Below are 72,089 nucleotides of genomic sequence, written 5' to 3' on the forward strand. Positions count from 1 at the left end.
TCAATTTCGACACTTTAAAATTCAAAATTCAACCGGAAAAAAGAGAAAAACTAGCTAATTCGAATCTTTTTGAAAAAATTAAAAAAATAATTTATGGAACATCATTAGTAATTTCTCCTGATTAAGATTAATTTTAGAATTTTGATGACATGTTTTAAATAGGTTAAAATCCAATCTACACTTTGTTAGAATATATAACAAATTGGACCAAGCTATATTTCTAACAAAGACAAATCATTATTTCTTCTAGATTTTCCAGAACAAAAATTTTAAAAGAAATTCAAAAGACTTTGAAATAAGATTTAAATTGGATTCTACAGATTTTCTGGATTTGCCAGAATATTTTTTTTGAATTTTAATCATAATAAGTTTGAAGAAATATTTCACAAATATTCTTTGTCGAAAAAACAGAAGCTAAAATGAAGAATTAAATTAAAATGTATCTATTATTCTTTACAATAAAAAAATTAATGTACTTGAACATTGATTTAAATTGTCAGGAAAGAAGAGGAAGGAATTTAAAAGGTAAAAAGGTATATGTGTTTAAAAATCCTAAAATCATTTTTAAGGTTGGATTTTTTCTCTAAAATTGTCTTTCTGAAAGTTATAAGAAGCAAAGTAAAAAAATTAATGAATTTATTTAAATAAAAGAAGACCAAGTCTTTAAAATATTTTCTTGGATTTTCAAATTCTATTTGAGTTTTGTCTCTCTTAGAATTAAAAATGTCGGGCAAAGCGAGACCAGCTTGTTAGTAAATAAATACAATTTAAAAAATAGAGGCAGCTCACTGGTAAGTGCTGCTATTTGAGCTATTTTTAGAACAGGCCAGCGGGCTACTCATCTGGTCCTTACGGGCTACCTGGTGCCCGCGGGCACCGCGTTGGTGACCCCTGAAATAACGTCTCAACGGCACACATTTACAAACAAAAATATCATCAAAGTCCACTTTCTAGAAGGTAAATGATGTACAAAGCCCAAAAGCAGTGAAGTTGTCAGGTTGTGTAAATGCTAAATAAAAAGAGAATACAACAAATCCTTTTCAACTTATATTCAATTGAATAGACTGCAAAGACAAGATATTTCATGTTCACACTGACAAACTTTGTTGTTTTTTGCAAATTTTAGCTCATTTGGAATTTGGTGCCTGTTTCAAAAAAGCTGGCACAAGTGGCAAAAAAGAGTGAGAAAGTTGAGGAATGCTCATCAAAGACTTATTTGGAACATCCCACAGGTGAACAGGCTAATTGGGAACAGGTGGGTGCCATGATTGGGTATAAAAGCAGCTTCCAGTCATTCACAAACAAGGACGGGGCGAGGGTCACCACTTTGTCAACAAATGCCTGAGCAAATTGTTGAAGAACAACATTTCTCAACAAGGAATTTAGGGATTTCACCATCTACGCTCTGTAATATCATCAAAAGGTTCAGAGAATCTGGAGAAATCACTGCACGTCAGCGTCAATGGCCGTACTGCATCAAAAAGCCACATCGGTGTGTAAAGGATATCACCACATGGGCTCAGGAACACTTCAGGAAACCACTGTCAGTAACTACGGTTGGTCGCTACATCTGTAAGTGCAAGTTAAAACTCCACTATGCAAAGCCAAAGTAATTTATCAACAACACCCAGAAACGCTTCGCTGGGCCCGAACTCATCTAAGACGGACTGATGCAAAGTGGAAAAGTGGTCTGACGAGTTCACATTTCAAATTGTTTTTGGAAACTGTGGACCAAAGAGGAACAGAACCATGGAGACTGTTCTAGGGTGAAAGTGTAAAAGGCAGCATGTGTGATGGTATGGGGGTGTATTAGTGGTCAAGACATGTTCTAGGGTGAAAGTGTAAAAGGCAGCATGTGTGATGGTATGGGGGTGTATTAGTGGCCAAGACATGGGTAACTTACACATCTGTGAAGGCACCATTAATGCTGAAAGGTACATACAGCTTTTGGAGCAACATATGTTGCCATCCAAGCAATGTTGTCATGGACGCCCCTGCTTATTTCAGCAAGACAATGCCAAGCCAGGTGTTACAACAGCGTGGCTTCATAGTAAAAGAGTGTGGGTACTAGACTGGCCTGCCTGTAGTCCAGAAAGAAAGAGTTCCACTTCAAAAATTTGTCTCCTCAGTTCCCAAACCTTTACTGAGTGTTGTTAAAAGGAAAGGCCATGTAACACACTGCTAAGAATGCCTTTGTTGCAATGTGTTACATTCTAAGTTCATGATTATTTGCAACAAATAACAAAGTTTTCCAGTTCGAGCGTTAAATATCTTGTCTTTGCAGTCTATTCAATTGTATATAAGTTGAAAAGGATTTGTTGTATTCTCTTTTTATTTACCATTTACACAACCTGACAACTTCACTGCTTTTGTATATTTCTTTCTTTGTCTTACATGTTAAAATTGTGCTCTTTTTAGGGGCCGAGCACATGTTGAAAGGATTTTAACTCCATTTAATGGGTGTTTGGCAATACAAGTTGGAGGTGTGTCCCACAACTAAATAAACTCGTATCCCGAGGTGCTACCGTACTGGAAATCCGCTTGGGATTCATTCTTCGACAGTGTGACATAATTACCAAAGAAATAGGTCGAAAACTTCGATAGCCATGTTCCCGCCGGGGATTAATAAAGTATTTGTCCTTCTGATATCGACACCCGCCCCCCCTTGGGGGAAGGAAGGAAGTCAAATTTGCGTGTAGCGTTTCAGTCCCATCTCCATTGGAAGCTCTTGAGAGCCCCAACACACCAAAGTAAAACAGGGTCATTGTGGGTAATATCAGAAAAGGCTATGCATACTATAGATTTTTTTTTTTGCTGTGCTAAATCAAAACAGCAACAAGGTCATCGTTGCTCACATCCATAGAATCTAAATTACACAATAAAAGAAAAAAAAGGGTGACGTCAGTCAGTTGAAACGCGGCCACAATATGCCGTGGTACGTGGAGAAGTACTGCTTCTCGCACCAAACACTGACCCATTCCCATTCAAGTTACACCCAAAGTCAACCTTAAAGTTAAAGTTCTATTTTTACAAAATGGGGCTTCAGAAGACAAATGTTCTTGCACTCTAATAATAACTCTTTAGACATCTAAATGATCACAAGTATGCCTCGCTATCTAAAATCAACGAGTTTGTGTCAAAGTTCGGATTTGGTTGGCGTGTGAGTTTGACTATTGCTGATTCTATGAACAACTATTATTCCAATTACGTCCAGGACGTCCGGGACCAACCAAACCAAACCCAGGAGAAATTCTGTCAGATGTTTTTCAATTTTCACATTATTTCCCCAAAATAATACCTCAAAGACAACTACTAGAAGGATATATTGGACTAGTTTGGACTTTTTTTGACCAGTGATTACTTTACAACACATGGTAGGGCTGGGTGATAAACCAACATCAGTATGTATCACGACACAGACGTAATGGACAGCGGTAAAAAAATGTGTTGGATAAAATCTTTGTTCGTCAGAAGAAAGCAGAAGTAAGTTCTGCTGCGTGAACAAAGGCACTCGCTCTCTGGTGACCGAGCAAAGCAGGAAGTGATCAGTGGGAGTGACACGTTAACAGCCAATCAGGTAACAGTATCATCTATCACGTTTGGTTGCGCGTTCTTGCGGTGGATTCTCTGCATGGAGTGAGAAGACAAAGTAAAAATGAAATTGTGGATAAAACTGAAAGTCACCTAGGCAGATTTGGGGATTTTTTTTAAAAAAAGGGACCATAGTCAGACCAATGTGGTCTGTAACAGATGCAAGGCAAGGTCGCTAATACCACACCAGCTTAGCTCACCCTTTAGAGCACAGCTGTAACTTCCTGCCACTAAACCTGCAGAAAAAGTTTTTTCTCAGGTTTCTATGTTCACATTTTCACACTATTTTCTTACACTTTAATATTTCTAACATAGTCCTTATTTTTGCATCTTCATTTTAAGAGATTATTGTTAAGTGTTCAATGTGACTTTACTATTTTGTTGACTTGGTTTGTTTTTCATGCTTCATTTCCTTTCTGCCTTGATAGTTGAAGGGATTATAATCAGAGAATCCTCATTTTCCATAAATCATAAAAAATATGAATAACGATTGTACTTATATCGTGATACAGTTTTCAGCCATATCGCCCAGCCCTAATCCAAGGTATTCATCTCCTAATATACAGTATGTGAAGGACCTGAAGAAGAGGAATACAACTCTGTAAAGTAACGACAATCGTTCTACCAATGAGGGCATTTTGTACACATGATAAAAAATACGATCTTTGTTTTAGAAAATGAACTAATTTTTTTGAATACATATTAAAAAAGCAGGAATGCCAGAACAGCATTGTCCAATATCTAGGAGAGAGTAATCCACCTAGAAGGAAACGACTGTTTAAGGTGTTAAGTTAGGCTTTTTAAGGTGAGTCTCCTGATTTGCACAGTCAGCAACTAAGGTTCGTTGGGAGACATTTTGGCATAGTGGGTCTAAGTATAGAAATGAGATACTACAGCCATGTGGCTGCTGCACGCTTTCTGAAGGCCTAATGGGTTCAGGGAATAAAAAGGCACAGCGTCGCGTCAGAGAATCGAGGGACTGACATCCCATGGTATCTACTGGTATTTGGCATCATGTGGTCATGTTTTCTCTATATGACTGGCATCTACGTTGTCAAATGCCAGATTGTTTTATTTCCATCAGGAGTAGTTTATAACAGTGGTCCCCAACCACCGGTCCGTGAAGCATTTGCTACCGGGCCGCAGAGAAACGTTAAATAATTTATAAAAGGACTGCGTTTTCTCCGACTTAACTTTAGCCTGACCCACTAGACCAGGGGTGTCAAACTCCTTTTCCTTGAGGGCCACACCGTAGTCATGGCTGCCATTAGAGGGCCGCTTGTAACAGTAAATAATTCATGAATTTCCCTTTGAATTTTTATTTTTTTATTTTTTTTAAGTAAAGAGTAAAAAAAAAAATCTGTGGATTTTACCAGTTTTTTACAGAAAAAAAAGTGGCAGCTTAGTTGCCACTTTTACTGTAAAATATATGGTGTCTTTTTAAAAAATATTATTATTTTTACAACATATTACGTTATATCGTATATATACGTCAATATATACATATTATATATCGACGTCCCACTGGGGTGAGTTTTTCCTTGCCCGTATGTGGGCTCTGTACCGAGGATGTCGTTGTGGCTTGTGCAGCCCTTTGAGACACTTGTGATTTAGGGCTATATAAATAAACATTGATTGATTGATTGATATTACTGTAAATAGAAATACAGTAGCGCTGTTTCATTTTATTTTGGCAACTCAGCTGCCAGTTTTTTACCATAATAAAATGTGGTACCATAAAGTCATCAACCGTGGATTTTACAGTAAAAAAAAACAACAAGAAAACTCACAGCTCAGTTGACAGAATTTTACTGTAAAAACAGTAAAACATTGGTCATTTTTTTTCAACTTACAGTAATATGTTGTAAAAATCCCTAAATTTTACAGTAAAATCTATTGGTCATTGTTACAGTGTACAATTTGACGCAAAACTTGCTTTGAAATTATAAGTTAAGCAGATATTTAAGTACCGTATTTTTCGGACTATAAGTCGCAGTTTTTTTCATAGTTTGGCCGGGGGTGCGACTTATACTCAGGAGCGACTTATGTGTGAAATGATGAACACATTAGCGTAAAATATCAAATAATATTATTGATGTCATTGACGTAAGAGACTAGACGTATAAGATTTCATGGGATTTAGCGATTAGGAGTGACAGTAAACGTATAGCATGTTCTATATGTTATAGTTATTTGAATGACTCTTACCATAATATGTTACGTTAACATACCAGTTGGTTATTTATGCCTCATATAACGTACACTTATTCAGCCTGTTGTTCACTATTCTTTAGACATTTTAAATTGCCTTTCAAATGTCTATTCTTGCTGTTGGCTTTTAGCAAATACATTCCCCCCAAAAATTCGACTTATACTCCAGTGCGACTTATATATGTTTTTTTCCTTCTTTATTATGCATTTTCGGCGGGTGCGACTTATACTCCGAAAAATACACAAGTTGTATTTTTCATGCCCGTTATTCTTGCTGTATTTATCTGTAAAGCCGGTCCGTGAAAATAATGCCGACATTAAACCGGTCCGTGTTGCATAAAAGGTTGGGGACCACTGGTTTACAAGACTGGCTCGCCTTTAAGTCGCTAAAAAAAGGTATGTCATGCTAAAAAATGTTACTTAAGTGCATTGGTAATTAGTGATAAGTGTATCACCATGTTAGCGTGGCTCCTTGGAACTCAGTGCTTGGTCTGGAGTTCTTTTACCCAGTAACTAATGGTACAAGTATTCTTCCGGTTATCAAACCATCACATGTGATAACTGTGTCAAGTGCATGAACCGTTAATTATACATTTTAAAAAATGGTTGTAGTGAGACAAAGTTGTGCATTCAAGCTATTTTCTTTCTTTCTTTTTTTAAATAACGAGGTAATACTGATGAGGTGATTTGTTGTGTTCCAAGTTACATACTTGATGTATACGTCATAAAGATGCCATTCAACAACAACGACAACAACAAAAAAAAGGTGTGAAGAAGGCTAATCGCGGTCAACAGAACTGCTTATTGCTGAAAGGCCTGGTAGTAATGAGGTAAGGAGCTAGAAGTGCTAACAGCAGAAGTGCTGTATGCCTGAGGTAGCTGGCTGTGGTTGTGGGCCACAGGGCCCTGGGGCACGTGAGCCTGAGGAGGCTGGAAGAAGGTAAAAGGCCCTGAAGACTGGGAGGACAACCCAGTGGAGGAAGTTGGGGAGGAGGCGGTGGTGGTGGTGGCAGGAGGATAACCCATCATTAACCCTCCCATCCCCACATGAGGGCTGTAAGGCGGCAGGCTGAAAGGCAGAAAGCCCAACAGTGGGCCCAGTTCCATGTTAGTGGTGCAGGAGAGCTCAGCCGGGGAGATGGCGGGATTCCTGGGGAGCAGGTGGGGGTCACCGCCAACGCCCATCCCTTCGCCGAGCATCTCCCTCTGAGGGGAGGTGGACGTAGAGGTAGAAGAGTTGAGATGGGGAGGAGGGGCGCTCTGCAGATCCAGCAGGAAACTGTCCACGTCCGTGCGGGGATACGAGGTAGATCCTTGTTGGTACCGAGACATGTTGCCGTACGACTGCTGCTGCGGCGCCGCCAGGGGCTGCAGGTGGTGGTGGTGGTTGTGAGTCGACGGAGGAGGCATGTGGCGACCCATGCTGGAGGACAGCGAGACCTGCATGAGGCCGTGCGGGTGACTCATCCCGGGGACAGGGTTAGCAATGGGGTAGGAGTTGAACATATCCCGGGTGAAGGTCTCCACCGGTTCCTTGGAGGAGGACGAGCCCCTGTCAGAGGATAGAGGGCTGGCCTCCTTTGCGGGACACGGCGTGCTTGCGGTGGACGTCGCCACAGGAGTGCTGGGCGTAACCAGCGGTATCAATCCCGTGTCATGCGCGTGGCTCTTCTTCAAGTGACGGGTCAAGTGGTCTCTGCGGCCAAAGCGCTGCGCACAGCGGGGACACAGGAAGTCGCGGCGTCCCGTGTGCACCACAGCGTGGCGACGTACGTCCTTGCGGGTGTAAAAGCGCCGGTCGCATCGCTCGCAGGAATATTTCCTCTCTCTCACAGACACGACGGTGTTGTTGTTGCCCTCAGCTGTGGGCGGTCTGTCAGTGTGGCCGCCGCCCAGGTGCTCCAGCAGGGACGGCGCGCCGTCCGAGCAGGCCGGGCCGGTTCCGGCGTTGGCGTGAGCTTCCACCAGGTGCCGCCTGTAACCCAGCTGGGTGTTGTACTGCTTCCCGCACTCCTGGCAGTGGAAGACGACGCTATCCTGCAGCGGACCCTTCAGCTGGTCCTGCTGGTGGAACATGGTCCCACGGGGGTAGTGCTGGTGCAAGACAATGGAGCTGAGTAGGAGGCGACACAAGCAACACTCATGAGGATTCTACATCGGCTTCAGCTCTGCGCCTTAGGGCTCTTTTAGTTTTCTCGCGATGACACTAAGTGCAGTTTGTCCACTGCTTGACGGTCCCTTGCGGCAATGACGTGTGGTCTGTCCTGCCTTGGTGGGACAGGCCTGTGTCCAGCGTTTGGTTTCAGCGACAGCACCTGCCATAGCAACCCCAAGAGGGCTGCGGTAAAGAGGGCGTTTGGATCTTGCGGTTTTCTGTCTCAGTCCTCTAGTGTTCAGCAGCACGGCACACCCGTCACGGCGGAATTGGGGAGGAAGCTCAACATCCTAAAAGGATCTGAAACATGAAGCAAAAAAACATAGCATCATAAGCAAACGACGTGCCGGGGTCAGACAATAGGAAAATTGCGCCTTGATTACAGGGTTTCCCCTACATATAATCGATTGCCGCCACGGAAAAATAAAAACCACCGTACCTTAAAAGGGAACTGTACTTTTTTTGTAATTTTGCCGATCGTTCACAATCATTATGAGAGACAATAAGACAAAAGTCGGGTTTTTTTGCATTCTAACAAGGGTTGCAATATTCCAGAATCATTCAAAGTTGGAAACTTTTCATGGGAATTAATGGGAATAAACATTGAATGCAACAAGATCTTGCAGCATGACTACTAGCTAAAACAACCTGAATTAACCTCTTAAAGGCCTACTGAAAGCCACTACTAGCGACTACGCAGTCTGATAGTTTATATATCAATGATGAAATCTTAACATTATAACACATGCCAATACGGCCGGGTTAACTTATAAAGTGACATTTTAAATTTGCCGCTAAACTTCCGGTTCGAAACGCCTCTGCGGATGACGTATGCGCGTGACGTAGCCCGGGGAACACGGGTATGCCTTCCACATTGAAGCCAATACGAAAAAGCTCTGTTTTCATTTCATAATTCCACAGTATTCTGGACATCTGTGTTCGTGAATCTGTTTCAATCATGTTCATTGCATTATGGAGAAGGAAACTGAGCAAGCAAAGAAGAAAGTTGTCGGTGCGAAATGGACGTATTTTTCGAACGTAGTCAGCAACAACAGTACACAGCCGGCGCTTCTTTGTTTACATTCCCGAAAGATGCAGTCAAGATGGAAGAACTCGGATAACAGAGACTCTAACCAGGAGGACTTTTGACTTCGTTACACAGACGCCTGTAGAGAACTGGGACAACACAGACTCTTACCAGGATTACTTTGATTTGGATGACAAAGACGCAGACTTCCTACCGTGAGTATGCAGCTTTGGCTTCTAAACATTTGATCGCTTGACCGTACGTGCGCGTCACGTACGTAACTTTGTTTAAATATATAAGCTTTATGAACCTTGGGTTAGGTGAACGGTCTTTTGGGCTGAGTGATTGTGTGTGTTGATCAGGTGTTTGAATTGTATTGGCGTGTTCTATGGAGCTAGGAGCTAGCAGAGGAGCTAGGAGCTAGCGTAACAAACACGCAGGTGTTTTTATGCAGGATTAATTTGTGGCATATTAAATATAAGCCTGGTTGTGTTGTGGCTAATAGAGTATATATATGTCTTGTGTTTATTTACTGTTGTAGTCATTCCCAGCTGAATATCAGGTCACCCCCGGCTCTCACAGCATCTTCCCTATCTGAATAGCTTCAACTCCCCACTAGTCCTTCACTTGCACTTTACTCATCCACAAATCTTTCATTCTCGCTCAAATTAATGGGGAAATTGTCGCTTTCTCGTTCCGAATCTCTCTCACTTCATGCGGCCATCATTGTAAACAATAGGGAACTTTGCGTATATGTTCAACTGACTACGTCACGCTACTTCCGGTAGGGGCAAGCCTTTTTTTTATCAGATACCAAAAGTTGCAATCTTTATCGTCGTTGTTCTATACTAAATCCTTTCAGCAAAAATATGGCAATATCGCGAAATGATCAAGTATGACACATAGAATGGATCTGCTATCCCTGTTTAAATAAAAAAAAATCATTTCAGTAGGCCTTTAAGGCCCAAGCTTTTTTTATTTCTCTTTGCTATTTGGGCTTATTGAACCCTAATTAGAAAAAAAACTAAGAATCATCTTTTGATATGATGTACTTATTAGTCCATAAGTAACAAATGTGTACTTCATGTTTAGTGACATGCTAATTCTTATTTATACATTTTTTTTTCCAAATTCCATTGTATGTTATACTCTTCTGACACCACCAGATGGCAGTATAAGTGTCCACATAAGCGGCCATAAGACCCCAATTCAGTAGTGTACACAATTTTGGAAATAAGAGCTAAAAGGTGCTGTCCACGCATGTGGCCACTAAGCCTTTAGAGGTTTTTAATGCAAATTCAGTAGAATTTCAACCCTGCACTGTGCATTCCTCCATCACATGCACAGATAATTCCCAGCATGCTACACACTACAGAAGGGCTATTGAGGCCACACTAGTATTTGAGCACAAGGACTTAAGGGTTTCCCACATATTCATTTATTTGTGGCGGCCCGCCACGAAAGAATTACGTCCGCCACAAATAAAAAAATAATAAAACAATTTTTTTTTTTTTTTTATTTATTTTTGTCCTGTCCAGCTTCTCAGGCAAATCATATAGTTGATGTAGATGCCCATATCGGCTGTTCACATTTACTTTACAAAAGAGAAGTGTAGGATACTTCTCTTGTTGCCTTATTTGTATTTGACTTTATTAAATGTATTTATATTAGAAACACAACATGTGTATATAACAAAGGGTGCAAAGTCTGCAGGCAGTAGGAAACACATGGTTAAGTGTAGGGAGTAAAACTGATGGCAGTCTAAAGTTCAAGATTTTTGGAGCTCTTTGTTCAGTGGATCAGATGTTTGATGAAGCTCTGTGTCTATCTACCACCACTACTGTTTTATGTTTATTTGTTACTGACTGTGGCAGGACACCTGTTTCACTTTATGTTGCTGGTAAATAATATGCTTGTAGTAGTAGGTTAAAGTTAAATTATTTAGTATGCACTAATTAAAGGGGCAGAGCTTTAAGAGACATTTTAGCTTTTATATTTTATAAGATATATTTTTTGTAAGAACCACAATTAATAAATATATTTCTGTGAATAACTTATTGTTCAAATCTGTATATAAATATGTACATAAAGTGTTGTATTTATATTGTAAAATGGATGGATGGATGGACGTTTAAAACAAAACTGTTATTATTAATTAGTAAGTATACATTTTTTGAGCCTTTTTAGAGAAAATCTAATCATTGTAGTAAATTATGCAAATTACTCAATGATGTCATGGTGACCACGCTCATAGCCACAGGTATCTTGGCAGTTTATGGGAAACACTGGACTTCATCCAGTCAGGTAAGTTTTGATGATATTACTGGGGTAAATATATTTGATCTGATTGTGTGGAGACATTTCAGGAAAGGCGGTGTACATTTTCAAATAGTGCGCAAAGAGCTACGTCAGGTATGCCACAAAGATGCAGCAGCATATAGACAAGTGCCCAATAATATATCATTATTGTAATTCCCCATTCATTCACACATATTCCCATTCAATCCCATGGACTTTGAATAATCAAAAAATTGTCAATATTTCCAAACTTCCCGAGTTTAACTTCCCGTGGTAAATTTCCGGAAAGTTTCCAGAAATTTTCTGGAAAGTTTCCACTCCTTTGAAACTCTAATTCTAACATCTAAAAATTGGCTCGTTTTTGTTGGCTAGCAATGCAGCTAATGTGAGTATCTAATTCTACCTCTAATTGGCTTTAAAAATGCATTCAAAAACCGACAACAATGCTTCATTTATGTTCCGTAATCTGTATAGTAACCAAGCTGTCGCAACATTGTTATTGTAAGAGTGAACACTGAAAACTGTTTATGTAGCATAGTAACACATGCTTCGGTATTCGCTGTAAAAGCTAACTACGGAAAGAGATAAACTAGCTTCTACGACGACATGAAACACGTTTGAGTTTGTAATGCACAACACAATGCGATAAGACACCAATCTGTACGGAGTGAAAAACATCATATTACAGTATCTGTAAAGTAATATTTCACGTTTTGTTTGTACACAGCTAGCCAGACAGCTATGCAGGCTGTCATGATACACGCATGACATGCTGTGTGTATCATGATCTATATGAAGCGTGACTCACTCGATGGACAGTTGTGCGTTAGATCCATTGGACGGGGATTTTTTTTTTTTTTAATTCGGTTTATCTGGGCAAGCACTCCATTTATATCAAAATGGCATGGCTTCAAAGTATACATTTTGCAGCTTCCGTCTGCTCCAATGTCTCACTCCTCCTTTTTGCTGGCTTCTAGAAGCAGCAGTTCATCCACAGTATATTCAGCGGCAAAAAGGTAAGGTTGTTAATCCTCATCTGTACAAAAATAGTCGTCTTTGTTGTTGGTTACCATATCCGCCATGATTAGAAGACACACAGGGCTTTGTTTCCGGAAGTATGACACACAGTTGTTGCCAGAAGTCGGACGTGCGTTGCTATGGAAACGGAAATCAATGCCCTGAAAAAAAATTCAAACTATGATTAAAATGATCAAAACACGGAAAACATTTTGTACATTTTGTTTTTGAACATTGAACAATATTGTTACTACATTATATATATATTCATACGTGTGTATGTAAAACGTTTTGAAGTCGTTTTAGAGAGCTTTGAAGGCTACAACAGTAACTCCCATTAGCTGCATCTTCCAAGCGTTTTTATAGTCTTTAAAATCCTCCCCAAAAAAGACACGTGTGTTCTTGTCTCTCATAATGATTGCGAATGATAGACAAAATTCCCAAAAAAGTGCAATTTCCCTTTAAAGTACCTGTATAATGGAAAACCAAGTTGATTTTATACGCTGAATTGGGTTTTATTGTGTCTGTAAAACCAGTGTTTCTTAACCATAGAGCCCGTTGTTGGGCCGCCAAAAAATATCTGTTCCTCATGTGTGATCCGAACAGGCCACAGCGGTACACAGGTGTAACACACGTTTCCACCACTTACGGCAGTAATGACAATATCATACAAACAGAAGAAGTCTGGAGCTAAAGTCATAGAGAAGTTTCTCAAGTGCAAAAATGATGACTAAAGTGGTGAAGCTGTATTTTTATTTGCACTTAAATTGTATTGCAAGTTTATTTAAGAAATATATATTATCATTATTTATCACTAATTGAGTTAGAATGTATTTATATTAACACTGTGCAATTGTATATAAATGTATCTTACATCAGTTTATTTTTGTAATCAGCCTGACCAAAGGCTGATTAACCAATTGTTAATCTTTGTGATTAACAATTGGTTTCATATCAGTTGATAAAGTTGATCCTGTTCAACTCCAAGTAGGTTAAATATAATTATTGAATACAATTAAAACCAAAAGTAAGATTACCAAATCAGTGTTGTTATTTAAGTGGGCCTCGGGTTCCTCTGTGGTGAAAAAGTTGGGCCCCGAAGTCAAAAAGGTTAAGAACCCTTGTCTTAAACTACATCCAATTGTATTTCCAATTCGCTAAGTATGTAATAATACAGTCTAAACGTCACAAAATGCCACCATTACAGACGGCACCGATATGGCGGTGACGTTCCTTATCCTAGCACTAAATATACGCAGGGCTTCTAATTTTGCCGGTCACTGCCGCACGGCTGTTCAGACTAGCTCAAATATGCTTGTGATGGACAGGAAGTCATGTACAAACAACATAAATTATCGCTTTTACTTTCAAAATAAAATAGTTTTCAGGGCGGATCGTATTTTACACTTTGAAATAACTAATGGGTGGACAGACATGAAGTAAACATATCAAAATTTAAAGAAGCATACAAAGGCAAAAACCTGGGCAGCCTTATGGGGTCCTGTGTAAAATATAGGGTTGCAAAATTCCGGGAATATTCAAAGTTGGAAACTTTCCATGGGAATTAACGGGAATATATGGGAATTAACGGGAAATTAATGGGAATAAACATTGAATGCAACATTCTAGATCTTGCAGCATGATTATTAGCTAAAACAACCTGATTTAATGCAATTTAGTTGAATTTCAACCCTGCACTGTGCATTCCTCCATCACATGTGCAGTGCATTCTTCCATCACATGCACATATAATTCCCAGCATGCAACACACTACAGCAGGGCTATTGAGGCCACACTAGTATTTGACTTCATCCAGTCAGGTAAGTGTTGATGGGGTAAATATATTTGATCTATGGTATTTAAGTGTAATAGAGGTGTAATTGCTTGTTACTGTATGACTGTAGACTACTCCAGCAGACTAGCTGTTCCTGTACTTGTTCAATGATTTTGGGGCCAATATCTCTAGCTAGCTAGGTTTATGTACCACCACAGTCTCATAAGGAACCCAAAATATTTCTCCGTTAGCCGTGATGCTAATTTTCTCTGTTAAATCCCATTCATTTATGCTAACAACGTTAGCGATCCGAATGTACCTTTTTTGTGATGTGTAAAGTTCAACTAAATGAAAAGGTGTAGTTTCCTCTGCCTTCTGTTCTGCTAGCCATTCTGTTGTCATACAAGAATGTAGCTTATAGTTTGATTTAGCATGTTCATTTATTCATCTAGCCTATTTCTATTCATTTGTCCATATTTTTAAAGACTACTCCAATGGTTTAGCTGACTATGTATAACTGTGTGTGGCATCGCATTAGTGTTTTACAAGCTTCTCAACTTATTCTACACAATAAAATGGACGGTGTCCAACTTTGAATAATCAAAAAATGGTCAAAATTTCCAACCTTCCCGAGCTTAACTTCCCATTGTAAATTGCCGGAAACTTTCCAACCCTATTTGTGACATCACTAGTCATAAAATGTATTTTACATTACCTAAATAAAACAACAAAAAAATAAAATTTTGAAATTACTAATTTTAAGTCCTAGAACAGGGGTGTCAAATGTATGGCCCGCAGCCCGCAAAATGAGTCTGCAGAGTATAAAAAGTAGCTGCAATTTTTTAATGAACGAAAATGCTGTTCTAAATGTGTCCACTGGATGTCGCAATACCAATTCCTGTGTAACCCACGTCACACAAGACAGTGTTTAAAGATGACATGTCAGCTGACTTTAAGTGCCTTCTGGATTGGCTGCTGCTACTCCAATCAGCGCAGGTGCAAGCAATCAGCAGTTTCTTGTTGTGGCTGACAGCAGATGGTGGCAGACTAATGCTGTAGTGACGCACAATACCTTCTTTGATTGTAAATTATCCACTCAATAGATTTAAAAAAATGAAACTGTAAGATGCAAAGACTTCAATACAACCATCATCTTTGTAGTTAGAATTCCGCACAGCGCTCGCAATTTTTTTTACGGCATGTAGTGCACCCTGAACGCCATTGTAAAAATGTGTGTTTCTACATTTGTTGTTTGTTCTATTTTATTTTGTGCTTAAATCTACCATGTTCACATTGGTTACACTTGTAGTTGTGTTACTTTAATTCCGCTATTATGGTGTCATTTTGAAAACTGTTTTGATTATATTACAATTGCAATATTTGAGTCATACTAAATGAATGTGTTGTGGCAGTTGCAGGTGTCACCAATGCAGCAGTTTGAGGAAACACTCGGTTGCTTTTCCAAAACATTTTTAATGGTAACCTGCCCACATGAGAATGCTAAACAGGAAGTGCTTTAAGTTTAATGGCTTTGTAAATACACTGAGACAAAGTCTGAGTTCATGGTGTTCTTCACGGTGTTTTGAAACTGCACCAATTTTTTCTTCAGAATTTTCAACTAACTTGGAAGTATTTTGCCAAGTACACACACACACACACACACACACACACACACACACACACACACACACACACACACACACACACACACACACACACACACACACACACACACACACAAGTACAACCCATTTACCATTTATCCATCTGGATTCATGAATTTAATTCTAAACATTTCTTCACAAAAAAAGAAATCTTTAACATCAATATTTTAGAACATGTCCACAAAAAAATCTAGCTGTCAACACTGAATATTGCATTGTTACATTTCTTTTCACAGTTCTTTTTGACAGACCTTGGCCACTGGCGGTGATATCCATTAAAAGCCTACTGAAACCCACTACTACCGACCACGCAGTCTGATAGTTTATATATCAGTGAGGTCCCGTTGCTAAGTTAGCTTCAATGGCGTCGTTAGCAACAGCATTGTTAAGCTTCAACAGGCTGGAAAGCATTAACCGTGTATTTACATGTCCTTTGTTTAATAGTATTGTTGATTTTCTGTCTATCTTTCCAGTCAGGGGTTTATTTATGTTGTTTCTATCTGCATTTGAGCCCGATGCTTTCACGTTAGCTCCGTAGCTAAAGTGTTTTGCAGATGTATTGTCGTGGAGATAAAAGTCACTGTGAATGTCCATTTCGCGTTCTCGACTCTCATTTTCAAGAGGATATAGAATCCGAGGTGGTTTGAAATACAAATCTGTGATCCACAATAGAAAAAGGAGAGAGTGTGGAATCCAATGAACCAGCTTGTACCTATGTTACGGTCAGAGCGAAAAAAGATACGTCCTGCACTGCACTCTAGTCCTTCACTCTCACGTTCCTCATCCACGAATCTTTCATCCTGGCTCAAATTAATGGGGTAATCGTCGCTTTCTCGGTCCGAATCTCTCTCGCTGCATTGTAAACAATAGGGAAATGTGAGGAGCCCTTCCTCCTGTGACGTCACGCTACTTCCGGTACAGGCAAGGCTTTTTTTTATCAGAGACCAAAAGTTGCGAACTTTATCATCGTTGTTCTCTACTAAATCCTTTTAGCAAAAATATGGCAATATCGCGAAATGATCAAGTATGACACATAGAATGGATCTGCTATTCCCGTTTAAATAAAAAAAAATCATTTCAGTAGGCCTTTAATTCTAAACATTTCTTCACAAAAAAAGAAATCTTTAACATCAATATTTATGGGACATGTCCACAAAAAAATCTAGCTGTCAACACTGAATATTGCATTGTTGCATTTCTTTTCAGTTCTTTTTGACAGACATTTAAAAAAAATCTCACGTACCCCTTGGCATACCTTCAAGTACCTCCATTTGGGAACCACCGGCGGTGATATCCATTGAGTAAGACTACGTATTATGTTGAAGGGGGCAGGAAAATAGAAGATTTTTCTTCATCCTGCTCCTTCTCAGGCATTGGTGTGTAAATGTATAATTGAATAATTGAGGTATAATTGTCTATCGTTCAAAGATGCACATCATTTCATTTCATTTGATTTATCTCCTTCATTGATGTGCATCTTTGATAGACAATTTTACCACAATTATTCAGTTATACATGTACACACCAATGCCTGAGAAGGAGCAGGATGAAGAAAAATATTATATTTTCCTGCCCCCCTTCAACATAATGCGTAATCTTACTTAATTGTATATAAACCGACAATTACATCCAAATATAACAAAAACAAACAAATAAAAAATACACAAGTGCAAAACTTCATGAAGTACAAACCGAACAAAAAAACTAAATAAGTAATATACACCTCATGGGATGATGCAAAACAAATACAAAACCAGGCAAAAATAAGTAAAATAATAAATATCAATGAAGGAGACAAATAAAAATGAAATGAACACTGATGATGACCGAGAAGACAGCGCCATCTTGTGGGGCCTCGCGTCACGACGACGGCATGACCCAAGTTTCCTCCATTAAAAGCACTTTTAGTGTTTCAAACTACATGTAAACATTTTTGGGTGGTGTGCTAGAAATAAAGAGACATTATTAAAAGCGGGCGAGTGCGTAACTGAAGTGGAAGTCCGAAGTTGTAACGACCGTGAGGACCAAGGTGAGGACCGGGGCGAAGTGTGTCTGCTAGCCCGACTCGCAGAGGTGGAATTCGGCGGCGGATCGGAGTTTTGCTCGCCTGGTCATCTCAAATCCATCGCATCGGTTTTCACACAACACCACGATAATCGCGAGTGCCGATGGAGGACACACGTTATGAGGGTGAAGGAAACACAAATAGATGAAGGATTGACTAAAGTTTGTGCGGCTGCGGCTAACTCTTCTCATTACTTTAGCAAACTGGCTACAAAAAAAAAAAAGTCCCGCCAGCGTCGACACGTGACGAGCGGGATGTTTCTTACCGCCTGCCGCACCGCCGACGTCGTCCTCCACTCGCCACCCGCTCTCCACGTGGACATTTTGTCCAGATGAAGCTTTTTAAACGATGTTTATGAGAGTCTGGGCCTGAGCTGCTGGCGCCGCACTACAAGCCGGGCATTCTGGGAGCGTGACGTCACGCCACGGCCTCCGCGCCTGCACCGCCAGTGGGGACTCGGGGGGAGCGTGACGTGACGTCACGTGACGACTACACTCTCGCCTCGACCAGACCTTCAATCTGTGCATTCGTTTGCTAAAATGTTGCCAAAAAAACTCTGCTGACGTATGCAGTAACATATTGTGTCATTTATACACCTATTATTGTGTCCACATTATGAGGGACAAACTGTAAAAATGGATTATTCATCTACTTGTTCATTTACTGTTAATATCTGCTTATTTTCTCTTTTAACATGTTCTATCTACACTTCTGTTCAAATGTAATAATCACTTATTCTTCTCTTCTTTGATACTTGACATTAGTCAAAAAACTCTGCTGACGTATGCAGTAACATATTGTGTCATTTATACACCTATTATTTTGTACACATTATGAGGGACAAACTGTAAAAATGGATTGGACCCCGACTTAAACAAGTTGAAAAACTTATTCGGGTGTTACCATTTAGTGGTCAATTGTACGGAATATGTACTTCACTGCATTGGCGTTGTAGGCCTATTTTAGGGGGGCTCAAGCCCCCCTAAATAATTTGGTGTTAAATAAATAAATAAACATTTTTTATTATTATTATTTTTTACAAATACATGCCGACATATTCATTATAAAGTGGCCCGAATATGAGTTTAAATAAATAATCATATAACCTGTCATTATTCACTCTGTTTCCCCTCACTTCATAGCGTAAGGTAGAGAGCCCCTTTAGTGCGTCGCTATCCAATCCATTCCACTTGTTCATGTAGAAAATGCCCACATCACTCAAAATCCAGTCCGCATTCTCTCTGTGACCTTGCTTGCGGTCCTTGGACTTGTTCATATAGAAAATGCCCACATCACTCAAAATCCAGTCGGCATTCTCTCTGTGACCTTGCTTGCGGTCCTTGGACTTGTTCATATAGAAAATGCCCACATCACTCAAAATCCAGTCCGCATTCTCTCTGTGACCTTGCTTGCGGTCCTTGGACTTGTTCATATAGAAAATGCCCACATCACTCAAAATCCAGTCCGCATTTTCTCTGCGACCTTGCTTGCGGTCCTTGGACTTGTTCATATAGAAAATGCCCACATCACTCAAAATCCAGTCCGCATTCTCTCTGTGACCTTGCTTGCGGTCCTTGGACTTGTTCATATAGAAAATGCCCACATCACTCAAAATCCAGTCCGCATTTTCTCTGCGACCTTGCCTGCGGTCCTTGGACTTGTTCATATAGAAAATGCCCACATCACTCAAAATCCAGTCCGCATTTTCTCTGCGACCTTGCTTGCGGTCCTTGGACTTGTTCATATAGAAAATGCCCACATCACTCAAAATCCAGTCCGCATTCTCTCTGTGACCTTGCTTGCGGTCCTTGGACTTGTTCATATAGAAAATGCCCACATCACTCAAAATCCAGTCCGCATTTTCTCTGCGACCTTGCTTGCGGTCCTGCGGGTGTACGAAGCACATTAGCACACAGCACTGCAGAACAAGAACCTTGTGTCTGCAATTGTAAATAATTTAGTTTTGAAGTTTTGTGTTTCTTGTAGAATCTATATAAAGTAATATACATTAGCCTATTGTTAAAATAATGAAAAAACATAATTAAATATATTTGTTTTATTGTATTGTTACATTAATAGCTGTTGTATTATTATAGGATGGCTTGTTAAACATTTCATAGGATTTTCAGAGGGTGGAAAAACCAAGACATTTAATATAAAATGTAAAATGAATAAATACATAAAAAGATTTTTTTTAAAAAGGTTAAAAGCCATCGTCCCATTTCATTTCGTCCCGTGCATTTTTTTTTATCGTCCCCGGGACGACAGGACTACATTAATCTCAAGCCCTGGAAGTTACATTTTATTGTTTGCATTATTTGTTTCAGCATTGCACTTTGAAGATGGTATATACAGTATATATAAAAGTTTCTCATTTCTTTTCAGACTTCCATATATATTCAATTTCCTTAATGGCTTGCCATAATATATATATGTATATATATTATATATAAGCCAAATTATCCCGATCCAGATATTACTTTAATTCAAGTAATTAAGTAATATTTCCAGGGCTTGAATTTACAACCATTTTAGTCACATATGTGCCCAAAATGTAATCTGTGCAACTTCAAAATATTTGGGAACAAACAATGATTGTATTGTGAGCTAAAGTGGTGGCATTAGCCTCTATGTTGTGAAGTAATAACATAGAAGCTAATGCCATGACTTTCATTGTGTTTCAGTGTATCTTGAAGGATCATGCAAGTCATTGTTTCTTGTTGATGCTGTAAACAAAATGTCACTGTTTGTTGTTGTACTGAACACAGATTGAAAATAAACCCACTGAAATAATAATAATAACAATGATTAATTTCTAAGTCTTTGTTAGCCGTTTGTGAAGTTTTGTGCTCGTGCGCTACGTTCGCTCGCATTCTGTGCATCTCCTGGGGGCTAAGCCCCCCCGTCCTTAAAAGCTAGTGACGCCCCTGCTTCACTGTGCAACCTACTAATAAAAGCCTCAATCAATCAATCAAAGTTTTGGATGATACTCCACATTTAGGTATGGATGTGATACCAAGTAGTTACAGGATCATACATTGGTCATATTCAAAGTCCTCATGTGTCCAGGGACATATTTACTGACTTTATAAACTTAATATGAATTAAAAAAAGGAGAAAAGATTTTGTGATATGAAAAAAATATTGATGTAATCATAGTAGTATCGACTAGATACGCTCCTATACTTGGTATCATTACAGTGGATGTCAGGCAGGGCAGTAGGTGTATTTAAAAAAAAAAAAAAAAAAAATTTTTTTTATTTTTTTTTTACATAAATTAATACAATCATGTGTGCTTACGGACTGTATCCCTGCAGACTGTATTGATCTATATTGATATATAATGTATATATTGTGTTTTTTATGTTGATTTCATTAAAAAAAAAAAAAAAATAATTAATTTCTTGTGCGGCCCGGTGCCAATCGGTACCAATCGGTCCGCGGACCGGTACCGGGCCACGGCCCGGTGGTTGGGGACCACTGAAGTAGTGGACATAGAAAGAGAGAGAGAGAGAGAGAGAGAGAGAGAGAGAGAGAGAGAGAGAGAGAGAGAGAGAGAGAGAGAAATCAGAAGGCATAAGAAAAGAGAAAAAGTATCTGCATTTGATTGTTTACATTTGATTATTAGCAATCCGGGGAGGGTGCTAGTTTAGGGTTGTAACTGCCTGGAGGTGAACTTTTATTGCGGTTTTGAAGGAGGATAGAGATGCCCTTTCTTTTATACCTGTTGGGAGCGCATTCCACATTGATGTGGCATAGAAAGAGAATGAGTTAAGACCTTTGTTAGTTCGGAATCTGGGTTTAACGTGGTTAGTGGAGCTCCCCCTGGTGTTGTGGTTATGGTGGTCATTTACGTTAAGGAAGTAGTTTGACATGTACTTCGGTATCAGGGAGGTGTAGTGGATTTTATAGACTAGGCTCAGTGCAAGTTGTTTAACTCTGTCCTCCACCTTGAGCCAGCCCACTTTAGAGAAGTGGGTAGGAGTGAGGTGGGATCTGGGGTGGAGGTCTAGAAGTAACCTGACTAGCTTGTTCTGAGATGTTTGGAGTTTAGATTTGAGGGTTTTGGAGGTGCTAGGGTACCATACAACCCTAATTTAAACAAAATGCTTTTTGACGACGTCTAATCAATATTGGTCTCGGACTTCTCACGTTGATTTGACCATTGAATTTTGGTCATAGTTCAACCAATATTCTACCACACAAATACAATGTTGAAACAATATGCCTTTTGACTAGGATGTCAGGTTCGAACGCTGATCTGGCCGTTGAATTTTGGTCTTTTCCCAACCAGCAACATTGTCCCAATTTACAAATACAACTATTTGGCAACGTTGTTTCAATGTCAGTGTTAAGGGACTAATCAAATTTGTTTCTATATCTTGGTGCCTGCTAGAAAAGCATGTTCCCCGGGGTCACACACGCCCCCCCAAAGGAGCCCCGCCCCACTTTTTAGAATATATATTTATAATATAGGCCCTGCCATGAGGTGGCGACTTGTCCAGGGTGTACCCCGCCTTCCGCCCGATTGTAGCTGAGATAGGCTTCAGCGCCCCTGAAGTGAATAAGCGGTAGAAAATGGATGGCTGGATGGATTTATAATATATCAGTATGTATCATATACTGTACATATATTATGTAAATATTACGTATATATGTTATATTTTATATTGCTTTTAGTCTATTTTATACCTGCATTGTCCTTTCCATCATTTGTAAGTGAGCTACTGTGTGGAAAAATGTCCCTTGTTGATCATTAAAGTTTGTCTAAGTCTCAAATTGTCATGATCTGTGGTCTGGATCATGTTTTTTGTTATTTTCTGTTTAAGACTCCATAGTTCCTGTTTGCGCTCCCTTGTTTGGCTTCCATGACTACTCGTTCATTTCACCTGCCGCATGCACGCACCTGTTCTAATCAGGAGATTACTCAAATCTAAACTCCAAACATCTCAGAACAAGCTAGTCAGATTACTTCTAGACCTCCACCCCAGATCCCACCTCACTCCTACCCACTTCTCTAAAGTGGGCTGGCTCAAGGTGGAGGACAGAGTTAAACAACTTGCACTGAGCCTAGTCTATAAAATCCACTACACCTCCCTGATACCGAAGTACATGTCAAACTACTTCCTTAACGTAAATGACCGCCATAACCACAACACCAGGGGGAGCTCCACTAACCACGTTAAACCCAGATTCCGAACTAACAAAGGTCTTAACTCATTCTCTTTCTATGCCACATTAATGTGTAACTCATTCTCTTTCTATGCCACATCAATGTGGAATGCACTCCCAACATGTATAAAAAAAAGGCATCTCTATCCTCCTTCAAAACCGCAATAAAAGTTCACCTCCAGGCAGCTACAACCCTAAACTAACACCCTCCCCGGATTGCTAATAATCAAATGTAAACAATCAAATGCAGATACTTTTTCCTATGCCTTCTGATCTCTCTCTCTCTCTCTCTCTCTCTCTCTCTCTCTCTCTCTCTCGCTCTCTCTCTCTCTCTCTATGTCCACTACTTGCTGTCCATATCCTACCCCCCACCCCCTCCACACCCCTGATTGTAAATAATGTAAATAATTCAATGTGATTATCTTGTGTGATGACTGTATTATGATGATAGTATATATGATAGTATATATCTGTATCATGAATCAATTTAAGTGGACCCCGACTTAAACAAGTTGAAAAACGTATTGGGGTGCTACCATTTAGTGGTCAATTGTACGGAATATGTACTTCACTGTGCAACCTACTAATAAAAGTCTCAATCAATCAATCAATAAGAACCCCGTTCCATGAAGCTCTCTGCGTACTGTACGTGGGCTAATTGGAAGGTGACATGAAGTTTGGAGCTCTGTAGCAAGTGACTGTGCAGAAAGTCTTTGCACTATGCTGACCTCTCTGCCAGTTTACCTGGCCTACCACTTGGTGGCTGAGTTGCTGTTGTTCCCAAACTCTTCACTTTTCTTATAATAAAGTTGACTTTGGAATATTTAGGAGCGAGGAAATTTCACGACTGGATTTGTTTGCACAGGTGGCATCCTATGACAGTTCCATGCTGGAAATCACTGAAAGCGGCCCATTCTTTCACACATGTTTGTAGAAAAAGTCTCCATGCCTAAGTGCTTGATTTGATACACCAGGCCAAGTGATTAGGACACCTGATTCTCATCATTTGGATGGCTGGCCAAATACTTTTGGCAATATAGTGTATATATAAATATTGTTGTGGGTTGACTCCGCCGTTGGGGTATTCTTTCGTGAGATATGGCGTCAGGGGATAAGCTGGGTCACCCAAAAGAAAAACAGGGACAGGTTTGGGACACGAGGGGGTGGTTCCATCTTTCAGTTGCACGCTAATGGCGGAGTTAGCGAAGATGCGGGCATCACGCACGCTGCCTGGCCATTTCACAGTCACATCCATAAAGCAATATTTGTATCACATTTACGGGAGGATGGGACCAAGTTTTTCGGTAAGTACAATCACAGCTGACCTGGACATTGGAAAGTTCTCTTGCTGTCTGAGAAGTGTTGTATCCCAAATAGCTGCAATGGCTTTTTCTTAAGGTATTCATGAGTGGTTTCCACAAGCGTCTGTACATGTAGAAGAAGGACAAATGTCTGGATGACTCGCCTCCATCTTTTTAGCTCCGGTTGTTATGAAGCTGGCTGCGGCGCATTCTTTCTGGCGTCATTTCCTGTGTGGGGCGCGGTCTTTCTGGCGTCACTTCCTCTCCGAACTTAGTTGGTAAACGATCAATGAGTCCACACAAAGCTAAGTGCCGGAGATTCAAGAAATACACGGCGGACTTACCCGTGTAAAAATTTGTCCGAGGAGGGCAACCTTAAACGCTGGTTTGGTGTGGCTGAAACGGGGCTTAGGCTAAATAATTACTCGTTTAAGGGGTTAAACGACTTAGTGTAGACAGCTTTGTGCCAGCTTTTTCGAAACATGTTTTAGGCATCAAATTCCAAATGAGCGAGTATTTGCAAAAAAGTTAAAACTCTACTATGCAAAGCCAAAGCCATTTATCAACAACACCCAGAAACGCTGCCGGCTTCGCCCTTGTGACAACTTTATTGCAATGTGTTGCTGCTGTTAAATTCTAAGATCATGATTATTTGCAAAAAAAAAGAAGTTTCTCAGTATGAACATGAAATATCTTGTCTTTGCAGTCTATCCAATTAGACTTAGACTTAGACTTAGACAAACTTTAATGATCCACAAGGGAAATTATTCAACACAGTAGCTCAAATTGAATATAAGTTGAAAAGGATTTGCAAATCATTGTATTCTCTTTTTATTTACCATTTACACAACGTGACAACTTCACTGCTTTTGGGGTTGAGCTTTTGGATCTGCATAAATCCCGCAATTTCCAAATCAAACCCTGGAGGCTATTTATAAAACAATCTTGCCTTCCTACATACTTCCAGGGAACACATTTGCCCAATTGGTGACGTTTTTGCAATTGTTGACGTCAGCGGATTATCCACATATGGTAGAGAGGTTGATAAGATCCTTCTTTTTATCAATACTCTTGTTGTGGGGCAGACTGGCTTGTACATGCACATGAATTCTCCGCCCTTGCCATTTGTAATACAAAGTAGCGTGTAGTTTGAACTTAATCTGTCAGTAGACTTGCCAAAAACTACAAATACGTGGGTAAGACCGCCCACAAAACAACGCATCCTGAAGAGAGAGTCAGAAAGCGGCTTGAAAAGAGTCTGTAAAACATCATCTGTGCTACATTTTGACCAACGAACAACCATTACATTTATATAGACCAGTGCTTCTTAGCCATAGGGCAGGGGCCCATTGTTGGGCCATGAGCGCCTCCAGCAGGGCTGCCAAAAGTAACAGTTTCTCAGCTTCGGTACTCAGTTGTAATACACTTTCCTACCACTTGGACCCAGCAGGGCTGCCAAAAGTAACAGTTTCTCAGCTTCGGTACTCAGTTGTAATACACTTTCCTACCACTTGGACCCAGCAGGGCTGCCAAAAGTAACAGTTTCTCAGCTTCGGTACTCAGTTGTAATACACTTTCCTACCACTTGGAGTAGTAATGATGACAACAAACAGAAGAATGTCCGGAGCTAAAGTCATGGAGACGTTTCTTAAGCGCAAAAATTATGACTAAAGTGGTGAAGCTGTATTTTCATTTGCACTTAAATTTTATTGACAGTTTATTTAAGAAACAATTGTACTATCATTATTCATTATAGTTTTCTTCAGTTATAATTGATCTATTTTAGCACTGCATACATGTGTGTGGCATGGCGTAGTGGGTAGAGCACCCGTGTCAGAAACCCGAGGGTTGCAGGTTCGCTCCCCGCCTCTTACCATGCCGTTGTGTCCTTGGGCAGGACACTTCACCCTTGCCCCCGGTGCCACTCACACCGGTGAATGAATGTTGAATGAATGATAGGTGGTGGTCGGAGGGGCCGTAGGCGCAAATTGGCAGCCACGCTTCCGTCAGTCTACCCCAGGGCAGCTGTGGCTACGAAAGTAGCTTACCACCACCAGGTGTGAATAAATGATGGGTTTTTAACATGTAAAGCGACTTTGGGTACTTAGAAAAGCGCTATATAAATCCCAGGTATTATTATTATTATTATTATGTGTGTACATTTAGTTTTTATCATTTTTTATGAGTGATTAGCATTTATTTTCATAATTAGCCTGACCTGAGCCTTGATAATGATCTTTGTGATTAAGACATGATTTGACAAGGTTTGTCCTGTTAAACTGTAAGTAGGTTAGCTATGATTCAAATCAAGATTCACTGTTAATATTTCAGCGGGGCCCCAGGGCCCTCTGTAGTGGAAAAGTTGGGCCGGTGGTCAAAAAGGTTAAGGACCCCTGATGTAGACCACATGGAAGCGTTTTTTTAAAGGCCTACTGAAATGAATTTTTTTTATTTAAACGGGAATAGCAGATCTATTCTATGTGTCATACTTGATCATTTTGCGATATTGCCATATTTTTGCTGAAAGGATTTAGTAGAGAACAACGTCGATAAAGTTCGCAACTTTTGGTCTCTGATAAAAAAAAAACCTTGCCCCTACCGGAAGTAGCGTGACGTTGTCAGTTGTTCACTCCCTCATATTTTCCTATTGTTTTCAACGCAGCTAGAGCGATTCGGACCATTACCCCATTAATTTGAGCGAGGATGAAAGATTCGTGGACGAGGAACGTGAGAGTGACGGACTAGAATGCAGTGAAATACATATTTATTTTTGCTCTGACCGTAACTTAGGTACAAGCTGGCTCATTGGATTCCACACTCTCCTTTTTCTATTGTGGATCACGGATTTGTATTTTAAACCACCTGGGATACTATATCCTCTTGAAAATGAGAGTCGAGAACGCGAAATGGACATTCAGTGCCTTTTATCTCCACGACAATACATCGGCGAAACGCTTTAGCTACGAGCTAACGTGATAGCATCGTACTTTAACTGCATATAGAAAGAAAAAAAATAAACCCCTGACTGGAAGGATAGATAGAAAATCAACAATACTATTAAACCGTGGACATGTAAATACACGGTTAATGCTTTCCAGGCTGGCGAAGGTTAACAATGCTGTGCTAACGACGCCATTGAAGCCTACTTAGCAACCGGACCGCACAGAGCTATGCTAAAAACATTAGCTCTCCACCTACGCCAGCCAGCCCTCATCTGCTCATCAACACCCGTGCTCACCTGCGTTCCAGCGATCGGCGGAAGGACGAAGGACTTCACCCGATGCGTTTGGCGGCCCGGAGACGTAGGAAGTCAAGGTGAGGTCACCGGCTAGCGCGTCTGCTCTCCAACAAAGTCCTCCTGGTTGTGTTGCTGTAGTCCGCTGCTAATACACCGATCCCACCTACAACTGTCTTCTTTGCAGCCTTCATTGTTCATTAAACAAATTGCAAAAGATGTCCAGAATACTGTGGAATTATGAAATGAAAACAGAGCTTTTTGTATAGGATTCTACAGGGTACCATAACTTCCGTGTAACTGACTACGTCACACGCATACGTCATCATACCGCGACGTTTCAGCCGGATATTTCCCGGGAAATGTAAAATGTCACTTTATAAGTTAACCTGGCCGTATTGGCATGTGTTGCAATGTTAAGATTTCATCATTCATATATAAACTATCAGACTGCGTGGTCGCTAGTAGTGGCTTTCAGTAGGCCTTTAAATGTAGAAAAAAATCTTAACATGACCCTTTTAATGTTTGATTAGCAAGAATAATGATGTCACACTCACATTAAAGACATGACATTGTCCAAAGTCACGGTGTATAACAAAGATTGTATTGGTGACACGCTAACCAACATAAGCAGTTAGCACAATCGGTAGGTAGTTACTCTGTTGATAATTTAGGAAATAGTTGGGTTTTTTTTAGAATTTCTACACAAAAGAACATTTATAACAGTTAAACGGACACATTTTTTTTCATTTATTATTATTCATGATATGAATGTATTGTTATTTCATTGATATTTGATTAGCATTTATTTTCATAATTAGCCTGACCTAAGCCTTGATAATGATCTTTGCGATTACCACATGATTTCACATCATTTGACAAGGTTTGTCCTGTTAAACTGTAAGTAGCTTAGCTATGATTCAAATCAAGAGTAAGAGTACTAATTCCCTGTTAGTAATTCAGCAGGGGCCCCAGGCCCGTCTGTAGTGGAAAAGTTGGGCCGGTGGACCACAAGGAAGCATTTTAAAATGTAGGAAAAAAATCATAAGGTGACCCCTTTAATGTTTGATTAGCAAGAATAATGATGTCACACTCACATTAAAGTCACGGTGTATAACAAATATTGTATTGGTGACACGCTAACCAACATAAGCAGTTAGCACAATCAGTAGGTAGTTACTCTGTTGATAATTTAGGAAATAGTTTTTTAGAATTTCTACACAAAAAAACCCCATTGTTTTCATTTATTATTATTCATGATATGAATGTATTGTTATTTCAGTGACATTTGCAAAGAATGTAGGTTTCTTGCAGGCTAGATGCAAGGTGCTATAAAGGGTTTGTTTTGTTGCAGTGCTGTGGCGCGGCCGACCTTTGACCTGCCAGTGTTGTCCTCCTCGGCTTATTCTGCTGCAGCGCTCCTGCCTCCTGCCTCCTGCCTTCTTCCTCCTGCCTTCTTCCACACTTCGCCCTGCCTGCCGTCCGCCACACGTGTGCTGCGCCTGCCTAGGGAAAGGGAGCGACTGTTGACACGTTATAGGCCACAGTAGGCGTCGTCAGAGGCGGCGTAGATTGGAAGAAAGAAACCAAAAAGAGGCACTCGCCCGTTGTAGCGCTAGCCTCGTTAGCAGCTAACCAGCTAGCCGCGTTAGCTAACTCCGGGCGCTCTGCAGGCTAGGCCAGTGCGGAGGAAATGAAGGACAAACAAAAGAGAAAGAAGGAGCGGACCTGGGCTGAAGCGGCTCGAATGGTAAACGCCTCATTTTGTCTCTTTTTACTCGACTTGTGTCGATAATCGTTTGGAAACGACGGCGCCGCATTTGTTTTTGTCCCATTTCCGTCCACCCAAGCTAGACGTAGCATTAGCATTAGCATTGCTAACGTCTACCGCTTTTTTTGGTGAAAACACCAAACTGTGCACCTCTCTACATTTGTGCTTTTGCAATAAATGCCTGTCAAAAAGGGGGGTTTAGCCAACACGGCATGCTAACCCTAGCTAGCACGCTAGCATGTGTGTTTTGATCTCTTTGTTTGCTAGGCTGCATGCTAGCCTTGGGGAAAATCGTATTAACCCCAGTAGTGTAGAGCAGTCTTTTTCAACCACTGTGCTGCGGCACACTCGTGAAAATATATTTTGCAAAGCAGTAATTATAGTCTGCAAATGATGTGTTGTTGTTGAGTGTCAGTGCTGTCTAGAGCTGGGCAGAGTAACGGTGTAATACTCTTCCATATCAGTAGGTGGCAGCAGGTAGCTAATTGCTTTGTAAATGTTGGAAACAGCGGAAGGCAGGGTGCAGGTAAAAAGGTCTAATGCTTAAACCAAACATAAACAAAAGGTGAGTGCACCTAAGAAAAGGCATTACTGTCAAAGTGCTTTGAGTACCTTGAAGGTAGAAAAGCGCTATACAAGTATAACCCATTTATTTATTTATCATTTAAGCTTAGGGAAGGCTATGCAGAACGAAACTAAAACTGAACTGGCTACAAAGTAAACAAAAACAGAATGCTGGACGACAGCAAAGACTTACCGTGGAGCAAAGACGGCGTCCACAATGTACACCCGAACATGACATGACAATCAACAATGTCCACACAAAGAAGGATGAAAATAACTGTAATATTCTTGATTGCTAAAACAAATTAGATGTGGGAAATATCGCTCAAAGGAAGACGTGAAACTGCTACAGGATAATACCAAAAAAAGAGAAAAAGCCACCAAAATAGGAGCGCAAGACAAGAAGTAAAACACTACACACAGGAAAACAGCAAAAAAGTCCAAATAAGTCAGGATGTGACAGGTGGTGACAGTACACCTACTTTGAGACAAGAGCTATAGTGATGCATGCTTGGTTATGCTTCAAAGTCATATCCAACAATTGCGACAACGACTTTTTACTGTCAACTGAGTTTAGTTTTTGAATGATTTCTGCTGGTGGTGTGCCTCTGCATTTTTCCAACGCAAAAATGTGCTTTGGCTGAAAAAAGGTTGAAAAACACAGCTCTACACCAGTGTTTTTCAACCCTTTTTCAGCCAAGGCACATTTTTTTCATTGAAATAATACGGAGGCACACCACCAACAGAAACGTTAAAAAATGAAACTCCACCAGGTTGTCTTTTTTTTTTAGTTTGTTTTCCTGTGTGTAGCACTTTAGTTCCTGTCTTGCGCTGTTATTTTGGTGGCATTTCCTGTTTTGTTGGTGTTTTCCTGTAGCAGCTTCACGTCTTCCTTCGAGTGCTATTGCCTGACCTGCTTTGTATTGGCAATCAAGACTAATTCAGTTGTGCGGATGCTTCCCTTTGTGGGGAAATTGTTGATTGTCATGTCATGTACAGACACACACTGTAAGTTTTTGCTGTCGTCCAGCATTCTGTTTTTCTTTACTTTGTAGCCAGTTCAGTTTTACTTACATTTCGCATAGCCATCCCTATGCTTCAGTGCTTTTTCCTAGCGGGACTTGCCTTTTATTCATTTTTGTTTTAAGCATTACATACCTTTTTACCTCCCACTGTGCTCTGCCTATTGGGATCACAACAAACCATCTTTGACTTCTCAATTAGCTACCTGCTGCCACCTACTGGAGTACTACATGGTTACCCTGCCAAGCTCTATACGGCACAGACACTAGACAACGGCACGATTGCACCAAGAAAAATTCCTAGTTTGTGAACCCGTTCTCAAACAATGGCAATAAAAACTATTCTGATTCTGATTATTTGCAGATTATAATTATTGATTTGCAAAACATATTTTTGGACCAATTAGGTGAAGTTGCATAATTTCCCACGGCACACCAGACAGTATCTCTGATTGAAAAACACTGGTGTATCAGTGTTTTTCAACCTTTTTGGAGCCAAGGCACATTTTTGAGTTTAAAAAAAGCGGAGGCACACCACCAGCAGAAATCATTAAAAAGCGAAACTCAGATGACAGTAAAAAGTTGTTGTCGCAATTGTTGGATATGACTTTAAAGCATAACAAGCATGCATCAATATAGCTCTTGTCTCAAAGTAGGTGTACTGTCACCACCTGTCACATCACACCCTGACTTATTTGGACTTTTTTGCTGTTTTCCTGTGTGTAGTGTTTTACTTCTTGTCTTGCGCTCCTATTTTGGTGGTTTTTCCTGTTTTTTGGTATTTTCCTGTAGCAGTTTCATGTCTTCCTTTTGAGCGCTATTCCCCGCACCTGCTTTGTTTTAGCAATCTAGAATATTGAAGTTGTTGCTATCTTTTTTGTGTGGACATAGTTGATTGTCATGTCATGTACGGGTGTACTTTGTGGACGCCGTGTCTCTGCTCCATATGCTGTAAGTCTTTGCTGTCGTCCAGCATTCTGTTTTTGTTTACTTTGTAGCCAGTTCAGTTTTAGTTTCGTTCTGCATAGCCTTCCCTAAGCTTCAATGCCTTTTCTTAGGGGCACTCAGCTTTTGTTTATTTTTGGTTTAAGCATTAGACCCTTTTTTACCTGCACACTGCCTCCCGCTGTTTCCCACATCTACAATGCAATTAGCTACCTGCTACCACCTACTGATAAGAAAGACTTAGACTTAGACAAACTTTAATGATCCACAAGGGAAATTGTTCCACGCAGTAGCTCAGTTACAAAGGATGGAAAGGACAATGCACGTTTAAAATAGACAAAAAATGTACAGTAGTAGCAAAAGAGTATTACACAGTTACTCTGCCGAGCTCTAGACAGCACCGACACTCAACAACAACACATCATTTGCAGACTATAATTACTGGTTTGCAAAACATATTTTTAACCCAAATAGGTGAAACTAGATAATCTCCCACGGCACACCAGACTGTATCTCACGACTGTGCCGCGGCACAGTGGTTGAAAAACACTGGTTAAGAAGACACAACGTGGACTTGAGAGCATTAAAGACTTAAAACAAGGTATTGGCACCATAAAGACCCTGCCTGTAGTGGCATTACGTTGTGCTCGGTTAACGGGCTGTGCTGTGTTGTGAATATTGATAATCTAACCCCCTTGATTAACGACATTGCCTTCAGAATAATGCACTTTCAGTAAACCATATTAGGAATATAACATCATGGTACAATCTTACCACGGTATTAAGGCCACAGGAAGTACGATATTCTCGCAATTATGTCAAAAAAGGTTGACTTGGGGAAAAAATGCATTAGTGTGGAAAAATAAACACAAAGCTAATGCTGAAATCTTATTTATTACTACCAAAATGTGCAAATAACAGTGTTTCACGTAAGGAGTAAACATCAAAACGTTCAGTCTAGTGTTTTTAAGCTGGCATTGTAAACAAGCTATCTATCACCAGGAAAACTTCATTGAAAAGCCTCACGATTTGATGTTTGGCCTGGCTTACATCTTGGCTTTGCGTCAATTATCTTTTTTATGTGATAAAGAATCAAGTGACTTCTCATATTGCTTGTATTTTTAGACTATTTGTGGACTGGCAATATCTGCAAACCGTATTCTCCTTGTCAGTCACTTATTCTTTGACTGCGAAGCTAAAATGCTTGCCAACGTCCAACTTTGACTATGCGGAAGTATCCGATAACTTGAGCTTTCTGCTCTGCGCTGGGGATTATGGGGAATGTGGTTTGCTTCTCAGACCGGCTCACTCAATAGAGCCCGGAAAAAACCGACACTGGCGGGTGTACTCCCAATTGTCGTATACGGCATTATTGTGAGAACTCTGAAGCCGCAATACTGCGGTCTTGACAGTACTGTTCCATCCCTGCTAGTTCTGTATGTAGTGTTGTCACATATTTTGGAAATTAATTTACTGCAATTTGTTTCATATGTGGTTCGAATGAGGACTTCCACAGATTGCATAGTCAAGGCATGCAAAATACAGTTTGCAGATATTGCCAGACCGTGATTGTCTCCAAGTCCTGAAGTGTAGAGGCACGTGTAGTCTCTACATTTAGATATTTTTATTTAGCACAGTAACAGATATGCTTTCATTTCCTCGGGCTTTTGTGAATTTTGAGGGTAAATGCCAAAGAATGAACTGAATTGAGCGTATCATCAGATAGGTCATCTGATTGTGTGCTAATGGCATTTTTCAATCCATGAACTCATCTATGATCTTTTTGCTGGTTAAAGTCAGATATTCTAAACTGAGAATATAGTCCTTTATAGCACAGATTGTGTTGTTAAACCAGTGTTGCCTCTTTTTTCAGGTGCTGGAGAACTTCTCCGACGCTCCTATGACCCCGAAACAGATACTTCATGTCATCCAGACCAAGGGGCTGAAGGAAATGAGGTCAGACACACACAAACACACACTGAATAGAATATCATTTGTCATTGCACTTAAAAAGCACAACAAAACTAGACCACGTCCAGGAAACCCACAATGTTGGCCACATTTGGACAAATGTATGATAAAACATTAATTTGGCTTGTTTATTACCATGTAAGCCCAAATCAAAACTGGAATACATATAGCCTGTCTAAATGCTAACTTTCATTTTCATTGGTGTTTTACAACAAGACAGTAGCTGACATTTTGTTCATTATTTCTACCCTTTATATTTTGCCGTTGAATCATTTTGAAACAAACGACAAGATATTTGTTATTTCATGCTATAAATCACAAATGGCTATTCAGATAAAGGATGTTAGCTAATAGAATAAACATTGTTTTTACTATTTATGATTTTTGCATTACGAGCAGTTAGAAGTGGAGAGGGAGTCGAAGAGACAGAAAGTGGCTATAAAATCCAAGGCAGAATCCACTAAAGCAGAAACAAAAAGGAAAATGCAAGTTGCTCAGAAATTTGCCAGGAAGGCTCATGTCAGAGCCATCAAAGCGAAAATGCCAAAGTAATGTGAAAATAATGTCAATAACTTGATGAACCAGCTGTGAAGTGAACACTAGTAAGGTTGTAAATACAGTATATAGTAGGCTGTGGATGTGAACACAAGTTGTAATTACTGTAGCGACTAAATAACATAGTGACTGAAACAGACAAAGTAATGTGTAAATAATGTCCATAACTTGATGAACCAGCTGTGAAGTGAACACTAGTAAGGGTTTAAATACTGTACACAGTAGGCTAACCCATGTGGTTCCTGTTGATGTGAACACAAGTTGTAATTACCGGAGTGACTAAATAACATAATGCCTGAAACAGACAAAGTAATGTGTAAATAATGTCAATAACTTGATGAACCAGCTGTGAAGTGAACACTAGTAAGGTTGTAAATACTGTACAGAGTAGGCTAACCCATGTGGTTCCTGTGGATGTGAACACAAGTTGTAATTACTATAGTGACTGAAACAGACCAAGTAATGTGTAAATAATGTCAATAACTTGATGGACCGACTGTGAAGTGAACACTAGTAAGGTTGTAAATACTGTAAAGAGTGGGCTAACCCATGTGGTTCCTGTGGATGTGAACACAAGTTGTAATTACTATAGTGACTGAAACAGACCAAGTAATGTGTAAATAATGTCAATAACTTGATGAACCAGCTGTAAAGTGAACACTAGTAAGGTTCTTTTCAATTCTTTAAAACACTAAAATATCTTTTAAATGGTGCTTTGTATTGCTAATTTTTGCATGTTCAGTTGCTGAAAAACTAGGAGCTTCGGGTGGTGGGGGGCCCCCTAGACCCCCGGCTTATCTTCAGTCTTTCTCATTAAGTCCAAATGACATGCCTGATACAGTTACAAGGGTATACAGAACAGGAAGACTGATGGGTTGCTGCCTGGCGGTGTCCCGTAAAGAGGTAGGAAGGAAAGGTAAACATGGGGGAGGGAATAAAAGCAACGGTGCATTCCTAGTTGGGATTTCAACTGGGGCGAGGCGTTAGCTCGTTTTGAGACCAGAAAAAAAACACTTGTGCACAATGAGCACATTTGGACACATATTTACGAAGACAAGACGAGGAAAAGGAGACAAAGAAGCACCCTGGTTATACTTCTGAAGAGAGTTGCAAATTTCTGTTAAAAAAACAAACCATGCCTTGAAAAACACGCCTTCTCTCCGCTGTGAAATTACCGTATTTTCCGGATTAAAAAGCGCACTGCCGATGAATGGTCTATTTTTGATCTTTTTTCATACAAAGGGAGTCATATAATATATTTTTTTCTGATTGGAAAAGACTTCCTTGTGGTCTACATAACATGTAATGGTGGTTCTTTGGTCAAAATGTTGCATAGAGGATGTTTTACAGATCATCTTCAAGTCGCTTTCTGACAGTCTCTTCAGGATGCGCCGTTGTGTGGGCGGTCTAATTTACGTGGCTCACCTTCGACAGCGTCTTCTCCCCGTCATCTTTGTTGTAGCGGTGTAGCGTGCAAGGACGGGAGTGGAAGAAGTGTCAAAAGATGGAGTTAACTGTTTTAATGGCATTCACACTTTACTTCAATCAATAACGGAGCAGCATCTCCTCATCCGGAAACAACAACGCCGGAAATGTGTCCCGTGAAAAAACGTCCAAACCGGAACTCTCTAATAACTAAAGTTCCTTGGGTGAATAAAGTAAAGTCACTACACCGGTATGTTTTAGTGCTTTCACGGCGAGTTTACTGACAGATATAAGTAAGAACTTTACACTACTTTATATTAGAAATGGCAACAGCGGAGGAAGAAATGGCAACAGTGGAGGATTAATGTCCAATAACAAGAAGATAGAGAAAAAGAAGACGCTTATCGACCAAGTTGTCTGCACGGATTCAGTATTTATGCAGATCCCAAATACAGATCAGCAGGTACCAGAAGGTAAGAAAAGTTGCTTTTGCATAATATTGCGAAACAAAATGCCAGATAATGTCTTACCTTATACACACACCATAATAAAACTTGTATGTTGAAGTACATCAAACGGTGCAGTCTACACGTATCTCTTATGTTTGACTGCCATCTACTAGTCACACTTATCATTACACCATGTACCAAATAAAATTGCTTCAAGGTGGGTAAGCTCAACCAAACGTATTCCTTACATTAGGCGCACCAGGGTACAAGGCGCACTGTCGAGTTTTGAGGGAAAAAATTATTTTAAGTGCGCCTTTTAGTCCGGAAAATACGGTAGTCCTCTTCGACATATTTTTCCAGAAAAGTCTGGTCTCATCTCAATTAAAACTTGCTGTGGTACGAAGCCTGCGAGGTCGGTTCTTCCATACTTGTGAGCACCATTAATGTACACCTCTCAAATAGTACTTTGTAAACCCCACAGCTATTTGCCTCCTCCTTTCCACGCTGGTCTGTTGGCTTTTTGGGACTTATATGGAGTTGGCAAGATGGGCAGAAGTTGTCCAAAGGAAAAGCAGAGAAAAGGCACACACACTGTCTGAAGCGCTAGTAGTGTACTCAGCAGCAAGTGACCAGGAGGGCTCCGCCTCCACAAAAATGTTGCGCCATGCTTTTTTGCCTACAGGCATGAAACAAAATGAATGGCTGAATGAAGCGTTTGTACGCAGTGACGTTGTTTGTCACACGCAGGCATGTTTGGCTCGATAGAAAAGTTTGTAAACTGAAAAGGTCGCAAATAGGGGAGGTGCGTAAACGGAAGTTCCACTGTATTGAGAAATTAAATGGCTTGTAAGTTAAGATCGCTACTTTTGTGGATTTTTAATGCAATCCTATCTCCGCAACAGTTGATTAAACCAATAACATTTTTTTACTCATTGTAGGCAAGGCAAGTTTATTTATGGCACACAATTCGTACACAAGGCAATAAAAAGTGCTTTAAAGAAAATTACAACAAAGTAAAAGTAATCCTAATTGAAATCATAAAATAAGAAAAAATCATAAAAACATTCATAATTCAAAAAAACACACACTGTAACCTTAGTAGAAGTAGTATGTTCTAGACGGGATGGAACTACATTGTATTGTAAACCTACCTACCCAATACAAAAATATAAATTTTTCATTCTGGTCAAGATATGACAAAATATCGTTTTACCTATAAAATAGACAAATCTGTTATAAAAAAAAAATCACTCCTTTCTAATAACAAAATTCTTCTTGTGTCAATTAGTGGTAAGTTTCTTGTTAAAATGAAATATTTGCTGAACTTGGTTGAGTCAACAACAATTTGAGTCCCTCAGGTTGGAAGTGCCTATTTAGTTGTGTATTTGTAGTGGTCACCTATGTTCACAATGTGCTTTTAACATTCATTTTTGTACTTCTATGTGTATGGACTCTTCACCTGGTGATGCTCTCAACAGAAGGTATGTTGTCATATGACAAAGTTACTTACAGCTTGTATATATTTGAATTTTTTTTATTGGTTTCTAGCAGGGCCTGATAGAATTATTAGTATTGTGATAAGGAAGAACAGAAGGGTCTCCAAAAATACAATTATCCAAAGTCCACACGTATGTGGGCATTTTTGAAAATCCTATATTTTTCTAACTCCACAGTCAAAGGTGTCAAGTTTTATCCTCTCCTCAAAAACCAATGGCCACTGCGAGGGCCGGGCGGTATATCGGTATAGTTAATTTCGCAGTATTTTAAAAATAGATGCATATTTGAGACAATCTTTTGATGTGCCTTTTTTACGTCTGTTTGCTCAACACTTTACGTTACTTACAACAAAAATAATCAATAATCAAATAATTAATATCAATCATGATGCACGTCGTACGTGTAGCTCAGCTGTGTACAAACAAAACATGAAATAATACTTTACAGATACTGTAATATGATTGTTCATGTTATTCACTACGTACAGATTGGTGTGCATTACAAACCCAAGGGCGTTTCGTGTTGTTGTAGAGGCTAGCTTATCTCTTGCCTTAGTTAGCTTCTACGGCTAATACCGAAGCACGCCGATGTGTTGGTACGCTAGAAAAAGAGTTCTTTAGTGTTCGATCTTACAATAACAATGTTGCTACAGCTTGGTTATTATACAGGTTATGGAACGTAAATGAAGTATTGTTGTATTTTGTATGCATTTTTAAAGTTATTTCTAGTTAGAATTAATTGCTCCCACTAGCTGCATTGCTAGTCACCGAGAACGAAACAATTTTATATGTTAGAAAGTGGAAGAAAAAAAACTTTTTGTCGTTTTGTCTCTCATAATGATTGTGAACAATAGGCAAAATTCCAGAAAAAGTGCAGTCCCCTTCAAGGACTTTGCACATTTTGTTTATGATACCAGTGTATACCGTATATTGCCAGTCGACCTAAAATATCGTGCTATGAGTTTTGGCCCAGCCCTAGCCACTGCCTCAAATACGCTTTCTGATGCCTTCTGTTTTCAAAATGCAGCAAGGTTCAAAGTTAATTTATGCATTCACTTGTTAAATTCCCTTGAGGCATGTTTAAAAGCAACTCTTGTGTGAAATGGGCTTACATAAGAAGCCCAGAAAGACTGTTTTAGACAGCACGCAATTGTCAAGTCTTTTGTAAGGTAAAAGACAACCTATAATACAAAGGGAATGACCACTAGCTAATATGCATACAAATACTGATTATTATTAAACTGTTATCTATACAATTAATTATTTTTTGTGGCCCAGTCTGACCAATATTTTTTTTCTCTTTTGGCAATGCTGTAGAATGGATGTGAATTTGTTGTTGTTTCACCCTGATACTCAGTTCCCAGTGACACAGGCTTTTTAATTTTGTATGCACGCAGTGGAACAGCACCTTTGGCTTGCCTGGTCACAATGCTTCACTCCCAGGTGAGGGGAGACCGGGTCAAGAACAGCATCTTCTTTAAGTTGCCTGGACGGATGAGCCTTTTCACGCTCAAGGTATGTAGACACGCTTTACTAGGCATCAAAATGGGTTAATTGTTCAAGTATTGTTGATTGTAGGGAATTTCCTCGATTTACAATTCATTCTAACTGGGTTATGTTATTTAGTTGGCTTTGTATTGAAGCGAGAGACTAAATGGAGTTAGTACTAAAAACTAACAGAACTAATTTGCTGGTTAAAGAAGCCCGACCTCTTACTAATGTCATACTTTGGGATTTCTTGAGAAGCATTACACTGCTGGGAAAGACCCTTTTTGTATTTGTCCAGCCGGTGCTTGACGGTTCGCGGCAAACAAAATGTCCACGTGCAGAGTGTGACCTTGACTTTAAGCGTTTTTAAATGGTTGCACAACAGAACCCAATTAGATTATTTATTGTATTGAAATACATTTTGTGTTTACGAAAAGGGCTGGGGTGATAAAACAATATCAATATACATCGCGCTAGACACGTAATCGATATCAGTAAAAAATGCGTTCGAGGAAACCTTATACGATATTTTTTCTTCTTTGTCGGAAAAAAGCGGAAGTTGCAATGCAAGGTTGGTTGCATGAACAAAGGGTTTTGCGCTCTTGTAACTGAACAAAGCAGGAAGTGATCTCTGATCAGTGGGAGTGACAGGCTTACAGCCAATCAGGTAACAGTATCGACTATCAGGTTTGGTTGCGCCATCTTTTTGTCTCGCTGTTGATTCTTTGCACGGAGTGAGAAGAGGAAGTAAAAATGAAGAAATTGTGGATAAAACGGAAAAAAGTCACCTGGACAGTATGGCAGTTTTTGGGAATTTTTCAAAGGGACCGTAGTCAGGCCAGTGTGGTCTGTAAATGATGCAAGGCGCTGGTCCCCACCAAGACCTCACACAGCCTTAGCAGCACTCACCCTTTAGAGCACAGCTGTAACTTCCTGGCACTAAACCTGCAGAAAATAGTTCTTCTCAGGTTTCTCTCTGTTTACATTTTCACACTTTGCACACTATTTTCTTACACATTGAGCATTGCTTACCCATTCCTTCTTTTTGCACCTCTATTTTAAGAGCTTATTGTTAAGTGTTCAATGTGATTTTACTATTGTGTTTACATTGTTTGTTTTCCATGCTTGTGTTGACATTTCCCTTCCTTTCTGCTGTGATAGATGAGGGGATTATAATCAGAGTACGGTCACATTTTGAACACAAAGCTTTACATGGCCAAAAGCAGTGAAGTTGTCACCTTGTGTAAATGGTAAATAAAAAGAGAATAAAATGATTTACAAATCCTTTTCAAGTTATATTCAATTGAATAGACTGCAAAGACAAGATACGTAACGTTCAAACTGGTAAACTGTTGTTTTTTGCAAATATTAGCTCATTTGGAATTTGATGCGTGCAACATGTTTTGAAAAAAGCTGGCACAAGTGGCAAAAAAGAGTGAGAAAGTTGAGGAATGCTCATCAAAGACTTATTTGGAACATCCCACAGGTGAACAGGCTAATGGGGAACAGGTGGGTGCCATGATTGGGTATAAAAGCAGCTTCCATAAAATGCTCAGTCATTCACAAACAAGGATGGGGCGAGGGTCACCACTTTGTCAACAAATGCCTGAGCAAATTGTTGAAGAACAACATTTCTCAAGCAGCTATTGCAAGGAATTTAGGGATTTCACCATCTACGCTCCGTAATATCATCAAAAGTTTCAGAGAATCTGGAGAAATCACTGCAAGTCTGAAAACCAACATTGTATGAGCGTGACCGTCGATCCCTCAGGCGGTACTGCATCAAAAATTGACATCAGTGTGTAAAGGATATCACCACATGGGCTCAGGAACACTTCGGAAAGCCACTGTCAGTAACTACAGATCGCCGCTACATCTGTAAGTGCACGTTATGCAAAGCGAAACCCATTTATCAACAACACCCAGAAACAGTGCCGACTTCGCTGGGCCTGAGCTCATCTAAGATGGACTAATGCAATGTGGCAATGTTCAGAAAACCACTGTCAGTAACTACAGTTGGTCGCTACATCTGTAAGTGCAAATTAAAACTACTACTATGCAAAGCCAAAGCCATTTATCAACAACACCCAGAAATGCTTTGCTTGGTCCGAGCTCATCTAAGATGGACTGATGCAAAGTGGAAAAGTGTTCTGTGTTCTGACGAGTCCACATTTCAAATTGTTTTGGAAACTGTGGACCAAAGAGGAAAATAACCATCCGGACTGTTCTAGGCACAAAGTGTAAAAGCCAGCATGTGTGATGGTATGGGGGTGTATTAGTGGTCAAGACATAGGTAACTTACACACCTGTGAAGGCACCATGAATGCTTAAAAGTACCTACAGGTTTTGGAGCAACATATGTTGCCATCCAAGCAACGTCTTTTCCATGGACGCCCCTGCTTATTTCAGCAAGACAATGCCAAGCCAGGTGTTACAACAGCGTGGCTTCATAGTAAAAGAGTTCGGGTACTAGACTGGCCTGCCTGTAGTCCAGACCTGTCTCCCATTGAAAATATGAGAAGGGAGACTGTTGAACAACTTAAGCTGTACATCAAGCAAGAATGGGAAAGAATTCCACTTCAAAAATGTGTCTCCTCAGTTCCCAAACCTTTACTGAGTGTTGTTAAAAGGAAAGGCCATGTAACACACTGGTAAAAATGCCTTTTTTGCAATGTGTTGCTGCCATTCAATTCTAAGTTCATGATTATTTGCAACCCAAAAAAAAGTAAGTTTCTCAGTGTGAACATGAAATATCTTGTCTTTGCAGTCTATTCTATTGAATATAAGTTGAAAAGGATTTGCAAATCATTGTATTCTGTTTTTATTTACCAATTACACAAGGTGACAACTTCACTGCTTTTGGGTTTCTCTGGTCTTTATTTTCAGTAGGTCATAAAAATATAAATATTTACCGATATCGACCAATATAAAACACTTATTTCGTGATATAGTATTAAGCCGTATCGCCCAGCCCTATTTACAAAGACATTGTCATGTTCAAGAAACCAATTTTGAGTTTTTTTGAAAGATTTATGACAGGAGTACATGCTATTATGATTGTAGGCCACAGTGGTCATTAAGGGATGGAAATCAACAACGCTCACATACTGACGTCCATTGCTGTGTTGTTATAAAATGTGCTAATTGCTTACCGTGACCTAAATCTACCTACTTTGTAGCAGGGATTGTGTGTGCCATACACATATAACAGTTTAATTGGTCAAACAATCGAAATTGGTATGTCCCAGTAAGCGTACTGGTTCAGAACTCAAGGACCAATCAACTTTCTCTGGCAAGGAAGAGGTGGTGGTGTTGACTTTTATGCGAGCAAGAGAGAAGCTGAAGCCCACCTGGTGTGGAATGAGTGTTTTTCCACAAGACTGCTGTCTACTGTATCTCTGGTGGTGGCTCGTCTAATGTGCATGATCGCCCATGCCTCATGTTAATGTCATTTTTGTTGACGCAGTGTGATGTTGTAGTTTAGTGGTTCCGCATCCAGCCTACTGACAGATACTTGATACAGGCTAACAGTTTTAGCCTGCAATAACGCTTGATTAACTGTTAGCACGCTAGCTGTTTGCATGTGTCAAGTACCAAGTTATATAACCGAGGTGTATGGCGGAATTTGGATAAAACAGTAAAAATTAGCTTTAAAAAAAGTCAGGATACACACACACACACACACACACACACACACACACACACACACACACACACACACACGCGTGCACACTACTACTACGGGAGAATAATGAGAATTCAATAAAGTGAGAATCATAAAGAATAGCAATCCGACAATACTGTTTGTGGACAAGGAGAGACACAGCCGTTGACGCATGTTCAACCGCTTTAAAAACATTCCACAGGCGCTGTCGTCAACAATCTCCTTTTCAGGCCACAGACTACCAATGCTGAGCTTTAAACAGCCAATGTGCGCGCCCTCGGCTGATGTCACGCTTCACTTGTCTGCAGGAAGCGCCTTTAAGGCATACAGCCATGCACTCTTCTCTCATGAATCATCGCTCAACTTCATACACCAGATATAAAAAAATCATACATTGCTTTCCCAAGTAATTTAACTAATGAACTATTAAAGAATAATTACTTTAGTAACAACATTTTGGGGGAAAGCAACGAGTAACTGTAATTCCTTTTCTAAATTGCTTTTCTTAACACTGATCTTCGCCATTCATCAATGTATTGATTTCACTTACTGTACGGGGATCCCAAATACGCAAATATATACCAACCGCTAAGTTGATTTCGCCAAATAGGACCCCTTTAAAGTTTGCCGTAAAAAAAATGTGTAAAAAACGTGATCGTGAAGCCGCAAACTTTGAAGCCAGAAGTGGCGAGGCAGGACTGTGGTCCGGCTCGTTGGTAAATCCCAAAAATGGTGTGCACGCCATCTCGTCTGGAGGCCACTCGCTCCGACTGTTTCAAAATCTGTTGGGATTAGACAAGGTCTTTTTTTCTTTTTCTTGATTGCAATCGACTGGGTGTTGTGCTAAATGGCCAATCAGTTCAGTTTGTTTGCACAGTGATTGTTGCAGCACAGTCAAAAAGACTCACTGGAACATTAACAGCTTTTAAGTCTGTCCAATTTTGACCAGCCAATGCAAATTGTGGCCTCAATATCCTGTTCTTTATTGACAGGAGTGGCACCCGATGTGGTCTTCTGCTGACGTGTAATGCGTTACCTCGGTTGTAACAAGTGGTAACGTGTGTGATTTTTATTTGAACCCGTCTGGCCATTCTCCTCTGACCTCTGCCATCCAACAAGGCATTTTCACCCAGAGGACTGCTGTTTACTGGATATTTTCTCTATTTTGGACCATTCTTCGTAAAGCCCAGACGGTTGTGCGTGAAAATCCCAGTAAATCAACAGACCAGCCCGTGTCGACTAACAACCATGCCACGCTCAGTCACTCAAAACCCTTTTTAACTTGTTCATCTGGTCATGTCTACATCCCTAAACGCTATAAGCCATTTTATTAGCTGATATCATTTGTGTTAACCAGGAGTTGAACTGGTCCCTGATTGAAATGGCTGTACACACGAAAGCCACAATGGTAATGTGTCACAAAGATCTGTGTTCATGTGGCTTGAAATGAATAGTATGAGTTTAGTGACTGGTATGGGTGTGCCAATACAACTTCCTATACAATACCGATATGGATCTGATATCATCAGGAATCATACATACTTTATTTTGTAGTGTGGAATGCAGAAAATGTGAGCCAAACAGACAACAATGGTAGGTATGAAAAACACTAACCTATTTATTATTAGCCATCTGGAATGGACATATGCTGTCTTTAAGTTGAAGTGGAGTGGTAATTATTAAAATGCATTAAATGAATCTCATGATGCAATAGGTTTAATGTTGTGGACACGTTTGTTACTGGATACTTCAAAATATGCTCTGCCTGTTTGATAAATGTGTTTTAGACTGAGATAGGCTCCAGCGACCCCGAAAGGGACAAGCGGTAGAAAATGGATGGATGGATGGATTTTAGACCAGGGGTTCTTAACCTTTTTGACCTCGCTGCCCAACTTTTCCACTCAAATGTTACCACTGAATTAGTAATCTTACGTTTGATTTCGATCACGTTCAATAATTACTGAATATCTACAGTTTACAACCTTGCCAAATGATATTAAACCATGTGTTTAATTATTTAACACATAAACCGTAGGCTTAAGTCAGGCTGATTAGAAAAATATATACTAACCAAATATACTGCATAAGAAGGGAGGCATTAATGACCGACGAAAAATAAATTGATATGTAGTGCTAATACAGTCAATATTAGCTTCACCACTTTAGTCATAAAATTATGCGCTCAAGAATCGTCTTCATGGCTTTAGCTTCATACTTATACTTACTTGAGATTTTCATTATTGCAACAAGTGGTGGAAAACGCGGCTGAGAAACAATGAACCCCGGCCCTAAGATTAAGAGACACTGTTTTAGACTGCAATATTGTTCAGTAATGGACATTTATTACACGTAGGTCTAGCTTGTGTGCTTAGCTGTTGTGTAGCTGCTAGTGGCAGGTAGCCTATAGCCTAGCATGATTACTTTTTGTGAATGACCCAAAATAGAAGACAAGACCATCCTTGTGTACTTACTGGAGGACATTTAGCAGTAAAAAGGCTGCAGGACTGCTTGTAACAGAGCGCTTACATCAGAGATTTTTGATGAAAGCCCATAAAATCCCTTCCATGTTTTGTGGCTGATATCAGGTCGATATATCGGATCAGGACACCCCTAGTTACTAGTACCTGTACTTGGGTGTCTGCTAGTGATGCATTAAGTGGCTTAATTAGCTCCAATGAACAAGGTGATTGACTTCACCTTCACCCTTTCCTGTCTGATCTGTAGAAGAATGCCCTGCAGTGGACCAAGACTTCGGAGTCCGAAACGGCCACTGAGTTGGTGAGCAGCGCCGCTAACCCGACCTCCAGCAGCTCCGCTCTCACAGAGGCTGGCGCCACAGAGGCGACCGAGCAGGAGATCTGCAACGTGACTGAGAGCCCTGCCACCGCCTCCAATTTTGGTAACACCACACAGTGCTGCTGACCTGGGTCTGTTGTTGAGTGAGCAGCAATGTCTGCGTTTGCCCGCATTGGATTGGGACTAGGTTTGCAAAGGGGTGGAAAGTTTCCGGTAAATTTGGAAATTTTTACCATTTTTTGATTATTCAAAGTTGGACGCCGTCTATCTTATTGTGTAGAATAAGATGAGAAGCGTGTAAAAGACTAATGCAATGCCACACAGATATAAATAGTCAGCTAGACAATTGGAGTTGTCTTTAAAACAATTTGACTGATGGACAAATGAACAGAAATAGGCTAGATGAATAAATGAACAGTCAATCAGCATGCTAAATCAAACTATAAGCTACATTCTTGTATGACAACAGAATGGCTAGCAGAACAGAAGGCAGAGGAAACTACACCTTTTCATTTAGTTGAACTTTACACATCACAAAAAAGTTACATTCGGATCGCTAACGTTGTTAGCATAAATGAATGGGATTTAACATAGAGAAAATGAACATCACGGCTAACGGAGAAATATTTTGGGTTCATTATGAGACTGTGGTGGTACATAAACCTAGCTAGCTAGAGATATTGGCCCCAAAATCATTGAACAAGTACAGGAACAGCTAGTCTGCTGGAGTAGTCTACAGTCATATAGTAACAAGCAATTACACCTCTATTAAACTTAAATACCATAGATCAAATATATTTACCCCAGTGGGAATTATCTGTGCATGCGATGGATGAATGCACTGCACATGTGATGGAGGAATGCACAGTCTAGGGTTGAAATTCAACTGAATTTGCTTTAAATCCGGTTGTTTTAGCTAATAATCATGCTGCAAGATCTAGCATGTTGCATTCAATGTTTGTTCCCGTTAATTCCCATGGAAAGTTTCAAACTTTGAATATTCCCGGAATTTTGCAACCCTAATTGTGACAGCATAAATCTGTCTTTTCCTGGCCCACAGCCTTGGCAGCTGAAACTTTATCCAGTGTTTCCGGCTCCACAGAGTTGCAGTCTTCCACCAGCCAACCTCAGACCCGACTCAGCAGGGCAGCGGGATTGCAGGGACGCACCGACGCTCAACAGGTCCAACATGTTCAGCACACCCAGACTAGACTGAGCCGCTCCAGACAGGTCAGTACCATCTTCAAAGACGGACTGCCCTGACTATGGTGGGTGTGACTAAAAGTTGAAAATAGCCAAAGACAAGTTGAAATGATCATTAGTAGCACCAGTGTGTACTTGGAACTGTAGTTGAACAAAGTGTGTGTAGTGTTTCAACATGAAGAAGTGCCCTGTGTCTGTTTGCTACCACAGTCCGGGAGGCAGCGTAAGAAAGCAGTCATGATGCCACGCGTCGTCCTCACGCCTCTTAAAGTAAACGGAGAGCATGTTCCTTCAGGTAGGTCTTTGGAACTTGAAATGATCAAAATATTATTCTGTTGCTAGATCAGTAGCTTGCACCCCAACAACATCTTGATAATTGCAATAACATTGTTTTTATTCGCGTGAGTTTTACATTGTGTGAGAGCTCATTTAAAGGGGAACTGCACTTTTTTTTTTGTGCCTATCTTTCACAATTATTATGAAAGACGTGACAACAGATGTTTATTTTTTAATGCATTCCAATTTGTAAATATAAGTTCTCTAACAGCAAAGCAAATGAGAGGTCCTTTTATTCCGCCCATAAAACGCAATAAAAAAACATTCAAAAAGTACCAACAATACTGCATTCACATTTTGTGACCTGAATATTAACCAAGTATTACTGATATTGTTATTATAAGCGCTAACACAGACAAATTATTTATAGAGGCACAGTGATCAGGAGCTTGTGTGCAAATGTTAACATGATCGACTGATCGGCTGCTTTCTCGTTTCCTGTGAATAAATCATGCCTCTCACCTGGATAGTAGAAGGATGAGGACATGTTCCAACCAGTTGGCACAGTTTGACAGGCAATTTAGACCCTGTAATGGCGAGAACGACACAAAAATACGCTTTGTTCCACGGCCCTTTCTTTTCTTTGCAAGGATTGAGTCATTCTTCATCTAAATGGGAATATATGAACATCCTAGCCGTCTCCATCCTAATGACAGCTGACCTTGTGCAGTAAGTGATGTTTTCACAATGTTATGTCAGACCCACTCGACATCCGTTGCTTTCGGTCTCCCCTAGAGGGGGGGGGTTACCCACATATGCGGTCCTCTCCAAGGTTTCTCATAGTCATTCACCGACGTCCCACTGGGGTGAGTTTTTCCTTGCCCGTATGTGGGCTCTGTACCGAGGATGTCGTTGTGGCTTGTACAGCCCTTTGAGACACTTGTGATTTAGGGCTATATAAATAAACATTGATTGATAAACATTGATAATGTTTGTCGGCTCTCATGAAGTCTGCAGTAATCAGTGATGGCATTGGGGGGAAAAAGCAAACGTGATGCGTTTTGGAAATTAATGTGCTGCATATGCTTAAAACGATTGATATATGTAAATATGACTACATTACATCATCATCATCATCGGCGATCAGTCGAAGCGAGTATGACGATCCTCCTGGTAGGGGGGTATCCCTTTATGGAGGATGCCTGTGCATGACTTTGTTTAACGTGGGGAGACTGGTGCACAGACAGTCACCACACGATCCTTGGCAAAGGGGTCCAGTGACATGGAGTCCAAGACTGGAGACCCTTTTGTGCTGCAGCCTTCATCCGCCATCCCAGCCGTTGTGACTCTCCATAGGGTTAGCAATCATCCTCCGCCTGTTCCACCGTTGAGGTCTTGGGTTGTTATTTCCCCATAACTGGGCCCACATGGATGTGGGGGTGCCTTCTTCTGCCATCGCAGCCGTTGTGGTAGTTTTTACATCTACCGTCTTCCGCCTGCTCCGCCGTTGAGGTCTTCACCGTATCCCTGGCTAGGGGGCAGTCAGGTACTAGGCCTTTGCCAAGGGCCACCTGGGGTAACAGTAGTATAGGAGTTAACCTCCTAGTGCCCCAAGACCCCATAGAGGAGCCTCCACTGCCGGATGCACTTTAATGTCATGCCCAGGACATACATTACATATATACTTACATCATGTACAGTGGGGCAAAAAAGTATTTAGTCAGCCACCCATTGATTGTCAATGGGTGGCTGACTAAATACTTTTTTGCCCCACTGTATATAAAACTTTAATAGAGTTGTTTTGTTAAAGGCTTTGTGAGCAGAATAGAGCAGCTCACTTGGCTCCATTCAAAGCAGACTTTAGATCGCATTTATTTATTTAGAATGCATTATAAAAAAAATACATCTATCATCATGTCTTTCATTAGGATTGGGAACGATGGGCAAAATAAAAATAAAGTACAGTTCCCCTTTAAGAGTGGCCACTTGTGGTTTGGACTTTTTAGGACCGATGAAGAGGAATCGTGGCGGGGTGGATGTGGACTTTGAAACACCGGGTTCCATTCTTGTCAACACCAACATCAGGGCTCTCATTAACGTGAGAACCTTCTCGGCCTTCCCAGCACAGTCCCAGCAGCAGCTCTTACAGCTTCTGCCAGAGGTGGACCGCCAGGTAACTTACTCCTCGTTACCAAGACCCCATGCAATCAAGAAGGGCTGCAACCTAATTCCTTTGTCGAATATACCGAATGAAAACACTTGATTGGCTAAGGCTCTCTTAAATAGTGGCGCAAACATGTGTGACCTTGGGGAACCATGCTTTTTTTGCCCAATTAGAATATGATTAGCGTATGTAGCGCTTGGCTAATTTGTGACTACGGTGGGAGACTGGTGTGTTTCCTTTAATGTTATGCAGAGCTGTACTTAAAACAATTCTATAGCCAATTTATATGTATAGTTACAATTGTGTGGGGAGCGCAAAATATTTTCTAAGGGAGGTGGGGGCGTAACAGAAAATAGTTGAAGCGCTGACGTGATATTTTTAGGGAAAATACTTGAAATAGGGATGTAATGATAAATGATAACCACCGTAGAGCCCCAGATGTTGTTTTTAATGAAAACTATGGAAAAACTGTGATTGATAACTTTGATAAACTCACAGACTGACTGGCGCTAGCTCAAATGCTAACATGAAAATGAGAGACATTAACGCTTTTTCCCGTTAAAAAAACGACATATCCCAATCTAAACTTGTGTAAACACATTGCTGTCCGAGCATCTAAGATATTCCATTGTGCACATTGAACCTACAAGCTGTGCTCTTACTAATACTCATTAGAATAATAAAACCACAGAGGTGTTTTTACGGTGTGTTCTTAAGGACTGCTGAACTGAGTAGTAATAGTAAATAGATTGTATTTATGTATTTTTCATTTAAATAAATTCAAAGTGCTACACAAACTATACCTAGGCGATACGGCATAAAAATACAATCTTTTTTTATTTTTTTTCACAAAAAATTTGTGATGTTCCCCGATTTTTTTTCCTTACTTTTAAAGAACCAATTAAATACAAATGACAGAGAATTCCAAATATGTTTTTATTTTATTTGATGAAAAACTGGTATGAAATGACACTGCACCTTACTCTTTGCAAATTCTAAATTGAATAATGTTGTTTTTTTTTTGTTAAACCAGATACAAATTTGTACTTTTTATGGAATACTTTTCAAAGAACTAAATAAAAAGTTTCCTCTGGGAAGCAGTACTTCTGCCTTATACAAATCATGGAAGCAACAAAATACATATTGAATCTTTTTTTCTAATTAATGAATCGTTGCAGCCCTACAATCGAACACGTTAATTTATAATTGTGCAACATCATTCGTATTTGTTAAAACTTTTGCTAATATTTGTATTTTTTTGTCTGCTTTCTATGAAGATTGGAACAGATGGAATGGCCAGACTGAGTAGTTCAGCCCTCAACAATGAGTTCTTTACACACGCTTCCCAGAGCTGGAAAGAGAGGTTAGCGGAGGGTAAGTCTTCCTCCAGCAAGGAAAACTGACTGGGGATTTTATTTCATTTTTAAAAGGAACACCTACAAAGTTTGGCAGTGTTAAAATATCTCTGCACTGGGAAAGCTCTTAGTGGTAGTAGCCGCAACCAGGGTGAAATTCTTGAGTACGCAAACAGGAAGCTGTCTGTTCTGAAAGTGCTTAAGGCTAAAAAAAAAATAATGTGTGTGTCCAATGATCAAAATACGGTGTACATTGTACATATTACTTTTGTTATGAAGGTGTCCACTACATTATATATATACTTGCAGTGTGTATATTGTACATATTACATATTGTTATGAAAGTGTCTGTTACTACATTATACAGTCAAGAAAATAAGTATTTGAACACCCTGCTATTTTGCAAGTTCTCCCACTTAGAAATCATGGAGAGGTCTGAAATGTTCATGGTAGGTGCATGTCCACTGTATGAGAGATAACCTAAAAAGAAAAATCCAGAAATCACAATCTATGATTTTTTAACAATTTATTTGTGTGATAAAGCTGAAAATAAGTATTTGAACACCAACATTAATATTTGGTAGAATAGCCTTTGTTTGCAATTACAGAGGTCAAACGTTTCCTGTAGTTCTTCACCAGGTTTTCACAGACTGCAGGAGGGATTTTGGCCCACTCCTCCACACAGATCTTCTCTAGATCAGTCAGGTTTCTGGGCTGTCGCTGAGTGACATAGACTTTCAGCTCCCTCCAAAGATTTTCAATTGGATTAAGGTCTGGAGACTGGCTAGGCCACTCCAGAACCTTGATATGGTTCTTACGAAGCCACGTCTTGGTTTTCCTGGCTGTGTGCTTTGGGTCATTGTCATGTTGGACGATCCAGCCACGATTCATCTTCAATAATCAGACTGAGGGAAGGAGGTTTTTCGCCAAAATCTCACAATACATGGCTGCAGTCATCCTCTCTTAATACAGTACAGTCGTCCTGTCCCATGAGCAGAAAAACACCCCCAAAGCATGATGCTACCACCCTCATGCTTCACAGTAGGGATGGTGTTCTTGGTATGGTACGCATCATTCTTCTTCCTCCAAACACGCATAGTGGAATTATGACCAAAAAGGTCAATTTTGGTCTCATCTGTCCACAAAACTTTCTCCCATGACTCCTCTGGATCATCCAAATGGTCATTGGCAAACTTAAGACGGGCCTTAACATGTGCTGGTTTAAGCAGGGGAACCTTCCGTGCCATGCATGATTTCAAACCATGACGTCTTAGTGTACTACCAACAGTGACCATGGAAACAGTGGTCCCAGCTCTTTTCAGGTCATTGACCAAGTCCTGTCGTGTAGTCCTGGGCTGATTCCTCACCTTTCTTAGCATCATTGAGACCCCACCAGGTGATATCTTGCATGGGGCTCCACTCCGATTGAGATTGACCGTCATGTTTAGCTACTTCCATTTTCTAATGATTGCTCCAACAGTGGACCTTTTCTCACCAAACTGCTTGGCAATTTCTCCGTAGCCCTTTCCATCCTTGTGGAGTTGTACAATTTTGTCTCTGGTGTCTTTGGACAGCTCTTTGCTCTTAGCCATGCTGAACGTTTGGGTCTTACTGATTGTATGGGGTGGACAGGTGTCTTTATGCAGCTAACGACCTCACACAGGTGCATCTGATTCAGGATAATACAGTGGAGAGGAGGAGGACTTTTAAAGGCGGACTAACAGGTCTTTGAGGGTCAGAATTCTAGCTGATAGACAGGTGTTCAAATACTTATTTTCAGCTGTATCACACAAATAAATTGTTAAAAAATCATAGATTGTGATTTCTGGATTTTTCTTTTTAGGTTATCTCTCATACAGTGGACATGCACCTACCGTGAAAATTTCAGACCCCTCCATGATTTCTAAGTGGGAGAACTTGCAAAATAGCAGGGTGTTCAAATACTTATTTTCTTGACTGTATATATACTTGGTGTGTATATTGTACATATTACATATTGTTATGAAGGTGTCTGTTACTACATTATATATATACTTGCAGTGTGTATATTGTACATATTACATATTGTTATGAAAGTGTCTGTTACTACATTATATATATACTTGGTGTGTATATTGTACATATTACATATTGTTATGAAGGTGTCTGTTACTACATGATATATATACTTGCAGTGTGTATATTGTACATATTACATATTGTTATGAAGGTGTCTGTTACTACATTATATATATACTTGCAGTGTGTATATTGTACATATTACATATTGTTATGAAGGTGTCTGTTACTACATTATATATATACTTGCAGTGTGTATATTGTACTTATTGTTATGAAGGTGTCTGTTACTACATTATATATATATATACTTGCAGTGTGTATATTGTACTTATTGTTATGAAGGTGTCTGTTACTACATTATATTTATATATACTTGCAGTGTGTATATTGTACATATTACATATTGTTATGAAGGTGTCACTACATTATATATATACTTGCAGTGTGTATATTGTACATATGCGACATACGTAAATAATCAACATTGGACATTTGTCCATCGATTCATGAATGGCCCACGTTCTAATCCTGACGCAAGGGAGAACCAATCATAGTTCCCACCTCTAGTCACATGCCACAGCATCATACTGACAACTTTGAAACATCAATACTGCGATATTTGCAACACCATTACATCCTGAGGCTGTAAGGAATGATAAACTGCGGTAAAACTTCAGACTGTTAGTATCATTGTTTTAAATGATGACTATTGTAGATTAGTGATTGGATGGTGCACTTAATTAAACTCAGTCATTGTGATGATGCTAATTCCCTGGAGAAGCAGCCAGGGGGGTTGATCTTTCCTCATTACGAACATCATATCACCATCTTAACTCATATAAACGACTCGCTGTCCGAACAACTAACATATAGATTTGTACACAGTAGGGATGTAACAATAAATGGTATTCATAATAACCGCAGTGAAACTCCCTATGGTTAGCAATACCGTTTGAAATGAAAATGAGCAAAACGTGATTACTAACTGAACTTTGATGAACTCAGAGACTGACTGGCACAAGCTCGCTAGCTTAAATGCTGATATGAAAACAAGAGACATTTACGTCTTTCCCCAGTAAGAAACCGCATACCACAATCTAAACTTATATAAATACATTACTGTCTGAGCAACTAAGATGATGAATTGTGCACATTGAACCTACAGGCTCTTCTTAGGGTTTTTGACTACGGCTAAGGTTTTGTGGCTTTAAATATTGATTAATACTGTATCACTTTAAGATTTGTTTAAATGAAAAGTGCGTAACAAATCAAATCTATGATTGAATAGTTCTGGTGGGCGTTGTGGTGTCCTACTTGGTTCAGAGGGCCTTAAACGCACCTCCGTCTCATATTCCTCTCAGTATAGAAGGATCACTGTTGTAAGAGAGCACAGCTTGTAGGTTCAATGCGCACAATTGAATATATTCGACGCTCAGACAGTCATGTCTTTATAGAAGTTTAGATTTGGGTATGTCGCTTCTTAATGGTTAAAGACGTTAATGTCTCCTGTTTTCATGATAGCATTTAAGCTAGCTAGATGGCGCCGGGCAGTCTGTGAGTTCATCAAAGTGCAGTTATCAATCACGATTTTTTTCATCATTTTAATTCAAAACGGTAATACTTATCGTTGCAAGTGGTTATCATTGATAACCCTGCTGCCTATTATGATGAGCAACTTGTCTGTAACGTTGACATTTGATCTGTTTAGGAGAGTTCACGCATGAGATGCAGGTGCGATTCCGGCAAGAAATGGAGAAAGAAAAGAAAGTTGAAGTGTGGAAGGAAAAGTTTTTTGAGGAGTACCACGGACAAAAGTAAGCATTTGAACCTATAACTTTATTACTCCTAATGAATATTGGTTGAAGATCATTGATTTTTTTGGCTTGCTATTTATTCTGTGTAACCTGGGTCTTGACGCCTTACTAAAACATTACACGTGTGGCCGCAGGTCTGGTTTGACAAGAGAAGAATCCCTTCAGCTCACGATGGGCGACGCTAGCGAAGTTGCAACGAGTGTCCTGGACAGCGACGTCTCTGTGGTGTCAGCCGGCGCCCCCAAGAGGCGCAGCGTGGGTCGGCGGAGGAGAGACGGTCGGATGAGGAGGCGCACACGGGCCGATCTACGCCGCAGGGCTCGACGCACCTTGTGCAAGACCACCTCTCCGGTGTTGCAGTCCACAGAAGCTGCTGAAGACATTGATTCTCTGGACACCACAACCGTTTCTATCGGTTCTCCCATGTCAGAAAGTACGGTTGTTCAAGACGAAGTTGTTCTGCAGGTGGAATGTGACGAGGAGATCCCACCAGAGGAGATCTCTGTTGAGCCAAAGTCTCCCGCACCTGAGCCAATCCTACTGCCGGCTCCCACTCCAACTCTTATGCCCACTCTCACGCCCACTCCCACTCGAAGTCCAAATCTCACTCCAACTCTCACTCCCACTCCCACTCCAACTCCAACTCCAACCCCAACTCCAACCCCAACCCCAACTCCCACTCCAACCCCAACTCCCACTCCAACCCCAACTCCAACCCCAACTCCCAGTCCCAGTCCAGCATCTACAAGCGACGACAAAGAACCAAACATCGCAGGCTGTCTGCTTCCAGAAGAAATTGCACCAGTGTTAGCTTCCACCTCGTCCCCTTCGTCGTCCTCGTCATCTTCTGATTCGTCTCCTTCATCCTCACCGTCCTCAGCTTCTGATAGGCAGGGAGTTTTCACTACTGGTTTGGACTCTTCCTCATCCTCTTCGGTTTCATCCGCCGCTGCAGTTGCCACAGACCACCTGGATGACACGGCGTCAGTGGTCACCTCCGTCACAGGCGAAACGGCCACCAGCAGCCGCGAGAGCAGCCCCTCAGACAGCCCGGCAGCCACCCCCGCACCCAGCAGCACCCAGCACAAGGAGCAGAAGAGAAGACCAGAAGAGGCACGGGCCTTCTCAAGCTTCCCCGAAAAGAGGCCGCGGCTGAACGATCAGCAGTCCTTTCGTACCACAATTGACAGGGTCCATCCAGAGAAATCGCAGCCGACAACAGAGGAGCCCAAGGTGCCGCCAATCCGGGTAAGGGTTTGCTCCAAAGACACAATGCTGCAGATTTGTGATTATTACGTTTTACTCAGTGATTTCTTCTGTACCGCAGATTCAATTGTCCAGAATCAAACCTCCGTGGATCAAAGGGCACCCCACCTACCAGATCTGTCCCCGCATCGTGCCCCCCGGAGAGGCCTCGCGGCGGTCGGGGACGGGGGGCGCGCGGACGCTTGCAGACATCAAAGCCCGGGCGCAGCAAGCCCGTGCCCAACGCGAAGCCGCTGCTGCTGTTGCAGCCTCTTCCGAAGGGCCAGGGCCGACCAGGGTCCGGCTGCGGCCTTCTGCTGGGCTACCGAATAGCAACAGTGGCCAGCGAGCCCAAGAGCATCCGGGGCCGATCGAGCCCGGAGGAAGGAGTGGCAGAAAGGGGGGCGGCGGCGGCGGTGCGCAGGAGCAAGGAACGTCTCCCGACACTCATTCGTCTGGAACACAACTACAGCATACCGATGTAGAAGACAAAACGGTGCCTTCTCCGTCGCCGTCTGCTACCTCAAACTCTGTGTCCTCAGAGACCCCAAGTCCTCAAAAATGGGAGGGAAGGGTATCTGGGCCTGAAGAAGGGCTAGCTCCAACATTAGCTAACGCCCATGATCCTTCTGACCGACTTGTGGGCCAAGTAGCTAATCTTACCTCTCAAAAGACTGACTCAAAGTCTGAGGGTTTTCCGCTGAGTGAGCAAAACCAGGTGACTGAGTCAACTTCACCCCCTGAGAGGTTCGACCAGCGGAATGAAAAACGCTCACTGGCCCCAACATCCATCCCTGATTCTTTACCTAGGTTTGGAGCTCAGGGGATGGTTGTTCAGAAGCTGGTCAGATCCACCACAGCCTCAGCGCTTGAACACGAGAACGACAAAGTTGTCGCCAACAAAGTCTCCCAGGAGACGAACGCTGACTCTGTCCCAACGGCACAACAAGCAGACGTACCCTCACCTCGCACGGACTCTTCAGTCCGAGATGACGAGGCTGCGACTCACAGTGACTCTACGGAAACGGCGTCCGATTGTGAGAACGAAAGTCAAGTGGATGAGTCACAGTATCAGCTTGATGGCGATTGGTGCTCTCAGGTGAGAAGTCACAGACAAATGCAGCAGGTAATTTGTAGTCCTCCTCGGAACCATCAGCCAATCATGCAGAGTCACACCGTTATTCAGTCTCGCTTTCCCAACGGTTTGCCTCATCGGAATCAGACCCTGTCTCAAGAACACACGTCTTTTCAGACAACACCTCCCCGGGAGAACAATGTCGTTATCAAAGTCGAGCCTGCAGAGGATTGCAGAAGCAGCAGACCGAGTTCTGCGGAGGAAGACTACAACGGACGTAGTCAACCCTGCGTCGCTCCTTCAGGTGCCTCAAAGAAGCTTTCTACTCCGACCAGACCAGTATCAAGCGTGGAAGCCAACAACCCTTTGGTGACGCAGCTTTTACAGGGCAGCCTCGCCCTGGACAAAGTTCTACCGGCACACTCGGCAGAGAGGCTGGAAATCAGCCGATTACCGGGACCCCAGCGAAGACCTTGCATCAGGCCTGAGGTCTCGTCGCAGTTGCTGAGCACGGAAGGAATTCAAGTCAAGTCTCAGAAAGGCTACCCCGTGTCCTGCCTGATGGAGACCCCAACAACATCGCAGTATCAGTCTCAGGAGACTACTGGAGCCGTCCCGGTCATCACGTCCAGCATGACCAACCTGAACTCTCACACGTCAGAGACGGCAGCCGTCAAAGCGTCGCCTCTTCATCAGCCCCCGCGGGGGGTCATCCCAGACAGGAACCAGACCGCTCACAGGACCGTACTCAACGGCCCGACACCTCCTCACGCAGACCCATGTCCCACTGAAGTGGTGCCGAGTCTGAAGATCACCTGGCGATCTCCACAGACTCACATGTCCAACCATCAAGAACCTTCCGCTTCCATCGTGAAGACGGAAGTTGGTGCAAAGGCCGTTTGTCAGGCGTTCACTAACTCCTACCCAGCTGTACCCAAGGTTGTTACCAAGAAAGAACCCGTGAGTCCTATGGACGGATACTCAAGTGGGGGGGCAATGGAGGGACTCCTCAACATGGAGATGAACTTGGCCCGCATGGCCAAAAATGAGCTCAGCAAAGCTCCGTACTCGAGTTACCACTCTTCCACCCTGCCCTTCCAGATCTACGGGAAGATTTCCAAGCAAGGCGGGGGCATGGGCGGCGTCAGCTACACGGCCAACGTGTCGGTGATGGACAATAGCGGTTTTTCCCGTAACATGACGGACGGCGTTCTCCAGCTGCGACCCCGTTTGGCCTCCAGCCAGGCCACGCTCAGCATCCAGACCTTCAGCGACGGTACGGCCGAAGAGGTGTCGCTCAAGTGCTCATGTCGCCTCAAAGCCATGATCATGTGCCAAGGCTGCGGTGCCTTCTGCCATGACGACTGCATCGGACCCTCCAAACTCTGCGTGTCGTGTCTGGTGGTCAGATAGTGTGCTGAGTGGACTTGTATTATACAACCGGCTTGTTTGGTTTTCTTGCACATTTTTTTAGCTGTTATTATATATTATTGAGTATTATTATTTGGAGGCATGCTAACAATGTTTGGTTTTTGACGCCTCACAAACATTTACCTCATCTTGTCCCACCAGTCATTCATTGGTGGCAATCATTGTTTTGTTTCATGGTTTCTCTGTGCAAAGAAATATTTTTTTAACCATTAAAGGAGTAAAGAACATTAATTTAGCAAGTTGTGGGTTTTTTTTAGTCATTATTTTGGATTCCCAAACTTTATTTCAGTGATTCTCCGTCTGGTGGTGTGTCAAAGAATCTCTTAAATATTCAAAACTGTGTTACTGTTCAAACCGTGTGTAATGTTAGTGGTCAATTATTATTTTTTACATATTTGTTAAATAAAACCGCTCCCTTGTTTTTAGTGAATATGTAGTCCTACTGCGCTACTGTATTTTATTGTTGGTCGTTATGGTGGTACTTGATGAATATTTAGGTCTACTACACTACTGTATTTTAATGTTATCATGGTGGTACTTAATGAATACTTAGGTCTACTACACTACTGTATTTAATGTTGTCATTATGGTGGTACTTAATGAATACTTAGGTCTACTACACTACTGTATTTAATGTTGTCATTATGGTGGTACTTAATGAATACTTAGGTCTACTACACTACTGTATTTAATGTTATGGTGGTACTTAATGAATACTTAGGTCTACTACACTACTGTATTTAATGTTGTCATTATGGTGGTACTTAATGAATACTTAGGTCTACTACACTACTGTATTTAATGTTGTCATTATGGTGGTACTTAATGAATACTTAGGTCTACTACACTACTGTATTTAATGTTATTATGGTGGTACTTAATGAATACTTAGGTCTACTACACTACTGTATTTAATGTTGTCATTATGGTGGTACTTAATGAATACTTAGGTCTACTACACTACTGTATTTAATGTTGTCATTATGGTGGTACTTAATGAATACTTAGGTCTACTACACTACTGTATTTAATGTTGTCATTATGGTGGTACTTAATGAATACTTAGGTCTACTACACTACTGTATTTAATGTTGTCATTATGGTGGTACTTAATGACTACTTAGGTCTACTACACTACTGTATTTAATGTTGTCATTATGGTGGTACTTAATGAATACTTAGGTCTACCACACTACTGTATTTAATGTTATTATGGTGGTACTTAATGAATACTTAGGTCTACTACACTACTGTATTTAATGTTGTCATTATGGTGGTACTTAATGAATACTTAGGTCTACTACACTACCGTATTTAATGTTGTCATTATGGTGGTACTTAATGAATACTTAGGTCTACTACACTACTGTATTATGTCATTATGGTGGTACTTAATGAATACTTAGGTCTACTACACTACTGTATTATGTCATTATGGTGGTACTTAATGAATACTTAGGTCTACTACACTACTGTATTTAATGTTGTCATGGTGGTACTTAATGAATACTTAGGTCTACTACACTACTGTATTTAATGTTATTATGGTGGTACTTAATGAATACTTAGGTTTACTACACTACTGTATTTAATGTTATTATGGTGGTACTTAATGAATACTTAGGTCTACTACACTACTGTAATGTCAGTATGGTGGTACTTAATGAGTACTTAGGTCTACTACACTACTGTATTATGTCATTATGGTGGTACTTAATTAATACTTAGGTCTACTACACTACTGTATTATGTCATTATGGTGGTACTTAATGAATACTTAGGTCTACTACATTACTGTATTATGTCATTATGGTGGTACTTAATGAATACTTAGGTCTAGTACACTACTGTATTATAATGTCATTATGGTGGTACTTAATGAATACTTAGGTCTACTACACTACTGTATTATGTCATTATGGTGGTACTTAATTAATACTTAGGTCTACTACACTACTGTATTATTATGTCATTATGGTGGTATTTGGAGAGCCAAGTGTTTTCTGAGGTGGTACTTTGGTGAAAAAAGTACTGGTTATTATGGGTGTCAGCCGGCCTTCCTCCCGCTAAAATAATATTTAGGTGGTGATCCATTCACTTGTTCAAAATCTGCCATTTAGAAAACAAAAGAGGTTTGATGCGCGAAGATGTAGTTCAACTCCAGTCCTGTAGGTGGCAGTAAGGAGTAGAAGGTGCAGCAGTGTGGTCTCAAATGACCGTCCCAGAAACGTCAATAAATATTCAGCTTAACATTTACAGAATGGTTTAGAAACATACATAAACCGTATGTGTATAACACTTTTGTGAACGATTAATTATCGCATCATTTACGAGCCCTTCAAATAGGATGTTAGCTCACAAGATGCATCACGCGCCGCGTCGCATGTGCGCATGCGTTAAAATACAAGCTAGAAATGGTACTATTTTTAAAACAATCTTTCACAAAAGTATCTACTAATGACCTTAAATAATTGACCTGCACACTTTAAAATTAAAACGTGTAAAAGATCCACATCGTTCATTAATCGAATTAAAAAGTTTTCCGTTTTCATCGTAGTGTAACCTATTTTTATGGACTTGCCTCTTTGTGATGTGACATTGAGCTCTTATTTTGAAGGCGCTAAGAGCGGAAGTGGTGACAGGTTGTGGTGGAGCGGAGTTCAATCTTTACATTGCTGGCGAACTATCTTTCTCCACGTTCCTCTCTGTAGCTACTAGCTATATAATCCAGCAGGTCCTCGCCTTTATTCCACATCAGTCAGAAGACAGCAGCAAGATGGAAGAAGTCTTCCTGCTTTCTGACAAGACGGAGCTCCGCCGTTGCTAGCTGCGGCTAACTGAGATCAAGCTAGCTGAACTTTACGGTAATTAGACGTCTTTCTCTTGCGGGACCTAAATACCACTAAATGTAACCGAGGGTTGATATATGTCGCCTATACTGTATAACAACACAGAATAACAAACACGGAGGCTTCAGTTTTACACGAGGACAACTTTTATTTCCTTTGTTTTCAAAACTCCGCTCACCACAACGTGTCACCACTTCCGCTCTTAGCGCCTTCAAAATAAGAGCTCAAGGCATATACTGTATAACACTTATAACAGGAACTTAACATCACAAAGAGACAAGTCCATAAAAATAGGTGACAGTAGCTTTGACGCAGTAACAAAACAAGCCTCCATTTCACGGTAAAAATGAAAATGTTTAATTTCCCGTACGTTATTTTGACTATCCAAATATTTGGAATGCACAAATAGAATTTTCGACGATTCAAAGTCGTAAAACTCCCGAGCTTCTATCGTTCACTGCTTGCTGTAAATATCTTACATAGTTGTGACCGACATGTCTTTATTACGATATTTGTACCATCGACTCGAAAAAGGTTTTATTATTTAGGAGTAAGTGGTAGAAAATGGGTGGGTAGCGATTACTAAAATGTATTCTCTTCCTTGCAGTCTGCTATTAAAAAAGCTTCATATTGCATATTTGCATATTGATCGAGAGATTTAAGTGTTGAATTTTAAAAACAACAATGTACTTTATGACTTATTTTTAACACTTTTATGAGGGGCGCCCTTTTGGATGCCCAATCATTTTAGTGGGATTTTTTTATTTAAACTGTCATAAAATGATCAATCAAAATCAATGTTGTTATGAATTATTGTCGTACGTAAGGCTCCAATTACTTCACATCACATATTACACGTTGAATAATATTTTTTTTGAGTGGGGGAGAAATATTGCATATTGCATCACAAAGTTTCCTATGACAAAAAAGGCACACAACAAGCCTCCCCTCCCTAAAATAAACTAATAAAAACTTTGATCTAGAGATTTAGACGAAGAATTTTAAACAACTTAAAAAACAATGCACAGTGTGACTTATTTTTAACACTTTTATGAGTCAGTGTTTCCCACACATTCATTTATTTGTGGCGGCCTGCCACAAAAGAATTACGTCCGCCACAAATTAAAAATAAATAAATAAATTTAAAACATTTTTATTTTGTTTTATTTTTATTTTTTTTGTCCTCTCCAGCTTCTCAGGCAAATCATATAGTACAGTGGTCCCCAACCACCGGGCCGATTGGTACCGGGCCGCACAATAATTTTTTTTTTTTAATTTTTTTTTTTTTTTTTAATGAAATCAACATAAAAAACACAATATATACATTATATATCAATATAGATCAATACAGTCTGCAGGGATACAGTCCGTAAGCACACATGATTGTATTTATGTAAAAAAAAAAAAATTTTTTTTTTTAAATACACCCTCTGTGTCTATCTACCACCACTACTGTTTTCTGTTTATTTGTTACTGACTGTGGCAGGACACCTCTGCCTCTGTTTCACTTTATGTTGCTGGTAAATAATATGGTTGTAGTAGTAGGCTAAAGTTAAATTATTTAGTATGCACTAATTAAAGGGGCAGAGCTTTAAGAGACATTTTAGCTTTTATATTTTATAAGATATATTTTTTATAAGAACCACAATTAATAAATATATTTCAGTGAATAACTTATTGTTCATATCTGTATATAAATATGTACATAAAGTGTTGTAATTATATTGTAAAATGGATGAATGGATGGACGTTTAAAACAAAACTGTTATTAATTAGTAAGTATACATTTTTTGAGCCTTTTTAGAGAAAATCATATCATTGTAGTAAATTATGCAAATTACTCGATGATGTCATGGTGACCACGCCCATAGCCACGCCCCCACCGCCACAGGTATCTTGGCAGTTTATGGGAAACACTGTAAGTGGGGCCCTTTTGGGTCCCTGAACATTTTAGGGAGATTTAAAAAAGCCTGTATTTGATGAAAAAAAAAAAAAAGAATCAAAATCAAAGTTATGAATTACTGACATATTCAAGGCTCCAATTACGTCACATCAAATATTCCATTTTGAATTATTGTCTGGGGAAAATATAACATATTTTATTTGTTTGCCACAAAACATTTTCTATGATTGGGTGGGATAATTAGTTAGTGGAGGTTTATTGACAAACTAGCACAGTGTAATTAGTTAGTGGAGGTTGATTGAAAAACTATCAAGAGTAATTAGTTAGTTGAGGGTTATTGACAAACTAGCACAGAGTAATTAGTTGGTGGAGGTTTATTGACAAACTAGCACAGAGTAATTAGTTGGTGGAGGTTTATTGACAAACTAGCACAGAGTAATTAGTTGGTGGAGGTTTATTGACAAACTAGCACAGAGTAATTAGTTAGTGGAGGTTGATTGAAAAACTATCAAGAGTAATTAGTTAGTTGAGGGTTATTGACAAACTAGCACAGAGTAATTAGTTGGTGGAGGTTTATTGACAAACTAGCACAGAGTAATTAGTTGGTGGAGGTTTATTGACAAACTAGCACAGAGTAATTAGTTGGTGGAGGTTTATTGACAAACTAGCACAGTGTAATTAGTTAGTGGAGGTTGATTGAAAAACTATCAAGAGTAATTAGTTAGTTGAGGGTTATTGACAAACTAGCACAGAGTAATTAGTTGGTGGAGGTTTATTGACAAACTAGCACAGAGTAATTAGTTGGTGGAGGTTTATTGACAAACTAGCACAGAGTAATTAGTTGGTGGAGGTTTATTGACAAACTAGCACAGAGTAATTAGTTGGTGGAGGTTTATTGACAAACTAGCACAGCGTAATTAGTTGGTGGAGGTTTATTGACAAACTAGCACAGAGTAATTAGTTGGAGGTTTATTGACAAACTAGCACAGTGTAATTAGTTAGTGGAGGTTGATTGAAAAACTATCAAGAGTAATTAGTTAGTTGAGGTTTATTGACAAACTAGCACAGAGTAATTAGTTGGTGGAGGTTTATTGACAAATTAGCACAGAGTAATTAGTTGGTGGAGGTTTATTGACAAACTAGCACAGAGTAATTAGTTAGTGGAGGTTTATTGACAAACTAGCACAGCATAATTAGTTGGTGGAGGTTTATTGACAAACTAGCACAGAGTAATTAGTTGGAGGTTTATTGACAAACTAGCACAGAGTAATTAGTTAGTGGAGGTTTATTGACAAACTAGCACAGCGTAATTAGTTGGTGGAGGTTTATTGACAAACTAGCACAGAGTAATTAGTTGGAGGTTTATTGACAAACTAGCACAGAGTAATTAGTTAGTGGAGGTTTATTGACAAACTAGCACAGCGTAATTAGTTGGTGGAGGTTTATTGACAAACTAGCACAGCGTAATTAGTTGGTGGAGGTTTATTGACAAACTAGCACAGCATAATTAGTTGGTGGAGGTTTATTGACAAACTAGCACAGAGTAATTAGTTGGTGGAGGTTTATTGACAAACTAGCACAGAGTAATTAGTTAGTGGAGGTTTATTGACAAACTAGCACAGAGTAATTAGTTAGTGGAGGTTTATTGACAAACTAGCACAGAGTAATTAGTTGGTGGAGGTTTATTGACAAACTAGCACAGAGTAATTAGTTAGTGGAGGTTTATTGAAAAACTAGCACAGAGTAATTAGTTGGTGGTTTATTGACAAACTAGCACAGAGTAATTAGTTGGTGGAGGTTTATTGACAAACTAGCAGAGTAATTAGTTAGTGGAGGTTTGACAAACTAGCACAGAGTAATTAGTTTGTGGAGGTTTATTGACAAACTAGCACAGAGATTGACAAACTAGCAGAGTAATTAGTTAGTGGAGGTTTATTGACAAACTAGTTGGTGGAGGTTTATTGAAAAAGTAGCACAGAGTAATTAGTTAGTGGAGGTTTATTGAAAAACTAGCACAGAGTCCACACACAGTCGTCATCACAAAACCAAAACCACCATCACTTTGTTCAGCCACAAATTAGTGCACTTGAATATTTTCAGTCAACTGCAAAGTACTCCAACACATCAGTGGTCCAAAATCATAAGAACAGAAGCACCAATAAATACATAAATAAAAAGCTTGTTTCAAAACCTTCATATACAAAATGTTTGCATTTACTGTAAAAAGATTCCAGCATTTTAAATAAATAACTTTATAAAACAATTCATAGTTGATATCTTAAAATATGTCCTTTGTTCATCAGTGCAGAGGAAACTAACACAATAAAAGAAGAAGATAATAAATATCTAGTCACAAGAAGTGTGGAACTACTGAACACTAACATGAACATCACAGGATATGTTCTCATGGCTCAAAGTCCCAAAAGCAACATGCAGACGGGAGAAGAGCAAAGAAAGAAAGAAAGATGGCCGGCAGAAGAAGATTCTTTCCTCACACCTCGATTCCTTTCACCGCCTGGTTGATGGACTCCAGCAGGGCCCGGTTCTCCGGGTCCTTGTTGGTGAACATGTGGGTCAGCGTCTCCACGTAGCCCTCAAAGTTGTCCTGGCACAGCGGCTCCTGCTGGATGCACAACACCTTCTGATAAACCCGGGGCCAAGTGGGGACCGAGGACTAGACACACCCGGGGCCAAGTGGGGACCGAGGACTAGACACACCCGGGGGCCAAGTGGGGACTGAGGACTAGACACACCCGTTTCATTTTTAGTTACTTCCAAGTTAACCTAAGCGTGTGTTAACCCCAACTTAAAGGCCTACTGAAAGCCACTACTAGCGACCACGCAGTCTGATAGTTTATATATCAATGATGAAATCTTAACATTGCAACACATGCCAATACGGCCGGGTTAACTTATAAAGTGACATTTTAAATTTCCCGCCACACTTCCGGTTGAAAAAGCCTTCGAAGGATGACGTATGCGCGTGACGTAGCCCGAGGAACAGAGGTATGCCTTCTCCATTGAATACAATACAAAAAGCTCTGTTTTCATTTCATAATTCCACAGTATTCTGGACATCTGTGTTGGTGAATCTTTTGCAATTTGTTTAATGAACAATGGAGGCTGCAAAGAAGAACGTTGTAGGTGGCTGTAGCAACACAAGGACCACTTACTCGGATAGCAGACGCCTAGCCGATGCTAGCAGACCCACCGCACGGATGATCTGGTGAAGTCCTTCGTCGCGCCGTCAATCGCTGGAACGCAGGTGAGCACGGGTGTTGCCGAGCAAAGCAGATGAGGGCTGGCTGGCGTAGGTGGAGCGCTAATGTTTTTATCATAGCTCTGTGAGCTCCGGTTGCTAAGTTAGCCTTAGCGTCGTTAGCAACAGCATTGTTAAGCTTTGCCAGGCTGAGATCTATTAACCGTGTAGTTACATGTACATGGTTTAATAGTATTGTTGGTCTTCTGTCTATCCTTCTAGTCAGGGATTTATTTATTTTGTTTCTATCTGCATTTGAGACAGATGTTATCACGTTAGCTCATGCTAAAGAGCTTCGCCGATGTATTGTCGTGGAGATAAAAGTCACTTTAAATGTCCATTTCGCGTTCTCGACTCTCATTTTCAAGAGGATATAGTATCCCAGGTGGTTTAAAATACAAATCCGTGATCCACAATAGAAAAAGGAGAAAGTGTGGAATCCAATGAGCCAGCTTGTACCTAAGTTACGGTCAGAGCGGAAAAAAAAAAAGTATTTCACTGCATTCTAGTCCGTCACTCTAACGTTCCACATCCACGAATCTTTCATCCTCGCTCAAATTAATGGGGTAATCGTCCGAATCGCTCTAGCTGCGTTTAAAACAATAGGAAAATATGAGGGAGTGAACAACTGACAACGTCACGCTACTTCCGGTAGGGTAAGGTTTTTTTTTTATCAGAGACCAAAAGTTGCGAACTTTATCGACGTTGTTCTATACTAAATCCTTTCAGCAAAAATATGGCAATATCGCAAAATGATCAAGTATGACACATAGAATGGATCTGCTTTTCCCGTTTAAATAAAAAAATAATAATTTCAGTAGGCCTTTAAGTAGTCTTCAGGTCCAAGTGACTGATCAATACATTTCATCATCATTTATAGCTTTGTTTTCAGCACTATGTGTTCTCTTTCACGCATGCTGCCTTATAAGGTGTGATGATGTCATCACTGTGCTCACCATGGCGGGCAGGCGGATGTTGGCCAGGCTGTGAATGAGTGCCTGACTCAGACCGGACAATTCTAGAAACAAGGCCTCGTTTTTCTCCTCAATCTGCTGGTTCTCCTCCTCCATGCTCTTCAGGTTCTTCTCCATGGAAGAGATCTACAACATACAACATTTCAGCCTGTGAGGATTCCCCTCCCAACTCAAGAAAACTTCTTGCACTAATAAATCTAAAGCTATCTTTTAGCCGGCATTAGCCGCGTGTAACCATGGGAACAATACAATGTCCATTTGTATTCAAAACAGTCAATTAAACATAATTATGAATGAAAATCCATGTTGTTATGAATTATTGACATATTTAAGGCTCCAATTACTTCACATCAAATATTTGACATCTGAATTACTATTATTTTTTTTGGGGGGGGAGATTTTTTTCTTTGAAAAAAAGGATATAAATCATACAAAAACATGAACAAATAACAAAAACTTAATGTCAAGATAGATCTGAAGTGGATCTGGAAATGTTACAAGTAAAAACCAATATTATCATATGACTTTTAACTAGGGATGTCCGATAATCGATAATTTATCGGCCGATAAATGCGTTAAAATATATCGGAAATTATCGGTATCGTTTTTTTTATCTGTATCGTTTTTTAAAAAAATTAAATCAACATAGAAAACACAAGATACACTTACAATTAGTGCACCAACCCAAAAAACCTCCCTCCCCCATTTCTTTCTGTTATCAATATTCTGCTTCCTACATTATATATCAATATATATCAATACAGTCTGCAAGGGATACAGTCCGTAAGCACACATGATTGTGTGTGCTGCTGCTCCACTAATAGTACTAACCTTTAACACTTCATTTTACTCATTTTCATTCATTACTAGTTTCTATGTAACTGTTTTTATATTGTTTTACTTTCTTTTGTATTCAAGAAAATGTTTTTAATTTAGTTATCTTATTTTCAAGAAAATGTTTTTAATTTAGTTATCTTATTTTATTATATTTTTTTTAAAAGTACCTTATCTTCACCATACATTGTTGTCCAAATTAGGCATAATAATGTGTTAATTCCACGACTGCATATATCGGTTGATATCGGTATCGGTAATTAAAGAGTTGGACAATATCTGATATCGGCAAAAAGCCATTATCGGACATCCCTACTTTTAACACTTGTATGAGTGGGACCCTCCAGGGTTCACAGGACCTCCAATGTCCTCTAATGTCCATTTGTCTTAAAAATGGTCAATTTTCAAAAAATAATAATGAATGTTATGAATTGTTGATCTAATCACTTCACATCAATTAATTGACTTTTGGATTTTTGGGGTGAATTATTACAGTTGATGTTTTTGCCTTTAAAAAAAAAAAAAATGTGTGCACAAACTAAGAAGTTGAAGTTATATCGCCATTTTCTATTTGTTCTTCATGTTCAGAGTTACAAAAATAGTAAATGACGAACATTGCTGTGAATAAATTTTAATGATGACAATGAATGTTTCATGTTTTAAAGCAGATGAATAATAATGAATGTGCATTGACGTGTTGGACGGCCTTTAAATCAAATATATTACTGATTTACATCCTTTGTACCTTCTCTGCACTCGAATATGCAGCATAGTGTTTTGGTCATGACTATTCTAGTCATATTTATAGGAATATTGTACTCCTATTTATAGTAATATTGTACTCCTATTCATAGTAATATTGTACTCATATTTATAGTAATATTGTAGATATATTGTAGTCATATTGTAGATACACTACCGTTCAAAAGTTTGGGGTCACCCAAACAATTTAGTGGAATAGCCTTCATTTCTAAGAACAAGAATAGACTGTGGAGTTTCAGATGAAAGTTCTCTTTTTCTGGCCATTTTGAGCGTTTAATTGAGCCCACAAATGTGATGCTCCAGAAAGTCAATCTGCTCAAAGGAAGGTCAGTTTTGTAGCTTCTGTAACGAGCTAAAGTGTTTTCAGATGTGTGAACATGATTGCACAAGGGTTTTCTAATCATCAATTAGCCTTCTGAGCCAATGAGCAAACACATTGTACCATTAGAACACTGGAGTGATAGTTGCTGGAAATGGGCCTCTATACACCTATGTAGATATTGCACCAAAAGGCAGACATTTGCAGCTAGAATAGTCATTTACCACATTAGCAATGTATAGAGTGTATTTCTGTAAAGTTAAGACTAGTTTAAAGTTATCTTCATTGAAAAGTACAGTGCTTTTCCTTCCAAAATAAGGACATTTCAATGTGACCCCAAACTTTTGAACGGTAGTGTGTACTGTAGTAATATTGTAGATATAATGTAAGAATATTGTAGTCATATTGTAGATATATTGTAGACATATTGTAGTAATATTGTAGTTATATTGTAGTCATATTGCAGTCATATTGTATATATATTGTAGTCATATTGTAGATATATTGTAGTCATATTGCAGTCATATTGTATATATATTGTAGTCATATTGTAGATACATTGTAGGCATATTGCAGTAATATTGTAGTCATATTGAAGTAATATTGTAGCTATATTGTAGATATATTGTAGTCATATTGTTGTCATACTGTAGTAGTATTGTAGTATTTTAGTAATATTGTAGATATATTGTAGTAATATGGTAGTCATGTTGTAGTCATATTACAGTAATATTGTACTCATATGGTAGTCATATTGTAGTAATGTAGTCATATTATAGATAGATAGTACTTTATAGTCATATTGTAGTCATATTACAGTAATATTGTAGTCATATTGTAGTAATGTAGTCATATTATAGTCATATGGTAGTCATATTGTTGTAATATGGTAGTCATATTGTAGTAATATTGGAATAATATGGTATTCATTTGGTAGTAATATTGTATTCATATGGTAGTAATATTCTAGTCATACTGTAGTAATATTGGAATAATATTGTAGTAATATTGTAATATTCTAGTCATATTGTAATAATATTGTAGTCATATTGTAGTAATATTGTAATAATATTGTAGTCATATTGTAGTAATATTATAATAACATTGTAGTCATATTGTACTAATATTGTAGTAATATTGTGGTAATATTGTAATAATATTGTAGTAATATTGTAGTCATATTGTAGTAATATTGTAATAATATTGCAGTCATATTGTAATAATATTGTAGTCATATTGTAGTAATATTATAATCATATTGTAGTCATATTGTACTAATATTCTAGTCATATTGTAGTAATATTGTGGTAATATTGTAATAATATTGTAGTAATATTGTAGTCATATTGTAGTAATGTAATAATATTGTAGTCATATTGTAGTAATATTATAATATTGTAGTCGTATTGTACTAATATTCTAGTCATATTGTAGTAATATTGTAATAATATTGTAGTCATATTGTAGTAATATTGTAGTCATATTCTAGTCATATTGTAGTAATATTGTGGTAATATTGTAATAATATTGTAGTCATATTGTAGTAATATTGTAGTCACATTGTAGTCATATTGTAGTCACATTGTAGTCACATTGTAGTCATATTGTAGTAATATTGTAGTAATATTGTGGTAATATTGTAATAATATTGTAGTAATATTGTAATACTATTGTAGTCATATTGTAATAATATTGTAGTCATATTGTAGTAATATTATAATAATATTGTAGTCATATTGTACTAATATTCTAGTCATATTGTAGTAATATTGTGGTAATATTGTAATAATATTGTAGTCATATTGTAGTAATATTGTAGTAATATTGTGGTAATATTGTAATATTGTAGTCATATTCTAGTCATTGTAGTAATATTGTGGTAATATTGTAATAATATTGTAGTAATATTGTAGTCATATTGTAGTAATATTATAATAATATTGTAGTTGTATTGTACTAATATTCTAGTCATATTGTAGTAATATTGTGGTAATATTGTAGTCATATTCTAGTCATATTGTAGTAATATTGTGGTAATATTGTAGTCATATTGTAGTCATATTCTAGTCATATTGTAGTAATATTGTGGTAATATTGTAATAATATTGTAGTAATATTGTAATACTATTGTAGTCATATTGTAGTAATATTGTAATAATATTGTAGTCATATTGTAGTAATATTATAATAATATTGTAGTCATATTGTACTAATATTCTAGTCATATTGTAGTAATATTGTGGTAATATTGTAGTCATATTGTAGTAATATTGTAGTCATATTGTAGTAATATTGTGGTAACATTGTAGTCATATTGTAATAATATTGTAGTCATATTCTAGTCATATTGTAGTAATATTGTGGTAATATTGTAATAATATTGTAGTCATATTGTAGTAATATTGTAATAATATTGTAGTAGTATTATAATAATATTGTAGTCGTATTGTACTATTCTAGTCATATTGTAGTAATATTGTGGTAATATTGTAGTAATATTGTAGTCATATTCTAGTCATATTGTAGTAATATTGTGGTAATATTGTAATAATATTGTAGTCATATTGTAATAATATTGTAGTCATATTGTAGTAATATTGTGGTAATATTGTAGTCATATTGTAGTAATATTGTGGTAATATTGTAATAATATTGTAGTCATATTGTAATAATATTGTAGTCATATTGTAGTAATATTGTGGTAATATTGTAATAATATTGTAGTCATATTGTAGTAATATTGTAATAATATTGTAGTAATATTGTAATAATATTGTAATAATATTGTAGTCATATTGTAGTAATATTGTAATAATATTGTAGTCATATTGTAGTAGTATTATAATAACATTGTAGTCGTATTGTACTAATATTCTAGTCATATTGTAGTAATATTGTGGTAATATTGT

The 72,089-nt window shown here is 39.5% G+C and overlaps 3 protein-coding genes across 12 annotated transcripts in view; 1 reads left to right on the top strand and 2 right to left on the bottom strand.

Annotated features, from left to right (window-relative positions):
* Positions 1–5,160: 5,160 nt before the first annotated feature.
* On the bottom strand, positions 5,161–29,037 carry LOC133653280 (zinc finger protein PLAGL2-like). Of its 2 annotated transcripts, none has more exons than XM_062052386.1 (2): positions 28,883–29,037; positions 5,161–8,257 (listed from the first exon to the last, which is right to left on the bottom strand). In XM_062052386.1, exon 2 carries the CDS (start codon positions 7,876–7,878, stop codon positions 6,604–6,606), a length of 1,275 nt encoding a protein of 424 aa, XP_061908370.1. In that variant the 5' UTR covers positions 7,879–8,257; positions 28,883–29,037; the 3' UTR covers positions 5,161–6,603. The 2 variants fall into 2 exon arrangements, with proteins under 2 accessions (XP_061908370.1, XP_061908369.1); XM_062052385.1 differs by lacking the exon at positions 28,883–29,037 and adding an exon at positions 18,068–18,206.
* asxl1 (ASXL transcriptional regulator 1) lies at positions 28,866–58,515 on the top strand. The gene is made up of 12 exons (XM_062052387.1): positions 28,866–29,260; positions 33,686–33,768; positions 36,234–36,236; positions 39,106–39,223; positions 45,585–45,759; positions 46,759–46,886; positions 47,070–47,154; positions 49,142–49,308; positions 50,577–50,673; positions 54,424–54,529; positions 54,664–55,777; positions 55,857–58,515. Exons 1-12 carry the CDS (start codon positions 29,204–29,206, stop codon positions 58,260–58,262), a joined length of 4,539 nt encoding a protein of 1,512 aa, XP_061908371.1. The 5' UTR covers positions 28,866–29,203; the 3' UTR covers positions 58,263–58,515.
* A 6,444-nt stretch (positions 58,516–64,959) lies between these two features.
* The window catches only part of myt1a (myelin transcription factor 1a), a 71,154-nt gene continuing 64,024 nt past the window's right edge, over positions 64,960–72,089 (bottom strand). For 6 of the 9 annotated variants that reach the window (XM_062052411.1, XM_062052407.1, XM_062052413.1 and 3 more), the window contains 2 exons: positions 67,248–67,391; positions 64,963–65,655 (listed from right to left, as the gene is read on the bottom strand). In XM_062052411.1, coding sequence (XP_061908395.1) covers positions 65,524–65,655; positions 67,248–67,391 — 276 coding nt within the window. In that variant the 3' untranslated portion in view covers positions 64,963–65,523. Of the gene's footprint in view, positions 65,656–67,247; positions 67,392–72,089 lie in introns of all 9 variants that reach the window. The other 3 variants (XM_062052406.1, XM_062052412.1, XM_062052414.1) reach the window with 3 other exon arrangements.

Source organism: Entelurus aequoreus, linkage group LG07 (assembly GCF_033978785.1).
Source record: "Entelurus aequoreus isolate RoL-2023_Sb linkage group LG07, RoL_Eaeq_v1.1, whole genome shotgun sequence".
NCBI lineage: Eukaryota > Metazoa > Chordata > Actinopteri > Syngnathiformes > Syngnathidae > Entelurus > Entelurus aequoreus.

Coding starts and splice junctions, on each gene's coding strand:
- LOC133653280 (XM_062052386.1), bottom strand. CDS start 7,878: ATGTTCCACCAGCAGGACCAGCTGAAGGGTCCGCTGCAGGATAGCGTC.
- asxl1 (XM_062052387.1), top strand. CDS start 29,204: ATGAAGGACAAACAAAAGAGAAAGAAGGAGCGGACCTGGGCTGAAGCG. Junction 39,224..45,584: donor TGAGCCTTTTCACGCTCAAG/GTATGTAGACAC, acceptor TCTGATCTGTAG/AAGAATGCCCTGCAGTGGAC. Junction 49,309..50,576: donor TGCCAGAGGTGGACCGCCAG/GTAACTTACTCC, acceptor CTTTCTATGAAG/ATTGGAACAGATGGAATGGC.